The sequence below is a fragment of the Arachis ipaensis genome, chromosome B1 (assembly GCF_059453495.1).
Source record: "Arachis ipaensis isolate K30076 ecotype BB chromosome B1, ASM5945349v1, whole genome shotgun sequence".
NCBI lineage: Eukaryota > Viridiplantae > Streptophyta > Magnoliopsida > Fabales > Fabaceae > Arachis > Arachis ipaensis.
In genome coordinates, this window is record NC_142436.1 from 133186180 (window position 1) to 133258268 (window position 72089).

At 34.1% G+C, this 72089-nt stretch overlaps 2 protein-coding genes and 1 pseudogene across 3 annotated transcripts; all 3 read right to left on the reverse strand.

Moving 5' to 3' along the window:
• Positions 1–16149: 16149 nt before the first annotated feature.
• LOC107634932 (uncharacterized) lies at positions 16150–18163 on the reverse strand. 2 transcript variants are annotated; one of them, XM_016338265.3, is made up of 2 exons: positions 17350–18163; positions 16150–16469 (listed from the first exon to the last, which is right to left on the reverse strand). In XM_016338265.3, exon 1 carries the CDS (start codon positions 17961–17963, stop codon positions 17352–17354), a length of 612 nt encoding a protein of 203 aa, XP_016193751.1. In that variant the 5' UTR covers positions 17964–18163; the 3' UTR covers positions 16150–16469; positions 17350–17351. The 2 variants fall into 2 exon arrangements, with proteins under 2 accessions (XP_016193751.1, XP_088357896.1); XM_088501770.1 differs by having other exon boundaries at positions 16150–16462; positions 17350–18157.
• A 9346-nt stretch (positions 18164–27509) lies between these two features.
• LOC148578432 (uncharacterized) lies at positions 27510–35126 on the reverse strand (annotated as a pseudogene).
• A 2130-nt stretch (positions 35127–37256) lies between these two features.
• On the reverse strand, positions 37257–39054 carry LOC107611741 (uncharacterized). Its single transcript, XM_016313639.1, has 4 exons — positions 39014–39054; positions 38571–38675; positions 38391–38419; positions 37257–37492 (listed from the first exon to the last, which is right to left on the reverse strand). The coding sequence occupies exons 1-4, from the start codon at positions 39052–39054 to the stop codon at positions 37257–37259; spliced, it is 411 nt and encodes a 136-aa protein (XP_016169125.1).
• Positions 39055–72089: the final 33035 nt, after the last annotated feature.

The window sequence follows — 72089 nt, forward strand, 5'->3', positions numbered from 1 at the left end:
GGGATCCTGGGTACACTGACAATTTGTGTGCTATGAGCTCAGGATTTATACCGGGCATGTTAGAGGCTTTCCAGGCGAAGAGATCGGAATTCTCTTGTAGGAGCCTTATCAGCTTCTGCTTCAAGTCTTCTTTCAGATTGGCTCCTATTTTGGTATTTTTTCCGTCCTCTTGCCCGATATGGACTTCTTCGGTCTTCCCTCTGGGTTGTGGTCGCAACTCTTCTCTAGCTCGGATAGCTCCGAGATTAATTGTATTCACTTCCTTGCCTTTGTCCCTCAGGTTTAGGCTTTCATTGTAGCACTTTCTCGCCAGCTTCTGATCTCCCCTGATGGTTGCTATTCCATCTGGTGTTGGGGATTTCATGTAAAGGTGGGCGGTGGATACCACTGCTCCAAGCCGATTTAGGGTCGTTCTTCCTATTAAAGCATTATAGACCGAGCCCACATCAACAACTATGAAGTCAATGCTTAGAGTTTTGGATTTCATCCCCTTTTCAAAGGTTTTATGTAGGGGTATGAATCCTGGTGGTTTTGTGGGTGTGTCCCCCAATCCGAAGAGGGTGTCAGGATACGCCCTTAACTCCTTCTCGTCCAATCCCAACTTATCAAAAGCTGGTTTGAACATGATGTCTGCTGAGCTCCCCTGATCCACTAGGGTTCTATGTAGATGAGCATTGGCGAGAATCATGGTAATTATCACCGGATCGTCATGTCCGGGGGTAATACCCTGCACGTCTTCTTTGGTAAAACAAATGGTGGGGAGGTCAAGTAGATCCCTTCTGACTTGATAAACTTCCTTTAAATGCCTTTTACGAGATGATTTTGTGAGTCCCCCTCCAGCGAACCCTCCCGAGATCATGTGTATGTGTCATTCCGGGGTCCGTGGTGGTGGGTCTCTCCGATCTTTCTCATCTCGCCTCCTCTTTCCATGGTTGTCCGACCTTTCCATGAGATATCTTTCAAGCTGACCTTCCCTGGCCAGCTTTTCTATCACATTTCTTAGGTCATAAAAATCATTTGTTGAGTGCCCATATAACTTGTGATATTCACAGTATTCGCTACCACTTTCCTCCTTTTTGTTCTTGATGGGCCGGGGGGAGGTAGCTTTTCAGTGTGACATATTTCCCTGTAGATGTCGACTAGGGAAACTCGCAAAGGAGTATAAGAGTGATACCTCCTGGGCCTTTCATACCCAACTTCTTCTTTTTTCTTGGGCTCCCTCTCCTTCTCCTTTGATGAGTGAGAGTGCCCAGGTCGCCAGCTTGGTTCTCGCAGCCTGGCATTTTCCTCCATATTGATGTAATTTTCAGCTTTTTCTTGTACATCACTCAAAGAAGTCGAATGCCTTTTCGAGATGGACTGAGAAAAGGGGCCTTCTCGAAGTCCATTTACTAGGCCCATGATTACTGCTTCTGTAGGTAGCTCTTGCATTTCCAAACACGCCTTGTTGAACCTCTCCATGTAGTCTCTCAGGGGTCCTCCGATCTCTTGTTTTACTCCCAGGAGAATAGGCGCGTGCTTGACTTTGTCCTTTTGAATTGAAAATCACATCAGGAACTTTCACGCAAGGTCTTTGAAACTGGTGACCGACCTTGGGGGGAGGTTTTCGAACCACTTCATCGCCGCTTTTATCAAAGTCATTGGGAAGCTTTGTAGTGGGTAGCATCAGAGGCGTCGGCCAGATACATTCGACTTTTGAAGTTGCTCAGGTGATGCTTTGGGTCGGTGGTCCCGTAGTAGAGATCCATGTCAGGGCTTTTGAAGTTTCTTAGAACTTTTGCCCTCATGATGTCTTCACTGAACGGATCTTCTCCCCCTAAGGGGGGAATCTTCTCGGTCACTGCGAGAGTTCTTACCTCGGAGATTGGATTCTAATCTTAAGAGCTTTTTTTAAGCTCTTTTCATCGCTCAACCTCTCTCCTTAGGTTTCTCTCCGCTTCCCTCTATCACTCTAGTTCTTGTTCTAGCTGTTCTAGCCATCCTTGGTGGCCGTGAAGCAGCCCCATGAGGTCGGTGGCGTGAGGTTGCCCCCTTTCTCTGATTCGTGCACTTCAGAGGGGATTCCCTTTGGGTCTTTCACCCCTGAGGGGCCTTCTCTATGCTGGTTATCCGCTCCTTGCAGAGTTATTATGGTTCTGTCATTGTTGACTGCATCTTGGTGTTCTTGCTCAAATTTGAACGCAGTGTGTCCGTCCTCGTTCAGGTCATCCACCATCATGCGTTCATCTCCCAGGTCTCCGGCAACGTCGCCAATGTTACGTAGGTAACTTGAGATAGGTGGATTGGTCTTGAAGGATTGGCCCAAACGTCAGTGGAAGGTGGTCTCTGACTTGGTTTACGTTTAGGAGCTGCCGTCCGAGTTGCGTATGTGAAAGAATGGGGGGTGGTACCTGCAAAGACATTCTGATGCCTAAGTTAGCAAGGGAGTAAGCAGGTTTAGAGTATTGGAACTTGGTTTTACCTGAGTGTGTTAGTATATTTATAGTGGTGATCTAATAACCACCGTTGGAGTAGTTCCACTTCTGAAGGTGGATAACTATCCCTTTATCTTAGGGTTGTTAAGATATTGCTTCTGGAAGTGGATGTAAGATTTTAGGAGACAGTTACTTATTCGAATAATTGTTATCTGCCAGCTTATGTCGAGTCCGACCTCTTTGGAGGGGGGCTTATATCGTATCCGACCTCCTCGAGGAGGTCGTGTAGATGGTGAAGGCCATCCTCTGGATTGGACCTTTTTGATTTATTTGGGCCTGGATCAAAGTGTTGGACCAGGGTATGAACACTTATATTTATCAAAATTTATACACATAAATTAATATAGTTTATATCTATATTTTTAAAAATTGCAAACATAAATTAAAAAAAATTATTTACTCTAAAAATACTAAAATTTACTAGCTCCAAGAATTTCTCTTTTCTGATTTTGGTAACTGAAAAAAAAATTATTCTATTCCTTGTCTCATTTATCCTTTTTTTAATCTCTATTTTATTTCTTAAATTTTTACATTATCACCCACAATTTAAATATGTCCAGTATTTATAAAATATTTAAAAAACGATATGTATTTCATTTCAAAATGATCATGTGTAAGAGAGATTATTCAACAAATATTCTCCTTTTAAATTAAAATAATATTTTAATATTACAAAATAACTTCTTAGTTGATCATTTTTTTTCAAAGACATTAGATTTTATTGATGCAAATGAAGGAATGATGTCTACTGGTGGAGATTACAAAAAAGAAGTAGGGTAGTATACCCAAAGTTACATTAAAGAAATATAAAAAGATAAAAGATCTAATTGAGAAAGAAAGAACAAAGAGTGTGTGGCTGATAATTATTACAGTCTCTCAAGTTCTTAGAGCAGCTTGACCGAAGAAGAAAGGATCTTTGCCGAAGCCCGTCGATCACTTTCAAAGACCCAAGAATTAGGATTTTTTCAAATATTCCAGAGAATAATTACAAGATGCAGAGTTAGATGGGTTGAATTTATTTCTACCTTGACTACATTAAGAATTCTCAATCATCATTCATGAAACTTGTTGCTACCTCCAACAGCTCTTGGCATGTATGATAATAGCGGACTTTGATTTTAGATTTCTTCCATCATTTTGCATCTAAATAAACAGTATACAACTGTTTCATCTTTTTCTTAGCAATTTGGGCAGATTTTTGATGTGGAAGAGAACCGCCGATGGAGAAGGCAGAGCACATGGAGCTGTTCATGAAGACACTTCCACAAAAAAAAAATTGTGCAAAGTTCTAAGTCTCCAAATAGAGTTCCAAAGTTCTATTTGCACGCATGAGTGGGGGGCATAACTCAATAGGTTCATGGAGAAAATTATATACAACTAGGTAATCTGAGGCTATAGTATAAGACTTGTTCTTGTTCAGTGTCCATTGGATTTGATCCTCCTCTTCCTCAATTTTAATTGAAAAGATTCTATTGTTGATTTCTTTAGGAAAAAGGCTTTGAAACTAGTTGCTGATTCCACTGTTTTTCTTCATTTAATGGGTCTTTAACCCAAATGATTGTTATAGCTATTGCGTGGAGAGTTGAACTTTGGAAAATGGTGAAAAAGTATGGAGGAGGTAGCCAGGGATCGTCAAAAACTCTGATGGAGGAGCCCGAGCTAACTTGCCAGTTCAGGCCTTTCTCAACAACATTTTTACCATCTAGCAGACTTTGCCAGCCCCATGAAGATAATGTCCCTATTTATGCTCTCATTGCATCAGAATGTCTAAAATACTTTCCTTTGAGAATTCTTACTAGTAAGGACTTGGGTTGAGCAATTATTCTCGAAAACTATTTTTCTAGTAGAGCTAGGTTCTGAGATTTTAGGTCTTTGATTTCTAAACCACCTTCTTTCTTTGGCCTAGTCAGTGTATTCTAGCTTATCCAAACCATTCTCCTCTCAGAATTCCTTTGCCCCCACCAGAATTGTGAAAGCATGCTATGAATTTATAAAATTAAAGTGTCAGGGAGTTTGAAGCATGACAAGATATATATTGGGATTGCCTCACCAACTACTTTAAGTAAAACATATCGTCCACCCGATGAAGGAGAGCTCCTCTTTCACCCCATTATCTTCTTTCGAAATTTTTCCTTGATTAAAATAAATGTCGCCTTCTTTGATCTATTCACAATAGAGGGTAGACCAAGATACTTGTCCTGTGCACCAACATGGCTAATATTAGAGTCTCTGTCAGTTGAGTCCATAGTGATTGTGGAGTATTATTACTAAAGAAAATAGCGAATTTGTTGAGGTTAACCCGCTGTCCACTAAAGCTCCCATAGTGCTCCAACAACTCTAGAACTCTACCTGAGCTATTACTAGATACCTTACAAAATAAGATAGAATCATCTGCAAATAGAAGGTGGTTTACTCTTGGGCATCGTCTATTCACCTGGATACCTTGAATTGCACTGCTTTGTTCAGCATTGTGTAGCAAGAAGGAGAGGCCTTCTGCACAAAATAGGAAAAGATACGGGGATAGAAGATCATCTTGTCAGATACCTCTATTTGATTTAAAGAAATCATAAGGTTGACCTTTCAGAACAATATATCAAGAAACAATAGTTACCAATTCACGAATAGAATTCATCACAATATTATCAAAACCCAATTTGTCCAATATAAACCACAAAAAGTGTTATTCCACTCTATCATAAGCCTTGTTCATATCTAGTTTGATAGCCATTTCGTATTCCATCCCCTACTTCTTGGTTTTTAAGTAATGCATACACTCATGAGTTATCAGGATGTTATCAGATATTAGATGACCTTTGATAAATACACTCTGATTTAAGCTGACAAGCTTATTCATTAAACCTTGAAATTTGTGCAATATCACCTTAGATATAAATTTATAGACAATTATTGAGAGGTTAATATATCTCACCTGAGCCATGTTGCTTGCATCCGGTATTTTTGGAATGAGGCAAATATGCGTGTGGTTGAAACTTTTGAGAATTTGACCACCCGCAAAAAAGCTCCATATTGTCCAAAAAATATCACCATTCACAATATCCCAATAAGTCTGAAAGAATTTTGAGGTCATCCCATCATCACCAGAGGCACTTTAGAAATGTATGCTGAATGTTGTTTGTTTTACTTCCTCCATAGTAATAGACCTTCTGAGCTTTTGGTTCATAACAGCTAATACTCTAGGTTCAAAATCATCAAAGAAGGGATCTGGATCAGCATAACACTCTAATGAGAATATACCTTTAAAGTATTTTTCAGTAATTACGGTAATGGCAGCGTTAGAGGTAGCTTCCTCTCCATTATCATCAATTAGCTTCCATATCTTATTTTTTTTTATTCTCAATCTAAACTTTTGATAAAAGAACTTAGTGTCTTGACCACCCTCATTAAGCCATTTGACTCTTAATTTTTCTGTCTAATAAAGCTCTTCATCCGGAAAAGTAATTTCTAGCTTCCTTTCAAAGTCTGTTAATTTGGTGCCCCTAGAATCCCTGCTGCCCGAAGATCTTCAATGTGACTAGTGGGCTGGTCAATTTCGTTTTTAGAGTTATAGTTGCTCTCTTGTTGTCATTGAACAATTCTGTGCCTACATCTTTTTATTTTTGAGATAGGGTGAACATGAATGAGCCATCAATCTCCTCTCTCCAAACCTCTCCCACTATCCGTCTTATTTCCTCCATTGCACACCATCTGTTTTTGGAATTTAAAGCATTTTTTTTACCTTTCTGAATTCGGATTGGTATCAAGTAATAAGGGGGCATGATCCGAGCCTAGTTCAGAAAGTCTGATAACCATGGAGTTAGAATATTGCTGCTGCCAATCAATTCCTATTAATACCCTGTCCAATCTCTCCTGAATTAATTCATTTTCTCTATGTCTGTTTGATCATGTAAACGGCCTCCCAATCATACCTAGATCCAAGAGAAAATTATCATCAACAAAATCACTAAATGCATAAATGGTAGAAAGAGCTTTATCATATCCACCCTCTTTTTCTAACTAAGACAAAATAGCATTAAAATCACCCATGATAATAACCTTACCCTTAAACTGTTGAATAATAGGATGTAGCTCCACAAATTGATGAAAGCGTGTCTGTTCATTAGTGCTTAAATATACACCAATCTCATTAAGAGTCATATCCTAAACTTTGGAAGCAATGAAATATCAGTTTGATTAGGTCATTTGAACATTCAGCCCATCTTTCCATTCAAAAGCTATCCCATCTACTGTTCTATCCGACTCCATAATATGATGATTATAACCAACTAAATTCAACTTTTGTTCCACTTGTCGAACTTGGTTTTTAGTTTCACAGATGAAACCAAGCTCGGGAGGGTGAGATTCTTTAAGATTATGGATTGTTAGGGGTCTCCCAAAACCCTGACAGTTCTATGATATTAGCCTCATATCTCTTTGGGTGGCACTTGACGGCTATCACCCTCCACCTAATCATCCTATTGCATGTTGATTCCCAAACAGTTTTTTTTAAGTTGTCTCCATTCTCCTTTTCCATATATCTTCCTTTTTCCTCCAAAATTTCGGTTTCGGATCTAATCTTTCTGTCTTGCTAACTTCTTCAGTTTCAGATTTTTATTCATTTTGGGAGATCTAGAATAAGAGCTCAAAGTTGAGTCCTCCAGATTTTTTTGGTTTGTGATGCCTTGCAAGATTATTGCTTTTCCCATGCTGGCTACTGATATCAAACCATCAATCTCCCCTCCTCTTAAATCATCAGCCAAGATTCTGGGTGCCTTTTCAGCTATCTAATTCTTTTTGTCTCCCGTATCAACTACCTTCAATTTAGAAAAACCCTTCACCAATCAGTCAGGAGTGGGATTCTTCTTTGGTTGAGGAAAGCTTGTCCCAACTGTAGTTGAGGTAGCAAATCCTGGCTCCTTCTTATCTTCTATTCCCCCCCCCCCACTTGGTTTATCTTTGTCCACTCTCCAATTTAGTTTCTTTTTATACAGTTCTAGACTGAATCTTCAGTGAAGTCATTACATCCTTTTAATTCATGGCCTATCTTTCTACAATAGACACAAAACTTTTCTACCCTTTCATACCAAAGGCAAATCTCCATGGAATTCTGTTTCGGTCCTACAATTGTAAGCTTGTTCATCAATCTTCGATCTCTACATAATTTCACCCTTTCCTTGAGAATTATGGTTTCTTTGCCCTTAATCTCAAAGAAACCAAGAGTACATCTCCCATGCTTCCACCCACTTTTTGCCCTACCTCCTTCGTTTTGAAACTCTCCGACATTTTTCAAAATTGTAGCCAAATCGAGAATGTCAAAATCACATCCCTTATAGTCTCATACTCATCCCTTTATTTTCTTACGTACAGAATGAAGCCTTTGAAAAACCATGGTGAGCCCCTCTCAATACGGAGCAGTTTAGATTCTTGTTCGAAAAAGAATTAACAACAATTATGCCTAATCGCACTCACCCGAAATTCCTCCGGGTTGCTCCATATTGCCTTCATTGGCATTCTATATTTTTCCAACAGAATAAAGTCTATTCGCAAACAGCCAGCGTTTCAAACTTTTCGTGCATGCATGGATACCATTCTGAATGTCTTCCTCTCCAAGAAACACGACTTCCTCATTTTTACCATCACTATTTGGCTCATTGTGATGATGATTCTCCTCTCTTCCATCCATGCTGATTACTGATGTGGTGAAAATAGAATAGCAGTTATGGTTTAGTAATCTGAACAAATTTGAATTTGAAGAAGAAAAGTCAAACCCTAGTGGGGCGCCTCGAAACCCTAGCAGAGCGCTTGGTAGCCCTAGTGCACTGCGTATATCTTCTTAGTTGATCCTCACTCTTTTACTTTTGACTTCTAATATGACTTTCATTTTAATATTTAAATTCTATATCTCTTTCCCTTAAATCTTGTTAAGTTAGTTTATCTTTATCACCACTTACCATATCATCTTAGAGCATAATATGGGTTAATAGTCAAATTCGTTTATGAAAGATCACCCATTCTTCAAATTAATCCTCAAATAATTTTTTTAGTCATATTAGTCCTTAAAAGATAAAACGTAAGTCAAATTGGTCCTTTCGTTTGTTAGACGATGATGTGTCACGTTAAGTGCCACGTGGCATGATAACGTGGTAGGTTAATGCCACATGTCACAATATGATTGGTTGACGTGTCAGTTCAGTGACACCTAGCACGTCACGTGTTACTTGACGTGTAAAAATGTTATTTATAATCAAAATAGTCCCTGAAAGTCCATACGTAAGTTATTTTTATCCCTAAAATTTTAAAAATTAATCACATTAGTCCTTATATAATTTTTTTTATTTTTTTCAAAATATTAAATTTAAAATTTTTTTGATAAGACTAATTTTAATATTATTTTTTAGACTTTAATAAACAAAATTTTTTTTACATAAAATAATTAAATTATTATAAAGTTATTTTATCATTTGTATTTTGAAATTTTACATTTTCAAATTATAAATTTTTTATAGTGAATTTTTTTTATTTAAGCAAGTTTATTAAATTATTGTTGATTATATATTTAAAAATTTAATATTTTAAATCTCACTAAATAATATAGTAGTTATTTTAAAATTTAAATCTTTAAATTTTTAAAATTATAATTTTTATTATTGTTTAATTTATATGGTTTAACTCAATAATTGAAAAACCGATTTGTGGGATCACTTGTTGAATCTTAATATTTTAATATAATTTTTTTAAAATAACTACTATATTTATTTAGTGAGATCTAAAATATTAAAATATTTAAAATAAGGGCAATTCATTTAAATAAAAATGTTTAGAGATCAATTTTACTAGAATACAACTTTCTAAACCGCAAGACGTAAATAGAACTTTTTACAAATCTATAGAAAACACTACTGACAGTAGCAGATTATAGAAATATGTAAACTACTAGTAGCAACCGCAGTTTACGTGAAGCAGTGTGCAAGCAGAAACCGTTATAGACAGCAACAGTTTGTGTATGATTGGACTTGGTCATAAACCGCTACAGGTAATAGCGGTTTATGTGTGGTTATATTCCTGTTTTCTCCATTGCATATGCCTGATATGCTGATTTCTATCCTGATCATCTTCCTTTATTTGGTGTAAAATCTGATCAACGTGAAGATTTACAATTTTTGCTAATGCTTGTTTTCATGCAGGCAAAAATTAACCGCCATTTCTCTCAGTAGTTATTAAAACTAGGTTTAATTATTTTGTTGGTTCTATAGTTTCGTGAAATTTTTATTTAGGTTTCTATTAGGTCCCTCTTGATAGTAATTCGTTTAGTTGTATAGGGACCCAAGTAAAAAAAATTGATGGAGGACCTAAATAAAAGGAAAAAAAAAAGTTTAGGGACCCAATTAAAAAAAATTGGTGCACGGACTCAATTAAAAGGAAAAAAAGTATAGGGACTTAATTAAAAATTCGGCGAAACTATAGGAACCAATAGAATAATTAAACCTTAAAACTACTATATTTATTTAGTGAAATTCAAAATATTAAAACTAGTTAAATATAGTATTTATTTTACTAAATATTTTGGATTTTACTAAATAAATATAGAAGTTATTTTAATATTTTAGATCTCACTAAATAAATATAGTAGTTATTTTTAAAAAATATATTAAAATATTAAGATTCAACAAGTGATTCCACAAATCGGTTCTTTATTATTGAGTTCTACCATATAAATTAAATAATAATAAAAATTATAATTTCAAAAAATTTTAAAGCTTTAAATTTTAAAATGACTGCTATATTATTTAGGGAGATTTAAAATATTAAATTTTTAAATATATAATCAACAATAATTTGATAAACTCGTTTAAATAAAAAAATTTCACTATAAAAATTATAATTTAAAATATTAAATTTTAAAATACAAATGATAAAATAATTTTTATAATAATTTAATTCTTTTTATTATTTTATGTAAAAATAATTTTGTTTATTAAGATCTAAAAATTAATATTAAAATTAGTACTATCAAAAAATAATTCAAATTTAATATTATGAAGAAAAATTAAAAAAATTATATAAGGACTAATTTGATTAATTTTTAAAATTTTAGGAATGAAAATGACTTACGTCTAGACTTTCAAAGACTATTTTGATTATAAATAACTTTTTTACACGTCAAGTAACACGTAGCGTGCTCGGTGTCACTGACATTGCACGTCAACCAATTATCTTGTGACACGTCATTGTCTAACTAACAGAAGGATCAATTTTGACTTACGTTTTATCTTTCAATGACTAACATGACTACAAAAATTATTTGAGGACTAATTTAAAAAATGTGTGATCTTTTAAGGATGAATTTAACTATTAACCCAACATAATATCAAATGAAAATTACTTATTTGACCAATAATAAAAATAATAAATACATACATTCTTTAAAGAAATGTTTACATAATATTTTTCTTATAATAAATTGAATTTAGTTAACATATATCCTGAAAACATATGAAAATTATTGATAACAAAAAATTTTAATTTTTTTAATAAATACAAAATAAATACATTAAAAAATATTTTTTTATATTTTTAATAAATTTTTTTCAATTTATAATCTTAGAGTAACTTGAATAGGTTACTTTTGGATATTATTTTATATATATATAAATATAAATATATATATAATAACTGAATTGATTTAAAACTAAAATTTATATTAGACATAATATCTGAAATAAGATCGATATTAATAAAGAGAGACTATATTACTTAAACAAAATTAATTAAATGTACTCCTTGTATAATTTATTAAATAAAATAATTAAAAATAATATAAAATCTAAATTAAGTTGAGATTAAGTATTGGAGTGACAAATTTTACATTAAATCTTAAATTAATTTTTATGATAAATAATCTCACACATTCTTATATAATATTTTGTAGGATCCAAAATAAAATTAAACTAAAACAAACATTGAAAATACTCTAATACATGTGTCTTTAGTATACAAAATAACAAAATTCTAATAAATTATACTACAATCAAATTATTTCAGCTATTCTTTTAGAATTATAAAATTAATTTTACATTCTATCAGTATACAAATATTTTATACAAATAATTAATTATATATTAATATATAAATAAAAATAACTAATTTTTAAATTTATTATTTAAATATATAAATATATTAATCATCGTATAAAATTTTTATATTATTATTATAATAAAATTAAATTAATTTTTTTTATAATTACATTATGTTAACACTAAAAGGTATTCCCTACATAAAGTACTTGCAGTGCATGAAAAACATCCATTAGTAAATTAATTATTTAACGAAAGAATTACAGTGTCATTATGCTGGATTGATTTTATCTTAGTAGTCCGTCGTACATGATGAGATATTTTTATGGGTCTAAAAATTGGCTAACAGATTAGCCCAATTTAAAATAAAAATTAATTGTCAGTAAAATAATAAAAATAAAAAAATTCTGTACTTTATATTTTAATTTTTAACGAGCCTAGATGTATTTACATGTAGAAGAAAACGCATAAAATAAGCAAATTCTAATTTCGCTGAAATTGAAAAGAGTGGAAGGTTAATGGTTTGATAGCAGAGTGAACTCAAGTAAGAGTAAGAGTGAGAGTAAGTCAGGAAGAGAGCAGGAAATCAAGATGTTGGGATCTAATAGACAAGAATGGAGACCCCACACTTCTCACCTGCCCCTCTCACTCTGTCGTCTTCAGCGCCTGCTTTCACCACGCAATGTCTCCATCCACAATCTCCCTAACCTTATTTATTTATTATTATTGTTGAGTCAATTGACAAGCCTCGTCCTCCATTTTATGCAGCCTTCAATGACTTTTGGGCCGATTGCGACTACAGAGTACAGACTTTTTTTTCTGTAATTAATTTTTTTTAAATGAATTTGAGTTCATTAATATAAATACAGTACATTTATCTATTTAAGTAAATATTAAGGTACTAAAATAGGAATCTAGAGTATAAAATTATAATTAAAAAAATAAAGATATTAACAAAAGACATAATTTATTTTTATTTTTATTATTTTTATTAATTTTTTATAATTATATATTTTTTTAAAATTTTTAAATAAAAAAACGAAAATAAATTAAATTTTTATAATTTGTTCTACTTTATCATTAAATAGAATATAAAAACACTAAATTTTATGTCTCTTTCTTTTATATTTTATTTTTAATATCTTATCTGATCGTATTCTAAAAAAGAAATACAACCTAAAAATTTTAAATTTTGTGCGTATTATATATACACGTAATAACCCATTAGTAAAGGATTAATTCTAAATAAAATTTAAATTTATAACTAATTAATTTTTGACTTATTAAATTAAAAAATATGTTAAAAAATAAAATATTTTTTTTATTATTTTTTTTAGGTGACAACAAATAATTGAGAACGTCTGACGTCTAGTGTCCACTTTACTTGGCAAAGTGTGTCAGATTGCCATTAACCATACACCTGGACCTAAACCATGGTGCCACACATCTTGTCATCTAAAGTAAATAACATATATTAATGATTAATCCAACTAAGAACTTGTTGCATACATCCCTTGATTGGAATTTTCCATTTGAGCCATGACATTGAATCAGTGAAGAATAGATAATATTAATTTCTTTAATCTTACTTAAAAAATAAGGTAATGTATCTAGATTATACAAACTTGAGTACATATGCATCAAATGGCAAATGCAGGCTCACCAGCTGAAAGAAAGGAAACCGAAAAAGATTTGGAAGCAACACATGGAACAGAGAAATACTTTGCCTAAAATGTTGATGATAAGAAATTTGGAAAAAGGAAAGAAATTAAGAAGACCATTCTTGAAGAAAATGAAGTTAAATATACTACAGAATTACGGAAAAGAACACAAGTGAAAGAGCTAATTATTGAATGGAAATCACCAAAAACAAAAGAGTATGTACCAGAATCAACAAGCATAACGCAACATGGCTATGACACAGAAGACACAAGATTAAGTCCCACAGATGAAGGAAACAGAACATCAGAAAATACTATTGATGAATTACCAAAGAAAAACACTGACACGGACCGAAAGTTAGTCGAGTCGGTAGATCCTTTGAAGATGAACGAGTTGATCTTTTCAGGCACATATTCCAGAAAAATATTTCTCTATTCCATGTGTTGCTTCCAAATCTTTTTCAGTTTCCTTCCTTCCAGCTGGTGAACCTGCATTTGATACATATTGTTATTTGGCTTCGGATATCTTTCTCCCTAATTACTTGAATCAACCTCAAAATTACTTGACCTCTCATATGCAAAAACGATACGGAATGTCTCAATTGACATTTTTACGTAAATCGAATTCATACAATTCGAATTAGGAATTTTAATAGTAAATCAAATTTATATAATTTGAATTACTCAAATTTTAAATCAACTACTAAATCGAATCAATAATGTTCGATTTAACCTCCTCCATAGTAAATTGAACTGATTGTTTCAATTTCATGAACTTGTAAATCAAATAAAGTAGTTTCGATTTACTACTTATAACATGTCTTAATTAAATCGAACCAAATAGTTCATTTACTATTCATAAGCCTTTTATAGTACTTCTAATATTTTTAAGTTATTTTTTTAAAAATTATTTTACATAAAATAAAATATCTTTTGTTATATAATTTAAATATATTTATTAAAAAATATATTTATTCAAATTTTAAATACAATATTCTTCTACATAATTAATAATTCTAAAATTAAAAAATTATTTTATTTTATACAAAGTAATTAAAAAAAGATTAAATTTAAATATAAATATTTATACATGTACTCAAATTTTAAATAAAATATTTTATATAATTAATAATAATTTAAAAATTAAAAAATTATTTTATTTTATATATTAAAAAGAAAAAATAAACTGACAAAATATTTAATTGTGAGATTTTTTTTTAAATTAATATTTATTTATTAAATTAAAAATAATATATAAAATAATATATTTTAATACTCTTTTTAAGTACTCTTAATAATAAAATTATTATATATGAATTGTTGATTTTTTGGACAAAATAAATAAAAAATTGATCATATAATAATAATAATAATAATAATAATATATTATTATTATTATTATTATTATTATTATTATTATTATTATTATTATTATTATTATTATTGAAAGTATTTAAAAAAATACTTTAACCAAGTGGGTATATTATTATTATTATTATTATTATTGTTATTATTATTATTATTATTATTATTGAAAGTATTTAAAAAGAGTACTTTAACCAAGTGGGTATAATATTTTTTTTCTCTCATAGAAATATTTTTAAGAGTTATCAATTTATTTTTATTAAAATTAAAAAATTTAATATAATTTTATATATTAATAAATATACAAATTTATTTAATTTTTATATATTTATATTTATTATAATATTTTTAAAATTTAATAATGATGCTACCAGCAGCATGATGAAGTTGGATTTTTAACTATATAATTTAGGGGTATAAGATTTTATTCACATTATCTTTCCTAGAAGAATAGTAAAAAATCAAGCTAAGATGATGCCAACTTAAGTAACTGACTAGACGATAGTTATACGATACACAATAATAATAAATATTTTGTTAGTTTATTTTTTTAATGTATAGAATAAAATAATTTTTTAATTTTTAAATTATTAATTATATAAAAAAATATTGTATTTAAAATTTGAGTAAATCTATTTTTAATAATTTTTTAAATAAATTTATTTAAATTATACCATAAAAAATATTTTATTCCATGCAAATCAATTTAAAAAAAAATGACTCGAAAAATGTTAAAAATACTATAAAAGGTTTAAGTAAATATAAAAGTTTAAGTAAATATACTTTATGAGTAGTAAATCGACTCTATTTGGTTTGGTTCGATTTAATCAAAATATATAGTGAAAATTATACTTTATAGTATTACTTGAAAAAAAATTGACAGGTTTTATTTTCTGAAAAAATAACTTTTAGAAGACCTCACAAGAAATTCCGGTAAATGAATAAAATTTAGATACTAGACCGTAACTTGAGAAAAAGATGCAGAAGTGTTTCGATGTAATCAATAACGTATGATAAACTGAAAATAGGAGAACACTAAACTAGTGTTCTCTCAAATTTTATTCGTGACTTAATTTTTCAAATTTGACGTTGTATAATCAAGCTAGTCCTTTTATCAGTTGTTAAGGTTCAACTTCCTCTTGACTCTCTGAGTTGCAATTCTAATCCATATTCCATTAGCGAGATATGATTTCCAGCAAAAAATACAATTTCTTCAGTCTAAGAACTTTCTTACAGCACATCCCATTTTCTGTAAGACTTTTATTCTGTTCTAGAGGACTAAAAGACCGACCTATCTAAGAACATAATGAAAAGAACGAGATTAAACAAATATGAGATGCAGAATCAACATATTAATCCATATAAAAGGTTAGAAGTTTCCTTCAAGAGCTTATCTTCTGACCCTGACAAGTGTTAGGGATATATCATGAATGTAAGAAAAAAAAAATCAATACTACATATTTTACAAGATTCTAGTAAACTAATAGCATACAAATGGTTGCACTGATATGATAGCAATGAACATGGACAACCTATTGGTTTCCGAAAGTCTACCAGCAAGTAGAACATATTGTCAGCTCAAAAAATATTCTGCCATCAGAATCCAATTCTATATCAATGGTTAAGAAATTATCAAGAAAGTTCAAGGCTTCCAAGCCTGGTACATGAGAGAATAACAATGAAAAAGGTAAGCGAGCAAGGAGCATAATGTGCTCAGCAAAGTTCTACAATACAGAAAAGTATAACTACTATGCATCATGGACTGCTATGCATCATGGAAAGATCTTAAGATACTTTCGTCACCTGCTGATGGGAAATCGGTGCGATGCAATAGCTGCTACACCTGATCATAACAAAATGGTTCCACTCCCATTTTTGTTCTTCGTTCTATCTGTTCCCTATGCAAGTTCAAATATGAAAATAGTGGTTAGATTGAGATGATCGACATAAGCCTAAATGATGATATTCCGATGAAATGTACACCGTAGAGCTGAATTCCCCATTGACAGGATCGAACTTCATCCATACATACAGGCACAGATATAGGCCTGAGAAGTTCATGTTACCTCACGGCAAACAAATGTCTCCTTTATTTGTTAAACATTGATCTAACTTACATCTTAGTTTATGCTACCACACTCTTCATATAGAATTGACTGCTAACAAATACTAGCATTCAAGTTCCAGTTAACAATTTGCATGAAAAAGTTGAAGATAAAATTAAAGGAAAAAAAGGTTCGGGTTCCTCCAACTACAGGATTTGCCAAAATGAACGACATATTTATCCTCCCAAACTCGAGCTTTATACTTCAGTCTAAGGAAACTTCTTCCCACCAAAATTTCTTTCCTTTTCCTCTCCTACAACTCTACCAGTGACCAGTTGCAATATTAATCACATCAAAGAAGTTCGAACCTCAGCCAATACTAAAGTGAGCATGCCTCTTTGCATCACGTTTTCAAACTATTTTATGTCTCTATTAAGTGTCGCGAAATTCGGTCAACAGATGGCTCCAACAGATAGAACTTAGAAAAGACCCCCTTACTTCAAGCTCCAAGTACCAAAACAGAGATACTAGACTAGGGGCTAACAAGCATTGGTGCAAATAGTTTGCAGAAGCTTGCGAAATCAAAGACCTTCTCCAGATATGATATGGCATTGGTATCTAAATCTAAAACTTTGAATTGTAACAAAGCCTAAAGCCGTTCTAATTCCCTGTTGAATCCACTATTCTTAGCAATACACAAAACAAAGCATAACAAATTAACATTATTTCATACCTTCATTCCATTGAAGCTTTTGCTCCAACCTCCTTGAGCTTGGCTATGATAGCCTCAGCCTCCTCTTTTGTCAAACCCTTCTTCAAGACCGTTGGCACCTTCTCCACCAAGTCCTTCGCCTCCTTCAATCCCAAGCTCGTGAAAGTTCTCACCTCCTTTATCACCTTGATCTTCGCCGCGGCGTCGAAAGCATCCAGCTTCACGTCAAACACCGTCTTCTCTTCCTTCTTTGCTTCCTCTCCGGCAGCACCAGCGCCAGCACCACCACCTCCCTTTGCCGCACGTTTTCTCAGAGCACCCTTCAATCCCCCGAGCTCCATTCCCGGGGTCATCAGCATCATTAACGGTAACTCGTTAATTCCCTTTTTCTTCTGCATAATCTCCACCAGGTCCACCACTTCCATTAGCGTCAGCGCTGTGAGCTCGTCGACGATCAACGAAGCCTTCTCGGATTTCACGACTGGGTTCGAATCCTGGGAAGAAGAATCGGTGCTGAAATTGCGAGCGAAGATCGCAGGACGAGATTGGAGCTGCGATTGGTGGTTGGATTTAGGGTTCTGTATTAGGATTCTTCGGATTTGTTGTGATACGTGTAGGAATCGCGAACACCTCATTCTTTCTTCTTTCTGGTGTAGGATAATTGAAAGGTTAATCGAAGAACATAACTCTAACCGAATCGTGAAGTTGAATTTCTTTTTCTATTTTTAATTTTGATTTAATGAAGCTGAATTTAAACCTAAAATGCACAAAGTTGTTGGAAGAATTTCAGGTGATTTAGAATCTCTGGATTTCGGCCATAAACCCTACGGGGAAGACGATGGTAGTTGATTTTACGTCTTTACCCCTATGCTCATGTTTTTGGATCTAGGCCCAGTTCTCACGTTGGGCTGGATTTTCTTTTTAGCACACATCTCAGGACAGAAGTCCATAAAAGAATAATTAAAAAAAAAAGGGAAAGAAAAGAAGCTATATCTTTATATGTGACTTTAAATTATGGATATAAAGTTGGCAATATAACATAACCACTAAACATTTTAATTTATTTTATAGAAGATGTTTCGTTTATCGTTTTATAAAAAGTAGAGGGGAATAATGTATATAGTGAACAATGATTTAAAAAAGAAGGTAAATTTAAAATTAAAAATCAGATTTTTAATTAATTAAATAATTATTATCATATTTTAAAATTTGAAAATATTAGAATTAACACTTAAACTATTATGTACGTTTACAGATTCACATGTTATACGTTTTTCATCTCATCCCCAACGGCGTCCATTTTTTTCACAATCATCATCGATGTCGCCACAAAGGTCTTGACACCACCGTTCTCTCACCGTCGCAGCAGATCCTCTTCTAACCCCGGTAGTAATGCCGTTTTGCACCACTCACCGGTGTCGATCTCTTCCACCTCCGCCAACTATTTCTCACTGAATGACGTCATATTGCGATGGAAATTTATGGTGTCACGGCAGTACCAACATTTTCTCGACAAGACCATGCTGCACATGTTCCGCCGCTGGATTGGTTCCTTGATCATCGCTTGTATCTACGTTCTGCGCGTATACTTGATCTAAGGTTCTATATCGTATCCTACGATCTCGGAATCTACATGCTCAACCTCCTCATCGGCTTTCTTTCTCCTCAGGTTGATCCTGAAATTCAGGAACTCTACGACAGTACCACTCTCCCTAGCTGTCAGGGGCTCCGATGAGTTCTGTCCCTTCGTTCGTCGCCTCCTTAAGTGCAAGTTTTGGTATTCAATTATGACTAGTTCAGGATGGTCATTTTAGTAGGTATGCGAATGGTTTCTTTTATTTTTTATGTAGATGGTTATTTGATTGGATTTGGTTTAGTTATATACAATTAAAATATGCTAGATGTTCAATTCACTAGATATGCAGATGATTATTTTTATCCTTAAGTGAATAGTTATTTTCACTAAGAGTGAGCGACTCCGTTTGTTTCCAGTCTGGAGGAGAGCAACGCCAATGAGGATCCTTGTTGACGAACCAACAACGGTGAGAAGGATCCTAACGGCGATGATGGGGGCTGGTTGGAGACCAAGTGACGGCGATGACAACAGAGAGTTTGGGAGAAAATAAAGTTGGTGTTTTGATAAATTAGGGTATAATGAATGGTTAAAATTTTTGAATTATTGAATGAGATTTTTTGGTTAGGTAATTCGAGTAGAGTATTTTTTTTATTTTAATAGACCAAATTTATAATCTATTATTTAGATTGTTCAAATTTTTTATTGTCTACCTAGCAGAATCGATCATTTTATGATTGTTAGGATCCAAATCCCAAATTAGACCGGGTTGCGCATATAAAGTCCATTTAGAGATGTACATGCCTAAATAAGAAAATGTATCCCACAAAAAGAATCAAATAGAGATTTTTTTAGATCTTTTCGGTCATCAAAGATTATAAACACTGAAAGCATCTCAAGGTATCTTTTTTAAATCTAATTTTTATATCTCTTGAATCTCAAACTGACTTAATCGTTAGAATCTTTGTAGACACTCACCTCTCATTCAGCTCCGAAGTAACAGGTGACTGATGACTTCTCTTCTTAATTCCCTTTTAATACTGTAAGTAGTTCTAGACCATAACAATGATTTTCTTTTATCAATCTTCCCACGTATGGCCATCATTTCCCTGGTGTACAATGTACAACAAAACCATTCATATTATTTCGTACTCAATTAACTTTGTACTATATATATAATTGTTTTCTTGCGGCTAACAAGGTGAAAGCAACTCAAGTATATATAGAACATGACAATAACAAAGGGCAATTCTACTACGATAAACTCGGGTGTGAAACTTGCTACTACTTTCTATCATTGTAATATAATGTGATATCTCCTACATTGACAATAATTTCTTCTCTGCCAATAAGGTCATTATTGCCAAGAAAAAAAATATTCTTGAATAATAGACTTTTAATAATACACTCAAGAAAATTAATTAATGGGACCCATTGATAAAGTTCATGTGTATACTCCTTTCTTTTTTCTTTTGAATATATATAAATATGAAGTGTGAAAAGTGCCTATAAAAAATAATTGTCGCTGTCCGAAAGTAATAGTTAATTAGTGGCTATTTGGTCCCCCTCCAACACAAATTGTCACTTGGGTACCACAAGTAAGATTGATGGATGACCAATAACTTCTAAATTTACAATTATAACCTCATATAACATATTTATAATTTTAGATGGATAATGCTGATAATCAAATGACGAAAATAGGTCAACTAACATAGAGCACCAAAAAGGAAAGAAGATAACCCTATTTATACTTGTGGTGAATATTGAATAATGAAATTTATATTGCTTGTTTTTATTTGATTAAATATAAGTCCTCATGTTACATTAATTACTCCACGTTTTAGTTAACTAATAACTATGAATATTTCATGGGAATGGTCTTTTACCTATGAGTTTGTTGTAATTATTGTTGAGGGATAATCAAGCTTTGACTTCCACTTAAAGTAAAATAATGTTTGGTATTTCAGCATCATTTCTATTTTCTAGCCATGCAGAAAGCATTAAGTGTGATTTTGATCACAAAATTAGTAAAAGACTTGACACATTGTTGAGATATATATATATATGTGCTGGTTTTCTGTTAAGAGAAGATGTGCTACCACTTTTAATTTGACTAACTTTTCTGATTAATTAGCTAAAGATATATACACATCATTACATAAAAATAGAAAAATATCAGAGATTTATGAAAAATGGAACAAACTTTTGAGATATTACTACAAACAATAATGTTTAGAAAAAAAATTAGTTCAAACAATCAAAATTAGCATTTATTAATTATTATTAAATTAACTAAATAAAATAAATTTAGACTATTTTGACTGATTTTTTTATTGTATTCCTTATATTATTGAATTGCTTTACACTTATAAACTATATTTAGATACGATATTATTGAGAAATATATACAAGACTTTTAATACATTGGTTGTCAATTTGAACCTCAGTTTATGCTTTGACAACTTTAAAATTTGATATAAATGTATGTGTTCATTGATAGATTTTCTTGAAAAAAAAGAAACTACTAAATAAATTTTTTCTTCACCATTATGAAGATTGTTGTCTCTATATGAATATTTCACATTATTATTATTATTATTATTACATGTGTGACTTTAATGAGGTTGTGATCGTGGATAAGAGAAAATGAACGACTACATTAATAGCAGCAGTGAAAAATTTTAGAGCTGGTGGATTTAGAACTAGATGACCGTAAATTTACTTGGTTCAGAGGCCAATCGTGCTGTCGCATTGATTGGGTTGGTTAGTGTGGAATAAGTGAAGAGTTTTCTGAGAAGCGGCTTAAAGGTGGGCAGAGAAGTTTATCTGATCATTGTCTGTTGATGAGTTTTGTGCTATCATCTAAAATATTTGGCTAAAAAGAAATGATAGGATATCCAAAAATCAAGAAGCAGGTGTTGCGAAGATTATCAACAAGTTGATTATGAGCTATAAATAAAGGGCTGATTTTGATTCTTATAGTTGTTAATGATAATACCAAAAAGAGCACCGCTAGGGAGACAATGAAATATGTATACAATGTATACAATGGGCTGTTTATTAGGCCCAATTAATATTAATAGAAAGAATTAATCAATTAATAACCCTAATCATATTTTAGCTGTTTATTTTAACATACCACCTAATTTCTTATATTCACAGTTTTTCTCCAAATCAATCAACCTCTTTGTTCTCCCCCCCCCCCGCCCCCAAACACCCAAACCCTTGCTATTTCTGAACATTGCAGTAATGTGACAAAACCCAAACCCTCTCAATCCTTGATCACACACAATCCCTGTTGCAACCAAGGAAGGTCACCCATCAACCCATCAATCCTCACATAACGGCGCCGTCTAAGTCCTGGTCATCCCGCCGTCTCTTCAACGGAGCAGCTGGGCGCGACGCCGGCCATCGGGAACGCCCTCAAGGAGCCGTCACCCACGAAACATGCAGCAGCCGACTTCTTTTCGCCTGGGCGCTTTCATCTCCTACCATCGGAAGAAACCCCCACCTACTCGTCAACGTACAGATCACCGGAACCTCAAAGAACATGTGTATGAAACGTGACGTATTCTAGCTGACCATTGTTGAAAATGGATTGATATTTGTTGGATGGTTACTTTAACAGTATGTTGGATGGTCACTTTAATAGTATTTTGGATGTTCACTTTAAGTTTGCAAGTAGCAATTTATAAACATCTAACTCTTATATAAATAAGCATCCATGGTGAACAATTCATCGAACCATTCTCACCTTATTAGGCTGCTGACCGTCGGCAACAAAATGTTCGGGAGCTTCTTCCGGTGGTTTCAATGGAACCATTCTCACCTTATGATGCGGTGTCGCTGGAAGGAGCCACACGCTGGGAGAAGGGCGTTCACCAATGAGGACCTCAACGTCTCCGGGAGCGACTTCCGGTGAACACGAGCCAGTGAGAAAAAGAGATAGTAACGTCGGTGAGAGGGGTTGCGTTGTTGGTTGTGTCGGCGACGCCGTTCATAGAGAATAGGTCATGGTTTGTGTTTTGGTTTTACTGAATCTTAATTCTTTGAACCATTCAAACTAACAAATCTTCATAATTAATGATTATAATTCAGTATTAATTTCAATTAAACCCCCGGTATCCAAAATTTAATTTTAATTTTAATTAAACCCCATTGTATGCATTGTATAATAATAGCATTGGTTACTCATACTTTTCCTACCAAAAATGACTACCATTTAATTTTCTATTTTGTTATCTAAGAATTTTGCACTTTTTAGTTATACTCCACTTTCTTGTGTTGAATTTTTTATTAAAAAAAAATATTATTATTATTATTATTATTATTTACCACCCAAGCAAGCATATTGCTAAAAGATACAAAAGTACAACATGAAGTATTTAATTTTCTTTTTATCATGTGCGAATCCAAGAATTTGCAGAGAGGTTGATTGGGCCTAAATAGCATGACGTATTGGGAAAAAACAACCCTATATATTTGCCAATTGCTTTGCAACTTGATAAATAAACATCATATCCGGCAAGAAATGAGTGCACGTGGTGGTACAAATGCTAATAATAATAGCCTCCTTACATTTACATTTAACTCTTATTGATATATATATATATGTGGAAGAGAATGAAATAACCATTCAATTCATTTCAATATACAACGTTAGCATATATAGATATAGCCATAGCCATAATTTATGCTCCACTTTTTTTTTTTCTTAGATTTTTGTTCAGTTTCTTCAAATTTACGGTTTACCCCAATTTGTTCTTAAGGTCTCAATTATATTATGGCGACTCTTGAGATCGAATTTCGGACATCATATATAATACTTTTATAATTTTTTCGATGCTAACTCAGCAAACACAATTCTCTTCTAAATATCAATTAGAATCTCAATAATCAAATTAATGCAAATCGTGAATCCAAAGAAAGAAATACCGTAGATATTTAGTTGATATTTGTCTTTATGTATTGTTTTTTGAAATTTATATAACAAGAAATAAAAGAATAAGAAGAAATACATGTGTTGGAATAATTAAGATTGTCTTAATTAATTGAATGAAGAAGCTAAGCTCAAAGGGTCATCACATGGCTGAGCAAGCAAAATCAATAATGGCACAATGAACGTAACCATAGATGTTTGAATGGGTCAATTTGTCAATTGAAGAAGATGATGATAATAATAATAATGATGAAAAGCATAATCATTAAGTTTCTATTGAGAGATCCTGCTCTATTAGCTGTAGGGGACCCCGGTGCTGATGAAAGTCTATAGTCTAAACAGGAACATGTACAATCATTGGGACCCTTTATGTTCTTTTTTCCCCTTTCTTTTATAGTCTAAATAGACCATATTGCAAGCGACAAAAGCGAATTTTAACACGAGAAAAATCAAATTGTTATAATTTGATTTCAAAATTTATAATACTTTTAGTTTTAGTTTTTTTTTTTTTAATCATAATTGATTTATTAGTATCTGTATTCTATAAAATTATTGTTTAAAAAATAAAAATAGATAAATTTATACTAAAATAATGTTTAATAAACAAAAAAAATACAAATAAATAACAATTATATATAAAATATGAAGATACCATGGCCCATGTCCTCCTTTAGGTTTTGTTTGGATGGGAAGATGGAAATAGAAAGGAAGAAAATAGAAAGAAAAGAAAAGAAAGGAAAGAATTTGAATGTATTTTTATTTTCTCTTGAGTTGTTTGGATGAAAGGAAAATGAAGAGAAAGAAAAGAAAAGAAAGAATAATTTCTTTTGTTTGGTTAGAAAGAAAATTAGGGAGAGAGAAGAATAAATTAGTAGTAAATGACATTTTTGTCCTTATATTATAAAAAGAGTAATTTATGTATATGAATTTATTATTTAATTTAAAATAATTAAAATAAAATAAAATAAAATATATTAATTCCAATAATAATTTGAAGATAGATTATGAATCATAGTTTTTTTATGTTACAATAAGTTTGAATCATACGAAATAAAGTTATACATCATATAAAATATCACTTCATGCAATTTAAGACAAAATATAATGCATTGTTTAAATTATTAAAAAAAATAACAACTCGAGTCCTACTCATGCAAAGCATGATGGATAGCTAATAGAAATTCTATTGAATTCTCTTCATACACATCAAAGATAAAACAGAAATTCTAAAACATGTGCTTGCTCTTAAAAAGAAATTCTAAAATATGTGCTTGCTCTTTTAATAGTATATATATTTTGAAAGATTTGAAGTTTCATATATTTTATAGCTAACTTATAAATTTGTTACCTTCAACAAGAAAACAATTCCAAGCACAATACTAATCTACTATCCAGTTAAGATATCAACAACACAAATTTATCAACACCAAATACTTTGATACCACCTTTGGAATTTTAGCATTCTCAGTATAATTAATCACATAAATTCTTGTACTTCTCAAGGGTCTATTAATCAAAGAGCCACTACAACAATACCAATATTATAATATGCACTTTCTGACGGATTAAATATACATTTCAGTCAATAAGCAAGATATATAACTATATATTCAAAATGCATAAGCCTATACCAACCGTAAGCCTCTTTTAAGAGTTTGATGAGTATATTAATTACAAAATATAGAGGCTTTACTAAGATTATACAACATTAGATCCTAAAATCATAAACATGCACAAAATATATATTACCATTACTGATTGCATTCCTCTTAAATTGCACCAGCTTCCTTCATTAAGTCGTAAATGCACCGTGGCAATCTTCAAAGCGAACACCAAAAAATTCTCGTTTTGTTCTTTCATCTCTATAGAGAAAACGATAGCAACTCCAAAAGATCTCTTTGACAACACCCAATTTTTTTAACTCGTTGTATACATCATTTTCAGAGTAAACTCGAGTCCTACTTTATTTTAGGAATGTAATTCCTATCTCACCGGCTTGAGCTTGAATCTTGGCAACTTGAATTTGTTCTTCAGCTATCAGAACTTGTCTTTCAGCTAGCATAACTTGTTTTTCAGCTGTTTCAGCTTGCCTTTCAGCAGTTAATGCTTGCTTCGTAGCAATATCAAGTGATTTATCATAATAACTATTCCCATCCTTCAACATATCTGTCAATCCTTGGATACCTTTACTCATTCGTTCCATATCAGCTTCAAATAAACCACTCATTGGTGCTTTACGCTTAGAACCTCTATGATTCTCTTGTGTTCCATTAGACTGGTTTGAGTTACCTAAATTTGGACTTTCCTCTGCAACAAAACTAGTTGAATGAGTAGTAGGCTGCCAATCATTTCACTCACAGTCCCCTGATATTCATCATCATTCAAATTAATTGGCTCCTTCATCTTGGCCATACTTTTGTTTCTTTCTTTGGCACTTCCAGCAAGATTTCCAGTTGCTCTGTCTTGACCGTATATAAAATATAATTTATCATAATGTTTAATGGGAGTTCGCATCCACTTTTTTGCATCTGGTCTTGTCTATATAAAACAACGATGCATATATGTTAATTCAAATATACGGTTTTCTTTCCTTAAGTTGTGACTAGTTTCATAAATAAATATATACAAAAGCAATAGCTTCATGAAAATCTAGTCCTCACATATAAGTTATTTGTATACATTTTTTAGATGAAGGAAGCATATATTGTGTGTAAATATAACTCTTGTGAAGAATTCTAATAATTTAGAATCACAGGGCAAAATAATTTCATACTGCAACTTATCCTGCGCAAAGGAATCTATAAACTTTAGAAGCAACTTATCATGATACTAATTACCTTAATTAAATCCGCCCAAACTTCAGGTTCAGCGGTAAAGAGTTTGGTATCTGGGTTCCATGAAAATCCACTTAAGTTATGAAAGAGATCATAACAAACTCCAAAGTGATCCTTCAAAGTCTTCAGCCCATTCTTAAGATTATCTTTACGAAGATAGTTCCCGAACGAAGCTTTTAGAGTTGCAAGGACGTTGTCATATGCAGTTGTTGTAAAAGTACCATCAACTCTGTTTCCTTTGCTACATTCCTCTATCAAAGTATCAAGAAAAGCTGCATCCATTTCTTCAGTCCATCTTAAATTGTCTTTGCTTGATGTGTCACCTTGAGATGCCATCTTTTTTGCCATTAGATCTTAACCTGAAAGTTTAAGAACTAAATTATAAAAACAATCTTCTATAAAATAAATTCAATGGAATAATAATGTAAAAAGTGTTAATAAGGAATTCATCAATTAAGCAGGAATATTACCTTCAGAAGTAATTCCTATAATACAAGTAATTTAATTAATTTCAAAAAATAATTATCATCATAAGTGAATGTTTCAACTGCACACTGCATACATAGTAATATCATGCTTTTCATGATACTCATGAGAATTACACCTTTCAAAATATTAATTTGACACTTAATACTCATAACATTCACATGATATTCACACATTACATTTAATTTGGTTCAAAAAATTTCATTCCCCTTCATAAGGATGAAGGTTCAAATAAATCTCATCTTTCCATTTGATAGTCAGCCCATATTTGAGCCGCCATGTTATCTCTAAGCGCTGCACCTCGCCTGTAATCTTCATTTACTTCTTCTCTTTCCTCATTAGTGGCTTATGGATTATTATTTTGTAATTCTCGATCGACTTGAGAAATTAAGTGTTGGTCAGGATCCACACCCATCAAAAAGTTGTGGAGTATAATGCATGCTAGGACAATGTCAACCATAACCTCTATGTCATAATATGGTTCTGTACCACCTGCTATAATTGCAAATCTTTTTTTCAAAATTCCAAATGATCGTTCGATCACATTTCGTAACGAAGAATGACGGAGGTTAAATAATTCATATGCATTTTCAGGTTCACGTCCAGCAAACTCCTTTAAATGGTATCTTACGCCTCGATATGGAGTTATTAGAGCATGTTTAAGCATGAATCCAGCATCCCCAAGATAAAACTTTTCTAAAAAAATCATATAGAAATACTATACTTTAGATATCACCACTTTATTTAAACATTTCAAAGTTTTTTTTTATTAGATAAACCTCTTGGAATTTTGAGCCTATCATCCCTTGATAGTGCACTTTTAAGAACTTTAGAGTCAGATGCGGTACCTTCCCATCCTGCTAAAGCATATGTAAATTTCATATCAAAGCCACACGCAGCAAGTACATTCTGAGTTGGCCATTCTTTTCTACCACGAAATCTAGGTTGATCAGCTATTGGAACCTTGACTCTGACATGTGTACCATCAATGGCTCCAATACAGTCCTACATATATAACTTAATTAAAAAGAAAAATTTTGTACTGTATATTAATTATGATTGTCTACTTCAATGAACAACTAATAATACCTTAAAATATGGATAAAATCTATTGCTATGAAGAATCTCTGAAGGAATGGTTGTTCCGGAAGGTTGCTAAAGAAACTCTTCTTCAAGTGATATTACAGCTCTTAGAACAGCATGAAAATTACGATTGATTGTCTCTCCAGACCGGTGGAAGAAAAATGAAATGGTTCTATTTTTAACATTATGAGCTATAATGTATAAGAATCTAGCTACTTGCTCCTCAACTGTGACATATATAGTATCTTTGACATGACCGGTTGCCCTTAATTTTGTGCATAACTCTAGAAAGGCATGTGGGTCCATTCGTAAAATATCACAACACCTATTAGTTTCGCGCAACTGTTGTAACAGAGTGGTTCGAATCTGTTCTCTCCCAATAATGTGATCTCTTATGGGTTTCTCAACTTTCTTGGCCATCACTTTCAGTAAGTATAACATGTGTACAGTATAACACAGCATTGTTACTGTACAAAGTTGCTTATCCCTCTTCCAATTTTCTTTGAGAACAGTTAATAAATGTTCTTGACTCTCAACCGTATATATAAGTCCCTGGTTACCTATGGAAACAACTAATCTATGCTCTTGATTTTCAACTGTAATAGGATTCTATATTTGGAATAATGAAAAATCATCGAAGAAAATGTTTTCCATGCCGTACTTACAATTAATATTATGTAGTAAAACAACTTCCAATCTTCATCACCAACGTATATTACATGCCCAAACTACAAGAATAATCAAACCATGTTTAAAGAAAACAATGAATGAAAAGCAATTTTTTTTCTATATTCGTAATGAATTTTAAATTTGGATCCTGCATTACTATTTTTCGGGTACAAAAGCCAAAACTTAACATATAACATTAACAACAACAGAATACCCAATGCGCATATGCAAAAGATTAAATACCCATATCTAAAATAGATAAAATCCTAACATTTTATTTGTAACCAACAGATTTAAAAAGTTTTGGATTTCTTAGTATCACAACTTTTGATTTTTTAGTTATGACAGAACAAAACAAAATATAGCGCTCAAATCACAAGGCTGGTAGCTCAATGCAGAAAAGAAGGAATAAACTAATATAAAAAGATAGAGCAGTAATGCTATCAATACAAATTAAAGAAGAAAAAATTTCAAGAACTACCATAGATTCATACATACAGAAGTAGTTTCACATATGAAAGGAAAAAAAAATTATAACTTTTTCACATCAGAGATCGTAAAACCCTAACCTGTTTGTGTAAAGTTAGACTGAGAATGATTGTAGTACAATGTTGATTGTAACAACAAGATTGAAGAAGAAATACGCTTTGATTCTGTGGTGGAAGTAGAACCTGAACGCTTCTATGTGATGCTCAAGTTTGCCATTTTTGCAGAAGAACTCTTCTATTTTTTGTTCTCCGTTTTTTTTTATGAAAGGGCAAATATGAGATAATGCTTTTGGGTTTTCTTTTCCTCTCTGTTTTCTGTCCATAGTGGGAGAGAAAAATTGAGTGGGACCCACTCTAAATTCTAAACTATTTTAGTTTTCTATTAACAATTTCATTCCAAACAAACAAGGGAAAATACATATTTTTCCTACCACTTCCTTCCTTTTATTTTCTTTCCGTTGATTTTCATTCGAAACAAACAATACCTTAGTTTTTGCCTTTGATTATAATCGAACTTATTACAATTGAATCAGTTGGAGTATTAATTTATCATATCACTAATTTAACTAGAAGATTATCGATTGAACTAATTGATTAAGTCATAATTAAATTAAATAAATATACATAAAATGTTAGTTATACAATTAGGCTTTTTTTAATTATATGAAAAAATATTGATGTTTTTTTTAAAAGTAAAATTATTTAATGTAATTACAGATAAATAAATATTACAAGTAAAATAGGGACAACATACAGTAGGTGTGCTGAGTTAGTTAGCACACGAGACATGTGTTGTCTACGGGATGAGATCGAGTGCAACACGTGAGGAGCGTGGTGCCATGTGTAAAGAACGTGTTGGACACGTGTCACGTGTTAATTTGCTGTTGTTTCAACACGTGACTGCATGTTGGGTACTCTACTTATATAAGATGAAGTTCGTTACTATTTTATTGTGAAGAAGAGAGTTGTTTGAGTGTGTTGATGGTGTGATGGAGGATACCGTAAATATGGTGGTTTATCACAACGGTTAGATTATACGAAATACTAATGCGGGGGTGAGCTTTGCGTGTAAGAACCCGTTTTTGTTTGTGGTTCCATGCACTATGACGTTCGTGGAACTATAGTACGGTCTTTGTCAAAGCATAAAGAGCGATATCTTAAAGAGAGTGAGCAATGTTCTATACCGAAATCCCGTCATCATATTTAATAGCCTAATACAATTTGATATTATGCCGATCATTGACGAAGCAAGTATGCTGCATATATTCCATATTAATTGGTAGACTCAAGTTAATTAGCCAAAAATTGAGTTGTATGTCGAGTTTGAACATATACATATATATGAGATTCAACATGACTCAAACATGGAAGATGATAGAGTTGAAGTGTAAGAAGGAATGAACAGTGATAGTAAAGAGGATTTCAAAACTACCTACGAAGCTGGTGACAAGGACGATAATAGTAATGGGGGAGGTGAGAAAGTCATGAAAAATGTTGTGGTTCCACTTATAATTAGTCAACTGATGGACGTTCCACCTTTTATGCATAGCTTGGATCTTGACGCCATGCATGTACCGAAATTTTTCAAATATACGAACATAGGTATGTAAAGAGTGAGTAATACGTTTTTCTTTAATCTATATTTTGGATTGGTCAATGAGTGACAATTTATTTTTCTGTAGGTGTTATTGATCCTGAGGACAGAGAGTTTAGGATCGGAATGAAATACAAGTCTAGAAAGTCGATCGTTGCAACAATTAGGAGTTACACTATATATATGTGTCAACTGATCACAATATCTCCATCAATCAGTAGGCCATATATATGTGTCAGGTCTTCTAGTGTAACAGTAACCTAACTCATCGGCAATACGAAGGTGTGAGTCTTTAGCCTCCACCTTTTCACAAGAGCAACTAGTAAGGAGGCATGTCCTTTGATCTTCCAAATTATCGAGAGACGTAGTAGAATCCCGTTGTCCATAAAGCGTCATTTACTATCGGATTTCACATTTCTGGTCGATTAGGTTTACAGATAATAAAGTTTTTGTTAGCCTTGTACAACCAAAATATATTTATTATTATATGAATAATATAATTAAATACATTTTTAAAAAATAGAATTAAATATATTTATTAAAATAAAATATTAATATTTTTAAAAATAATAATATTTTAATCATAAAAAATAATAATATTATAATAGAAAATTAAAAAAAATATTTATTAATATTTATATTATTTACTAATTTAAATAAATATAAATTAAAATGAAAATATTAATTATAACAGAAAATAAAAATATAAAAACAAAAAATCGAAAAAAATTTATTTATTAATATTTATATTGTTTATTAATTTTAATAAATATAAATTAAAATAAAATAATACTATAATAGAAAAATAATAATATTAAAAGAGAAAATTCGAAAAAAATACTTATTAAAATTTATGTATTTTATTAATTTAAATAAATAAAAATAAAAATAAAAATATTATAACAAAAAATAAAAATATAATAATAGAAAATTAAAAAATATATTTATTAATATTATATTATTTATAATTTAATATTATAAATTTAAATAAAATAATATTATTACAAAAAATTAATAACATTATAACAGAAAATCTGAAAAAAATTATATATTAGTATTTTTATTATTTATTTATTTTAATAATTACAAATAAAAATAAAATAATATTATGACAGAGAAATAATAATATTATAACAAAAATCAGTTAAAAAATTATTTTTAATATTTATATTATTATTAATTTAATAATAAAAAATTTTAATAAAATAATATTATAACAGAAAATAATAATGTTACACGGAAAAAGCCAAAAAAATTACTTTTTAATATTTATGTGACTTATTAATTAATAGTTATAATTTTTTTAATATTGAAAATAATACAATATTATAATAAAAATTATCCAAAAAAATATTAATGGTAATTAATTAAAAAATATTAATCAGTATTTAATTGAATGTTAATCATAATATAATGCTAACACTAAAAATAGTATTAACTAAACAATTAGCTTTAAATACACTAAATAAGCAAAAATAATAAACTTACATAATTAGAGTGATTCAAATAATTGATAATATATTCTCCCGCCACCATATAATCACATATTATTTTTGCTAAACACATATTTATAATTTTTTTACATATAAAATCTTAGACTATACTATTTGTCTCTCACTCTAAATCTTTCTCAAAGAACCACACCTTTTCTAGTAAAGCAACTCTCAATCTCTCTGAATCTCTCTCAATTTTCCTCAGTACCTCACCCTACTTCCACCCTTGATTGAATTTAAAGGCTTGAAGCTATTATAAACTACTGCTCTCGGAGCGCACATGCTTGTTTTCTGCATGCAGGCAAGTCTAAAAATCAGTCAACACGCTCTCCGCGTGTTATTGTCGTCGCACCACGTGGTAAATTTCTGTAATAAATTTTTGGTTAAAGTTGTGATGAATTTCTGAAAAGCAGTCAACACGTTTCGTGCGTATTGTTTTGGTCGCACCACGTGACAAATTTTTATGACGAATCTCTATAAAAATAGAAACAAGCTCTTAGCGTGTTGCTTCGGTAACGAATCTCTGACTACGCAATAGTAACACATTCCTGCGTGTTATGTTAGTATTTTCTTAATTTGCATATCTATAATACTGCAAAATACTCCAAGTATCAATATTTAGCAAAAACACCACCGCCTTTTTCATATTACAATAATTTTTGACACACACACACACATATATATATATATATATTATTGCTTTTATATCCCACAGAACTAGTATGAAGTAGAATGGTAAAACTACTATAAATATACAACAAGAGGAGAACATGGTTTCAAAGAGGCCAAGTTAGTCCGAATTTCATATCCGCGACTTCCATTCTAGTTTGTATCTTGTAATAACTTTTAATTTTTTTAAAAGGATAACCCAATGCAAATTAAATTGTTCTGGTAAGTTATTACAATAAGTGTTATAATGGTAATGTTAGGAAGATAGAAAAAAAAGTCAGAATTTATCTTATTTAATATTTATTAATTATTGTTAGAATTAATAAATACTAAATAAGATAAATTTTGACTATTTTTGGCAAATTTGTTTTGTTACTAAATATTTTTACTCCACTTTAATGTTTAGAGTTAAACAATCACATAAGAGAGGGTGGAAAAATAAAAAAAAAACTGAAATTAAAGAATATATATATATAATCAACGGACCAGAGCTCAAAATAAACTAAACTGAAACTATTCTAGAGAATTTATCTTATTTAGTATTTATTAATTATTGCTAGAATTAATAAATACTAAATAAGATAAATTTTGACTATTTTTGGCAAATTTGTTTTGTTATTAAATATTTTTACTCCACTTTAATGTTTAGAGTTAAACAATCACATAAGAGAGGGTGGAAAAATAAAAAAAAACTAAAATTAAACAATATATATATATATATATATATATATATATATATATATATATATATATATATATATATATATATATATATATAAAATCAACGGGACCAGACTGAAACTATTCTAGAAGAGAAGATGCCATAGCATCAAACAAAAAGTAAGACAAAATACGAGAAGGTAAATTAAAGAAGAAATGACAATCAAATTGCAAAGTATGCCCTTTAGCTGCAAGCCGATCAACACAAGTATTATTTATGGTAAAGCTCCTAATTTAAAAATCTGCTAAGCATAATTTTAATAGCATTGATAAGCGTCTGTGCTACATGAAGATCATTATTACCTTGCAAATATAACAAAACTACAGCTCTAGAATCAACTTCAGTAAACAGATTAGGAATACTCATGCTAATGGCCAACTCCATACCAAAAAGAATACCCCACAATTCAGCTATTGTAACATTACAGAAAGCCAAATTAGCGCTAAAGCAAGCCAAGAAATCTCCCTAATTGTCCTTTAAAATTCCGCCACACATAACCTTTCCTTCCTTTGAAGCTGAGCCATCTATTTTCAGTTTGATGAAAGGGGGCGTTGGGGGGGGGGAGGGGACCAGTGAATTTGTTTTTCCATAAAAGAACCAATAGTTTTCCTTGTTTTAACGAACTTAGATGTGCAACCAAATAATCCATAGCTAATCGAAGAGCAGCGAAATGGATAGAACCTTTTGGCATGGATCAGTCATTATAAAAAATATATTTATTTCTATGGAACCAAAGAGTGTTCATGATGCAAGAGAAGAGAAGTAGGGACCAAGGAATACCTTGGTAAGTGGATTTGGACGATAGGTTCTCCAAAAGCCAATGTCAAAGAGGTTTGTTGAAGAATTTGTTAGGATCCAATAAATTATTTATGCTCTTCCATGTCATGCACGCAACTTTGCAGTCACAGAGGACATGGAGTACAGTCTCAGAGGAGTTGTCACAAATGCTACAAATATTATCTTAATCCATCTCCCTTTGAAACCGAAGAGCATTAATGAGTAAAGCATCATTTGCAACCAACCAACAAAAAACTCGGATTCTTTCGAAGGCATTGAGCTTCCAGACCTTCAAAAACAAAGTTGCAGCCAGGTCCTCAAGAGGATCAATATACATGGTGCAAGCTGATTTAATGGAAAAGGAACCATCGGGAGAGTGCAGCCAAGCTACTTTATCATCACCAAGACTCGCTTCTAGAGGCTTCATGGCAACAAAGATGGGAGTCCAGTCATCGCCAAGCAACTCCATAATGGTTGATCCCAATCAGAGCCCCTTACATAGTCAGAAACTTTATCCTCCATCATATCATCTGGTAGATCAGTCTGAACAAAATTAGCAAGCCGATGAACACCAAGCAACCAATGATCAATCCAAAACCAAGTTATATTTCCAGCACCTAACCTTCAAATAAGGTTCCTTTTAAATTGTCGCCAAATTGGTGCAGAATTTACAATCCACAACTCATCAGCAAGTGCACTGGATTAATGATCCTTTTCACACACTTTAATCATGCAGAGATTCAATTCATGACAAACTTTAATTGATTAAACCCTAATTTTTTAGTAATTTAATCTCCTCTAACCCAATCAACTACCAATTTCGTGGTCACTTAATTTAAATTAGAGAATTAGGTCTAGTTCTAGTTTATGAGCCACACAAACCCTAAGTACCCAAAGATAAGATGATTATATATCACATATCACATTAAGTCTAGGTAATTAGAGAGTTGTGAGGAATTAATTCAAGATGTTATTCAAGTGATTTAACTTTTCTAAGATTCAACAAGAATTCAATTAGAAAAGAGTTATCTTCCAATATACTCTAATCCCTAGGATGAAGAACGAAATTAATCCTTGATACAAAATTTAAATTCTAAAACCTACAAATATCTTTTCTTCATTCAAAAATGATTTAAAAATTAGATTAGAGCAAATGATTTAGTGCTGATTCACGTGGGGACCACTCTGGTTCGTGTTACTGGTGCCAAACATTGGGTTGGTGGCATTTGGCACTACCTAGGCAGCATCCTTTCACGCTCTTTGAGGTCCCTGGCGCCAAACACCGAGTTGTGGCATTTGGCACCACCATGGCAGAAATGAAGAGGAGCTTTTTGTGTCCCGGAGCCAAACGCCGGTGAAATGGCATTTGGCGCCACCCTGGCAACTTTGAATTTGAAGTTTTTCCTCTCTCTGAACTCTGCCAAACTCACTCGAATGATATCTGTGATCAATCAAATTGCAAAACAATTCAAAGTAGCATTCATGGTGGCTTAAAACACCTAAATCTTAAACTAATCCAACAAATTTGCATGCAATTCACTAAGAAAAGATGAGAATGATGCTCACGCATCACAAATGTGATAGATTCCCTTCCAAACATTAGAACAAGATTGGGGTTTGGTTACCTTTGAAATAAGAGTATCACCACTGCTATATTTGTTTCTGAGAACCCTCACCCGTAAATTTCCTTTTTATATATTAACTTCCATGCTAGTTTCATCATGTTTGCATTGTTAAGAGTTCTGGTCGATCTTAGTCCCATACCACCTTGCTATTTAGGTAGGTAGATTTGATTCTAGCTAATTAAGTTAGGCTTTCGCCCATCAGAGTTACCACCCCAAATAAAAAGTTTGGCAAACTTTGTCAATTTTGTCATAAATATTCAAAGGGAGCTTCAACGTCTGCATAATATATGAAGGAATGGTAGCTATGGCAGATTGTGTAAGTGTTACTCTACCTGCTAAAGGTAGATTTCTCGCCTTTCAAACAGTCAGCCTGCTCTGCATCCTTTCCACAATAAAATGAAATTCTTCTTGTTTGGTACATTTATGAAGCAACGGAATGCCAAGATATTTTTTCAAATTAGAAGTTAGACGCATTCCAAGGGCCTCACTCAAATCCAATTTCCTATTAACTGACATATTATCGGAGAAGAACACACAGGATTTCTCATAAGTCACTTTTTGGCTAGAGCTACAACAAAAGAAATTCAAAATACCTTTAATAAGTTCCACCAGCTCCATAGATGCCTAATCAAATAAATCAATATCATTAGCGAAGCAGAGATGCGACAACTTAGGTCCTCCACGGCAGAGCATAATCGACTCTAAAAGATTATTTTGCACTACAACAGAGATAATTTGAGATAACTGTTCAATGCAGAGGACAAAGAGGTATGGTGAAATTGGATTGCCTTGACGAACAGCTCATGATGGAGAGAAGGTAAAGGAAGAGATCCCATTCCAAAGAACTTGCATTTTAGTCGAGGAGTAGCATTGAGCAATAAGATTTGTCAAATTCTCAGGTAACCGGGCTTCCACAAGAGTATCATGAATAAAATTCTAGTTGAGGTGATCATACGCCTTCTCCAGGTCTATTTTCATCGCCATATAGCCGACAAGTCCCTTTTTGCTCTCATAGTGTGAATGGCTTCTTGGGCTATTAGAATATTATCCGTACTTTGTCTACCTGGTACAAAAGCACATTGAGATGCACTGATCAGCTTTGCCATTACCACCTTAAGTCTTTGCACAATAATCTTGGTGACAAGCTTATACAAAACATTGCAGAGTCCAATGGGCCAAAAATGGTTTAATTTCTCAGTGTTGTCTCTCTCTGGAATAAAAAAAATGAACGTCTTATTGACCACCTTTATATCATCATAATTATTAAAGATATTCATCACCTAACCTATAAGTGAGGATTGCACTACACTCCATTTAGTTTCATAAAACATAGCAGGAAGCCCATCCGGTCATGGGGCCTTCCAAGCTCCCATTGAAAAAAGAGCAGAAGAAATCTCTTACGGAGTCACCCCTTTGCCTAGCTCACCTTTTTCTTCCGTAGTTAATTCCAGGAATAGAAGACCAGAAGCCTTTAACTTTACATAAGTACTATCCTCAGTATAGAGATTTTGGAAATTTTAAACCCTGAGGTTACAAAGCAAATTAGAATCCTCCACCTATTGCCCCTCAGAGTTCTGAATCATATTAACTCTATTTTTCCTTCTTTTTGCTGTTGCCATACTAAGAAAATAGGAAGCATTTTTGTCTCCAAAATTTATTGACTTACATCATAAACATTGCTTCCAATGAATTTTCTCCTGAATTAAAATAGCTTCCAACTCTCTCCAGAGAGTAGACTATAAATCATCAAAAAAATATTAATATGGAACCAAAGTTGCTTAGAAATACCATTTAATCGAGCTAGAATTCAAGCTTTTCGACGATCCAAGTTGCCAAACACATCCTTATTCCAATTTTTTGCCGCTTTTGTAAAATTTCTCACATTTGTTTCTAGAGAAAAATCATTCTTCCAGTTCTGTCCAAGCAAATTATCAAAGTCCTCATCAGAAAGCTAGGCTATCAGAAAGAGAAAAGGCCGAGTAGTAGTAGTAGAGTTATAGCAAACTTCCAAATTCAAAAGAATTGGGATATGATCAAACTTCAACTTTGGGAGATGCTTGACTACTTCTTGATTAAATCTTTGGGACTAGGCATCATTCGCAACATACCTATCAAGCCACCTCTGAATGTTACCCCACTGCCAAGTAAAAAATTAACCATGAAATTTAATATCCTAAAGACCACACTCTAAAAGGCAACCAGAAAAATATTGATAATTCGGAGATAGGCCAGAAGTCTTGCCAGTATCTGCTGCTGAGAGAACACAATTGAAATCACCTCCCACACACCATTCTCCTGAAATCTGCCTAGCTAAATCCTTCAAACCACTCCAAAGATCAGACCGGAGGTTAAGATTAGGTGAACTAAACCAGAGTAAGATACCAAGATGGTTCCTGCCCATAAGAAATTTTGAGATGGACAAACTGTTTATGAGATTCAATCATTGAAATATCCCATTGAGAAGATCTCCAAAGACACCAAATGCCACCTGTAAAACCAGCTCCTTCCACTAAATACCAATTCGAAAAACCAAATTTTCTTGTAATATTACTAGTTTTTGTGCCATTCATATGAGTTTCCAAAAGGCAGATAAAATTAGCATGATCATGAAAAGAAAATTTCTAAGCAAAATAGAAAAACCCTTACTCCCTACACCTCTACAATTTCATGTAATGATATTCATAAAAAAAAATAGAAATAAAAAATAGGGGGTCATCGAACATGAACTTACTGGGCAGAGAAGACATTTGTGGTGGCTGAATCAGCCACCATGCTTTCCTGATAAATCCCGGAAGTAGATCACTCGGAACTAGTACTAGAAGATATACCAACAGCGCCATTACCAGGATTTGGGGGTTTAGATTCCCTCATGGAGCCAACTACATTGTTATGAAGCAATCTCGCCACTTTCATATCTTCCCTGAAACGATAATGGGCTTGAACAAAAGGACCCTTCCACAAACATAAAGATTCACCTCCCAGCATGTTCCTCGCTTGCTTTATGAGCTCCAAAGAGAGCCAATAGTCATCATTTTTCTCATTCAGGGGTTTGGTAATAATATCAATTACCTTGTCTTTCCCTTTGTCACTTTGTAATTTTAGTTCATTAGAGTTTTCAGTTGATGACACGTCATCTTAAGCATTTTTAAGGGTCCTTTTTCATCTGTTTTCTTAGGTTTTCTTAGATTCTTTTTATCAAATTTCTTATGTTATCTAGTGACTTCTTATAACTAATTAAATATTTAGAGTTATATTATTATTATTGTATTTTTATGGATTTTTGACTTAAAATATGCAATAATTAAGGTTTTTTTAGCAAGAAAACACAATCGGTTCAAGGACGGTTCAACGGGACCTAAGAAGCATGTGAACCCGACGCCTGACCTTCAACATGGATGCCTAGCATTCACATGCATGCTCAGTGGCTGTCCACACAAGCCTGTCATGCCTCCCTTCCTTACACACACATGCCCGATGCCCCCTCCAAATAAACATGCAAAGCCAACGTTTCTCATCACAAACCCGGCATCTAATGTCCCTGGAAGGTGCAAATTGGGTCACGCCCAAAGTAGAAGATCACAAGCCCTGTGTGCCTCAAGCTCAACTCCCAGGATTCAATTCTTCAATACTTGGGAATGCCCATATTCAGTTATCAAATCATTAGAAGCCTTAATCACATCCAAAGGCTGAAGGTTCAAGAGATTAGTTATCATTGATTCCTTCTAGAAATATAAGAGATTTGGTTGTTAGAATTTGTTTCTAGATTAGATTTGAAATATTGTTTTGGTTTAAATTAAAAGTAAGTAGTTAGCTATCTTATCTTTTCGAAGGACAAGATTAGGGTTAGTTTTTAAATTCTAGAACTTCAGATATAAATAAGTGAATCTTGTTTGCAAGAGGATCATCGAACCACCCTTTCAGTAGATCACTTTCTCATAATTAGGATTAGTTTCTTTCATTATGAGTCACTAAACCTCCTCATTAAAGGTTAGGAGTTCTGTTTGGTTTTAGGATTAATAATATAAGTATTTTTTTATTTTAATTTATACTTCTTTACCTTTTCAAGATTGAGTTTTATTCTTCATCACAAGGGTAAAAACTATTGGGAAATATTTTAATCTATCTTGGATACTGATTTTATATTTGGAAAAATTAATTTTGGAATTAGCTTAAAACTCATCTCATAATCTTGACTTATCTAGATCTAGTTCGAATATGTGACATATAATTCGACTAGTGATAGTTCTTGAAGGTTGTATGGCTTAAAATCAAAATTGTTCTTCACCTCTTCTCTCGATTGGTTGACCAAGGAATTGGCGATTAATTGGGTTTTGAGAAATTAAATCACTAAGGAATTGGAGGTTAGTTATAAATGATTTGCTGTGAAAATATTTTTGCATGAATTAAATAAGAAATCATAAGCATTGTTCTTTCAAGAATCAAACATCTCCGAATCTTCAACATTCTCATAATTAGTTTTCTCTTAACTACAAGCATCCTCCCGATTCTATTCTTCTATTTCTTCTTTTATTCGAGATCCACAATCCAAAATTTAAGGTTTGATCGATATAATTAGATATTTAATTAGACGTTGTGTAACACCCTAAATTTTTATACCAAAATGATGCTTTTCGAAATCTTATTTTTTCGTGACTAGTTTTAGTTTGACGAGCCAGTTTCGAATCTCAAGATAAAATAAATAATAATATGATATTATTATTACGTTATTATTTTATTTTATATGTTATAATAAAAATATAATTTTGATAATAATATTATTATTATGTTTAATATCTACCGATATAAGTAAATATCGGTACTTTTTGATGGACTTAGTTTCGCTAATGCTTCACCATGGATTTTATATCCTTGCGATCACCAAGTTACTAATATCATTTATATTAGTAATTCATATATATATTTATCCCTATAAGTATTATTACTTGTGTTTTAATACATCTAGCTTTCGTAATTATCCGTTTAAAATATTTATAACTTGAACCGTTGTCTTAGCAGCTTAAGAACACGACACGTGACCCTTTAGTGACACCTAACCCTTCTTAATACACATTATCATCATCTAATCTCATTCTTCTTCTTTCTTCCTCCAAGAAACCGAAGCTATGAGTGTGAGAGAGAGAGAGAGAGAGAGAGAGAGAGAGAGAGAGAGAGAGAGAGAGAGAGAGAGAGAGAGAGAGAGAGAGAGAGTCTATGGAACCGTAACCTTTCGAGCTTGATTTCTTGAGTTCTGTAACTCCTGAAAAAAATCTAAACCGATTAAAGTATTCGTCTCTTCTTCCTCTTCACAATGGTATCTTTTTTCTTCAAGGGAACCAATGTGTGGAGCTGCTCCTTCTCCATGCATAGCTCGGCCAACTTGGAGCTTGTTCTACAAGAAAAACGCTTTGAATTGTCAAAAAATGAATAAAATCTGATGGTAATTTAAATACCATCAGAATTACTGTCGAAAATAATCAGACGATATAAACCTCACCTGTAAAAGTTGCGACAGATTATCAGATTGAAAATCCAATTGGTTATCGGCAGATTCTTCAGACAGTATTGTTGGCGCAAAAAATATTGTTTCGCGCACTGTTGCCATCAGATTATTCCTATGGTAGTTCTAATGGTATTCTCAATTTTTTTTAATTTGAAATAAATGGTCAATTTTAATTTTAAATTTAAATTTTTTCACACAATTAGTGGTCTATTCGTAAATAATGAAAAACTGTTATTTAATTAAAATAAATAATACACTGTTTAAATATATTAAAAGTCAACTACATCAAATATGTACAATAAAACAATAAAATGGAAAACAAATAATTACAGATGTAGGTCGTCGTCATCGTTGTCGATCCCGTGGCCCTGAGTCGGCGACATGAAAGGTGGTGATGTTCGTATGCCATCAGCAGGACCGTTGCCTCCTGTAATCGGACCGCTGCCACCAGCAAGGTTGATGCCATGGCCAGCGGCGCGCATCTGGGCCTGGTACACCTCCATCTGATCCTCCATATGTTGTATCCACTACACCGACCCCTGGAACTGTAGCTTGAGCTCATTAGTAGACGTCACGCGATTAAGGATATCTTGATACCTCTCCCAATAATCGTTAAGCTCCTGAGCTTGCTGTTGAAGATTGCATTGGAGCTCCTGCACCTACAGCCTCAAATCCATGCCTTCCTCGGGCTCGACGGCTCAACTGGTGGCGAATCTTGACAACAACCTCAACATGAATGTGTGGAGGATGCTGGCGAAGAACCTTCCGTATACACAGTTCTTGTACGGCGTTGAGGTGGTCTCGCGCCAAAACGCATCGGGATCGACAACTACAGTTGCAGATCCATCGGCAGCGTCCTCCTCACCTTGCTGAGACTACTGACTCATGACCTCTGGTCTTTGTATGTAGGACTTCTGTGTAATTAACACAAGTTATTGTGATTACTATGCCGGTAGATATACAGTTAATCTCTAATAATTTTATAGCAGAAGATAATTAGATGTATGTTTTCTCACATAATGGTCCTGAGACCGCTGATAAGCAAATGTCTCTTTGTTCTCCTTCAATGTGTGGGTGTACTTGATGTCTCCGCCAACGTCGCTTGACAATCCAACGACTTCGACTACACATGTTGTATTGAAACAATATGATTAGTATGCCTAGTATTGATATGCAGAAAAATATAACTAAGTTGTTAAAATAATTAAAAGTCACTTTACATACCAGCCTGGTTTTTGTCTTCATGAAGGTTTCTGAGCCGCTAGTACACTTGGATGACCTGGCCGAGGCTTTGTTAGCTCTGTGGTGAGATGCCAGTGCCGAAACCCTCACCGGTCTCCTAATGAACAAACAAAGACTTTTTTATGTCTGATCTGAGCCACTGTGTCCGTTGGTCCCATCCCTGACGAACATCATCCAGAAGCTGTTGGAGCCGCCGACCCATTCTATGGTCGAATATCTTTCTGATGGAAAGATCGTACTCAAGGGCGCATATAAAGTGCAAATGCAACAAAGAAACTTTAAAATTAGTTAAGCAAGATAGAGGATATAAACTAGCTAAAAAGGTTTGAAAATTAAAAAAGTAATTACCACCATTTCTGAAACCATTGTTTCCTGGTATCAGCGGGAATCTTCGTGTAGCTGGGCCTGGGATGGTCATACATCAGCTTGATGACATTGGTCATCTCCAGAGTATAGGCATTGTTGTTTGGCGTAAACCTAACAACAACCCACAAACAAGAATCAACGTAAATCCACTAAAAAGGAATCATAATCATTGGAACTTAAAACAATAATCAAATCAACCTAAATCCACTAAACATGAATCATGATCGTTGAAACTTAAAATAATAACCAAATCAATCTAAATCCACTAAACAGAAATAATAATCATTGTAACTTAAAACAATAACCAAATCAACCTAGATCCACTAAATAGGAATCCTGATTGTTGAAATAGGAATCATAATCATTGAAACTTAAAACAATAACTAAATCAACCTAAATCCACTGAACAGGAATCATGATCATTGAAACTTAAAATAATAACCAAATCAACCTAAATCCAATGAATAGAAATCATAATCATTGAAACTTAAGACAAAAACCAAATCAACCTAAATCCACTAAACAGGAATCATGATCGTTGAAACTTAAAACAAAAACCAAATTAACCTAAATCCACTAAACAGAAATTATAATCATTGAAACTTAAAACAATAACCAAATCAACCTAAATCCACCGAACGGGAATCATAATAATTGAAACTTAAAACAATAACCAAATCAACCTAAATCCACTAAATAGGAATCACGATCATTGAAACTTAAAATAATAACTAGGCAACCATAAACAGGAAAAACTTGAGACTGAATACCGTACTTACCTCGTGCCACCATCAGGCCAAATGGTCAACCATACGATGGGAGGTGGTGGAGGGGCATCAATTGCTGCCTGATTTTGGTGGCTGGCGTTGAGCGAATATTTTATACGCTTTTTGGCATCATTTTCATATAGTTTTTGTTATGTTTTGTTTAAGTTTTATTATATTTTCATAGATTTTAGTGCAAAATTTATATTTTTGGATTCTACATTGAGTTTGTGTGTTTTATGATGATTTCAGGTATTTTCTGGCTGAAATTGAGGAGTTTTGGTAAAGTCTGATTCAGAGACAGAGAAAGGACTACAGATGCTGTCAAATTCTGACCTCCATGCACTCGAAAGAGCATTTCTGGAGTTACAATAGTCCAAATGGCATGCTCTCAACGGCTGTGGAAAGATAACATCCAGGGTTTTCCAGAAATATATAATAGTGTATACTTTGCTTTGGAAATAAAGGCCCAAAACTGGCGTTCAACGCCAGCCACCAACCCCATTCCTGGCGTCCAATGGCCAAAAGGGAGCAGCTGGCGTCCAACGCCCATTTAGGAGTCCAAAGCTGGCGTCCAACGCTCCAGAGGGAGTACCAACTTATGGCTTCACTCAAGCTCAGCCAAACACTCACCAAGTGGGTCCGGAAAGTGAATTTTTGCACTACAAGACTAGTTTATATTATCTCTGTAATTCTTAGTTATCAGATTAGTATTTATAGGAGAAGATCACCCTTGTTTAGGGGTTTCACCAATCTTCTTCCCCCGCTTTTACTTTCGAACATTATTGTAAGCTACGAGTCACTAACCTTCTAGGTTAAGGTTAGGTGCTCTGCTGATTCTTATGGATTAATAATATCACTATTCTATTTCAATCTATGCTTGATTCCATTCTAAGATGTATCTTCATTGTTCATCCTAATGAATTGGGAGTGTAACTTGACCATCATCCCTATTTCACATCGGTTCTGGCGAGTCCTTGACGGGATAGTATTGAACCACAAGCTTGATTATACATATCTTAGACGGATAATCCACGACTTCGTTGGGTACTTGGAGACATCAGCGCAGCGGAAGTACAGGGCAATTAGGGCCTTTGTGGTATAGGCTAGAAACAGGACGCAACATTCTCTGGTCCAGAAGATCCGACCTTGTCTGTGGCACTTTGAGTAGGATCACCAAGGGAATGGACTGCAGGAGCTTCACTCCCGTTCAGATTGGATGACCGCTGACCCGGTGTTTGATCTGAAGTAGAGGAGATTAATGACTGCTGACCCTGCGTTAATCATTTACAGCCTACCATGGAATAAATCATCAGAAGTTGGAGTGGATGGTGAGAAAAGTTGATCCAGAAAGAAAAAGCATCTTCGAAGTCTCAACTGTTCTATCATCACTGATTTCACACTTATTCAGTAACGTTTTATTTATTTATCTGTTTTATACATTTTTCGTGACAACTATCCTCTTTTCTAATCGCCTGACTAAGATCTACAAGATAGCCATTGCTTGTTCAAACCAACAATCTCCGTGGGATCGACCCTCATTCACCTGAGGTATTACTTGGACGACCCGGTGCACTTGCCGGTCTATCTGTGCGAATATTACGGAGTCAATTTCGTGCACCAGCTGGACTTTGGGGCCGCGACATTGCCGTGGATACAGGCTGCTGACCGGTAGGAGGCGACATCATCGCTGTAGACGGAGGCACGTAGTTCGAATTAGGGACCATGATGAACGGCTGGTCTGCTAAACCTGTAATCTATGATGTCATCGGTGTGGTCGGAGTAGACGAAGAGGATCCAGAAGTCCCAAGGGTACCAGAAGAAATCCTCTCTCTACCCTGACCACGGCTATAACCATGACCAGTAGCCTGATCCACAGCACCTCTGCCTGTTGATACATGAGTATCTTATGTACTTTTATTGAGTGTTTCTTAGGTGAAATTGATGACTTTTTTGTTGATAACTATGTGCTTTTATATGTTATTCTATTAGTACTTTGAGTACTTGAATTTCTTGTTAATTGTAGGTGAATGATAGCAAAAGAAGAGAAAAGTATAAGCAAAGGAAAACAACCAGGAAAGCACTCCCCAAGAAGCAGAGGAGAGGGCGTGTAACACGTCAAAAAGGGGACGTGCCACACGCCTAGGAAGCCAAAAAATAGTGACTTGGCATGCCACACGCCAACATGAGGGTGTGGCACGCTGGGCCAAAAGTCTAGGGGTAATTTGTGCACAAAGTGGGTGTATAACCCTGACCTTTTCATACTCCCATAAGGATAACTTGAGTTATAAAAGTCAAAATAAATCCTTCCAATGGCATTAGAAAGCTAACATCCAAAGTTTTCTAACGATATATAATAGTCCATGGTGTATGTGCATAAAATTGGGCGTGTAACATGCCAAAGCCAGGACGTGTCACACGCCGAAAAAGCATTTTCCAGGAGGCCAAGAACCGTGGCATGTAACATGCCAAGATGAAGGGGCGTATCATTTTGACACGCCTTCCAAGGAACAGTTATGCGTATGCATCTCCATGCGTACTCACAATGCTTAAAAGTTTGAAGAATCATGCATACGCATTCCCTATGTGTACAAACAAGGCTTGAAAGTTTGACAGATCGTGCATACACATCCCCATGCATACGCACAAATGCGAAATTTGACCAAATCATGCGTACGCATCCCTCATGTGTACGCATCCCTCATGCGTGTACATAACCCCATTTCAAGGTTAGGCGTGCCACACGTCTATATACATGGGCATGCCATTTTGGCATGCCTTTGAGGCTCATTCCCATGCACACAATTGGCGTGCAACACACCGTACATAGGGCGTGCCGCACGCCCAAATCGCACCTCCCAGGATTGAAGAAAAATATGGCGTGCCACACGCAGGTTCAAGGCGTGGCACACTGGGATAGAACTCCAGAGGGCCAATTTGATGCAGCATTGAGCGTCCCACATGCCAGCCTGTAGGCGTGCAACATGCCAGGAGTAGTGCTCCCAAGGGTGTCAAACAGAGTAGCGTGCAACACGCCAGTAGATGGGCATGCCACACTCCCCAAAGGCCCAAGATCACACACTCGAGGAAGGCTCTCCTCAAGCCCATAATGAACCACCAAGTCAAGGATTAAATCATCAAGTCATTGACCTGAATAACTTGAAGAATTGAAGATTAATTGTGGAAGATTTGATTAGTTTTTGTTTTAATTAAATTTGCATTTAGTGCTTAGGTTTTTTTCTTAGGTTTTAGTATATAAGGAGAGAAGTCACATACGTGAAAGCTCCCTCCTTCTTCGGTAGTTTACAATTCATAATTTTTTGAGGTTTTCTTTTGAAGCATGAGTCACTAATCTTCTCAGTTGATTCCTATAAAAAATGTTATAACTTTTCTATCATGATTAATGCATTGATGTTTTCTTAAAAAAAAGTTTTCGTTCTTCATTCTGTTGATTCCTATAGACTAATGCTATAGCTTTTCTATCTTGATTAATGCATTGATGTTTTCTTAAGAAAAAATTTTCGTTCTTCATCCAAAGGATTTGAATGTGTTGGGAAACACTTCTCTTCTGACTTGAATTCTCTTAATATCTTGGAAAAGTTAATTAATTAAATTAAGCTTAAAAACTTCTTCCCATGATTCTTATGTTTTGGACTTGGACTTGATAAGTGACATCGAATCAACTAAGTTTGGTTCTTGAGAATTGTATGGTTTTTTAATCAGTGAAGGCACTTAACCTTCTATCTCAATCAATTAATCAAGGAATGATAATTTATTAGGATTAGAGAAATTAATTACCAAGAAATTAGAGTTTGATTACTAATGAATTGCCATAGATACATCATTGCTTGATTAAGGTAAAAAGTGAAAAATGTTTTTCCAGAAGTTTCAACATCTTTGAAACTTTAACTCTCTTAATTATATTACTTTCTCAAACAATTTCAGTTTGCTCATGTTTAATTCTCTGTTTTCATGTTATTTGCTATTGAAACCCTAAGTTTGTATTTGTCTGACTAGAATAATCAATTGACTATTACTTGCTTAATCCGTTAATCTTCATGAGAACAATAACCCACTCCTGTGGTATTACTTGGTACGATTCAATGCACTTGTGGATCGTTTGTGGTTTTATAAGATCCGTATCAAGCTTTTGGTGCCATTGCCAAGGATTAATTGTGATTAACAACTACCCGTTAATTGATTACCTAGATTAAACTCTTTTATTTCCGTTTATTTTATTTTTGTTAGTTGCCTCACTTGGAATTTCCCTCTCTTTGATGTAGAAAATTATACTTTTTCTTTTTTTTTCTGTGTGTTTATGTAGAGAAATAAAGATTAAGAGCCTCTTCTCTACGATTTAGAGATTGAAAAAACTCTTTGGCAACAAAAAAAGCAAGCTAGAGACCACCATTTTGAAGAAGTCAGTGAAGAAAAAATTGAGGAAGAGTAGGAAGTCAATATGGAAGCTAACAACAACAATGCTATTGCCCCCAATGTCATTAATGATCCATGGTGCGCGGAATTACACTTCGCACAACTGAACCAGCAAGTGCACTGGGTCGTCTAAGTAATACCTAAGTGAGTTAGGGTCGATCCCACGAGGATTGTTGGCTTGAATCAAGCTGTGATTATCTTGTAGATCTTAGTCAGGCGGATAGAAAAGTTGTTTGTTTGTTTAAAGCGTAAAAAAGTAAAATAAAAAAAATGTTACTCAATTGAATGTGAATGCAATGATAAGAAGATGATTAAGGATTCGGAGATGCTTTGTTCTTCTGGATTAATTCGGTCTCACTGTTTACACTAACTGTGAATGATTTCTTCTATGGCAGGCTGTATGTGATCAACGCCTTTCTTGAGAGGTCGCTGATTCTCCTCCAGGCTGAACACCAGGGTTAGTGCGCATCTAGTCGGATTGATGGTGAAGCTTCTGCAGTTCATTCTCCTTGATGATCCTACTCAAAATGCCACAGACAAGGTCGAATCTTCCAGATCAGAGAATACTGTGCCTTTGGTTCTAGCCTTTACCACAAAGACCCTAATCTCCCCATACCTCGGCTGAACTTGTGTCTCGAGAAGTCCCCAATGAAGTCGTGGATTAACCGTCTAAGAGATGTATAATCAAGCTAATGGTTTATTGATATTCGATGAAAGAAGCTCGTTGAACCCATGTAGAATAGAGATAACCTTGTGCCGGTTCAACTCATTCATAAGGTTGAAGAACAAAAATACATCTTAGAATAGAAAATCAAACAAGGATTGAGATAGAACAGTAATACTTTTATTAATCCATAAAATTCAGCATAGCTCCTCCCCTTAACCTAGGAGGTTTAGAGACTCATACTGATAGGAAATACAATGAAAACTTGTAAAGTGGTGGAAGAAGATCCTAAAAAAGGGTGATCTTCTTCTATATATACTAACCTAATGACTAAAGATTACATAAATATGATAAGCTAGACTATTAGTGTGAAAATATACTTCTGGGGCCCACTTGGTGAGTGTTTGGGCTGAGTAAAAAGAGTAAGCCACGTGCTAGGACTCCCTAGGGGCATTGAACGCTGGCTAGGGGCCCCCTTTTGGGTGTTGGACACTGGTCACCTCCTTGTGCGCGTTGAACGCCAGAATAAAGTTGGTGGCTGGCGTTGGACGCTAGTTTTGGGGCTTCAATTTTAAAGTAAAGTATGGACTATTATATATTTTTGGAAAGCCCTGAATGTTAGCTTTTCATAGCCTTTGATAGCGCGCTATTTTGACTAATGTAGCTATAGAAAAGCTCCTTCGAGTGCACAGAGGTCAGATCCTGACAGAATCTGCAGTGCTTTCTCTGCCTCTAAATCAGACTTTTGCTCTAGCTCCTCAATTTCAGCCAGAAAATACCTGAAATTGCATAAAAACACACAAACTTAAAGTAGAATCCAAAAATGTAAATTTTACACTAAAATCTATGAAAATATAATAAAACTTAAACAAAACAGGCTAAAAACTATATGAAAATGATGCCAAAAAGTGTATAAAATATCTGCTCATCAATCCACCAACAAGGAGGACTCTTAGCTCCTTCACTACCCGAAATCCTGGGCATTATGGTAGTAGCATTGTCACTCCTACTGAAAATGCTAATAACTTTGAGTTGAAGTCCTAACTCATTACCTTGGTTTAACAAAATTGTCAATTTGGTAGAAGTCCTCAAGAGGATCCTAACCAACATATCTCTAACTTTTTCCAAATCTGTAACACAGTCAAGACTAATGGATTCCCTACTGAGGTTTATTAGTTATTGTTATTCCCATTCTCTGTGAGAGACCAGGCCAAGCAATGGCTTGAAACTCAACCCAAAGAGAGTATAGCAACATGAGAGGATTTGGTGAGTAAGTTTTTAACTAAATTCTTCCCACCTCAGAGGTTGACAAAGGTGAAAATAGATATCCAGACATTCAGACAACAAGACAGAGAGTCTCTTTATGAGGCCTGGGAGAGATACAAGGATATATTGAGGAAGTATCTTCTGGATATATTCTCTGACTGGGTACAACTCCAGATCTTCTATGATAGAATTACCCCAGTCTCAAGGAATTCCTTGGAAAAGTCAGATGGAAGATCTCTTCATATGAAGAAGAGCACTGATGAAGAATTGGAGTTGATTGAAATTGTGGCTAATAATCAATACTTATACTCTTCTAAAAGAACAATGAGAAAATGAGTGATAGAGTTAGATGCACTGGACACTCTTCTAGCCCAAAATAAAGCCATGTCCCAACAAATTAATGCCACTACTTAACAACTTGGGAACATGCAAGTCTCTGCAGTGAATACACAAGATGCTTCTTATGACATGAGTGGAGGAAGTTCTCAAGGTGATGGATATGAGTTTGGTCAATCTTCTCTGGAGCAAGTGAATTATATGAAAAATTCTTCTAGGCCACCCAACAATGATCTTTTTTCTAAGACCTACAACCATGGATGGAGAAATCATCCTAACTTTGGGTGAAAAAATTAAGGTCAGAGGCAAAATACCTTTAACAACAACCCTCACCAAAACAATTTCAACAACAACCAATACCAAAATAACTTCAACCCCCATCATCAACCTAGCAACCCTCATCACAACCATCAAACCTCACAACCTCTCCAACCATCACAAGAATCCCAATTTCTTCAAAAGCTTTCTCATATGGAAATTTTCATAGAAAAACTCTCCCAACAAACCTCTACTTTTGTCGAAAATACTCAAAATTTCATGCAGAAAACTAAAGCCTACATTAGAAACATAAAGATACAAGTGGGACAAATTTCTCAAAAATTAGCAAAACTTACAAATATTTTTTTCAATAACACAATTTTAAATCCAAAAGAAGAATGCAAGATTATTATAAGTTTAAGGAGTGGCAAAGTGGTTAGCAAGGAGACTACAGGTACTGACGAGCAAGAGGAAGAAGCAATGAAAAATGTCAAGCCTTAAAGGGAGCACGTACCTACTAGTCCCCCATGCACCCTCACTTCAAACGTCAAAAGAGGCATCAATTGAGAAGGTTAAGGTGCCAGAATATAAGCTAAGAATCCCATACCCTCAAAGGCTCAAAGGGGAGAACAAGAAAAAGTAATACTTCAATTTTTTGGAGATATTCAAGTCACTACACATCAACATTCCATTCATAGAAAAATTGAACAAATGCCACTGTATGTTAAATTCATGAAGGAATTATTATCTAAGAAAAGATCCTTAAAGGGAGGCCAAACAATGGCAATGACTAGAGAGTGTAGTGTAACTATTCAAAAGAATTTGCCAAGTAACAAGAAAGATCCTGGAAGTTTCAAAATCCCCTACATCATTAGAAACATAACCCGAAAGAGAATTGAGTGATTTAGGGGCAAGTATTAATTTGATGCCTCTCTCTGTAATGAAAAAGCTTCAAATCCAAGAGATGAAACCCACAAGAATAGCTCTACAAATGATAGACAAATTCAATCAAGCATGCACACTGAGTGGTTGAGAATGTCTTGATTAAGGTGGGAAAGTTTTTCCTCCCAGCAGATTTTGTGATTTTTGACATGGAGGAGGATGAGAATGCCTCCAACATTCTAAGGAGACCTTTTCTAGCTACTAGTAGAGCCTTAATTGAGGTTGAACAAGGTGAATTGATGTTGAGGGTGCATAATGAGCACTTAGTATTTCATGTTTTCAAAATCATGCATCACTCGAGTGACAAAGAGGATTGCATGAAGATTGAATCATGTAATCCAAGCCTTAAAGAACACCCTGATGAAGCACCATTAGAAGCTCAACCACCTTGCTTGAAAGAAAAAGATGAAATAGAAGTAGTACAGCAAGTTGGAAGCATAAAAGAAGCTAACAAGAATTCGCAACCTAAGTCCCCCTTTGTGAAAACCAACAAGACTCCCCCTGACATCAAGCATAAGTTTTGTGTTGAGTGTGTCCAATCACTTAAAGGGGAAGAGAAGATTATGAAAAAGCCCAGGGGTGGAGTAAGAAGAAAATTCTCATAAATAACTTATCACCTGGACAACAAGTGATACAATTCCCTTCCACACCGTGGATATGGCCAGACAAGTCCAACAAATGGTATGAACCTTACACAGTAAACAAGATCCTCTCCTTGGAACATATTGAACTCATGAATGAAGACAATGGGAGGACATTCATAATGAGTACGGAAGTATTGGAGCATTATGATCAACCTCCACCTTAGCAAGAAACAACCGCCAAACTAGTGACATTAAAAAAGCGCTTGTTGGGAGGCAACCCAACATTCGGTATTTTCTTTTCATCCTTCTTTTTGCTTTGTTTAAAGTTGTGTATGTATTTCATAGATTAAGTTTAGTGTTGCTATACAAACATGAGGCTTGCATCGCACTGGGTATTTAGCCCAGCCTCACATTGATTGTGTCACACAAAATTTGGTATTCTCACACTAAATTTGGTGTTGCCACACTTCACCCATGCAAAACACATTAGCAACTCATTTATTTTAAGTGGTTTGTTATTCATTTTGTTTTGTTTGTTTATTTCATTTGTTTTATTTGAATAAGCTTCTGCATTACTTGATTGCTTTCGCTAGATAATCATGTTTATTCATATTTCCATCACCACTATTTTTCTTTGTTACTTGAGAACAAGTAACTATTCTAAGTTTGGTGTTGGAGGTTATGCTCTTCATAGCCTAAAAGGTGATGAAGAGGACAATGAGAAAGATGATGAAGAAGATGGCAATGATCACTAATGTTGTTGAATTCTATTTGTCTCCTTTCTTTTTTTTTTATTATGTGCATATGTGTTATCCTGTCCTATCTTATATATAACTGTGATTCCTGTCCTTTGAAGTGTTTATCATGACTTGTTCACCACAACCCATAATTATAATTGTGCTTGCTACATAAAGCAAGAAAGGATCATGTGCTAAGAAAGAAACAAAAAGGAACAAGGTGTTGAATATAGATAGCATAACAATGTGAGTTTGGAAAGCCAAACTAACTGAAATGTTCAACACTTATTGAGCAATATTGTTTGGGGCCTTAATCTAGAGGACTATTATGGGATTCTTGCACTTGACAAAGCCTTGGAGAAGCACACATACAATGAATAATACTTAACAAAAAAGGGGTTGAAAGAGAAGCCAAAGGCTTTGAACACCACTGACTAGTGATGTTAAAAAGAAACACAAGCTCAAAGAGCTTCCTAGTCAAGTACTTGTGGTGCTTATGTATCAAGAAAAAGCTTAAAAATAAAGCATTTAGAGTCATAGTTAAGCTCAAAGGTGCAAAGCCCCCTCCCCCCTAAAGAAAGAGAAGCCAAATGCTATGAGCACCTCTGATTGGGAATGTTAAAAGGGCACTGTGAGCTCAAAGAGCTCCCCGATCAAGTGCTTGTAATGTTTTTGTGTCGAGCAAAACTTGAGATAAAAAATTTAGAGTCACGGCTAGACTCAGGTGCAAAGTATCCAACAAAAATAAAATGTGAAAAGAAAGTAAATAAGCTTGTTTCAAGGTGATGATTCAAGGAAGGATTCCATAATCTAACCCGAATAGAGGCTTTGAAAGATTATAACTATTTGTTTTGAATTGTGTATAAGTGAAACGGCTAACTAAAACCATTTGAATTTCTACCATTCACCCTCTTCATTTTAAGCTTTAAAACTTTGATGATTAAGGCATGATTCTTTGCTTGCTTGAGGACAAGCAAGAGCTTATGTTTGGTGATATGATGCATGAGCATCTTACATACTTTTCATGAGTGTTTCTTAGGTAAATTGATGACTTTTTGCTTGATAACTATGTGCTTTTATATGTTAATTGTAGCTAAATGATAGCAAAAGAAGAGCAAAGCATAAGTAAAGGAACACAACCAAGAAAGCACTCCCCAGGAAGCAGAGGAAAGGGCGTGCAACATGCCAGAAAGGGGGCATGCCACACACCCAGGCAGCCAAAAAATAGAGACATGGTGTGCTACATGCTAACATGAGGGCGTGGCACGCTGGGCCAAAAGTCCAGGGATAATTTGTACACAAAGTGGGCGTGCAACTCTGACCTCTTCATATAACTTGAGCTACTGAGGTCCAAATGAAGCGCTTTCAGCGGCGTTAGAAAGCTAACATCTAGATCTTTCCAACAATATATAATAGTTTATGGTGTATGTGCATAAAATTGGGCGTGCAATATGCTAAAGTCAGAGTGTGTCACACGCCCAAAAAGCATGCTCTAGGAGGCCAAGAACTGTGGCTTGTAACACACCAAGATGAAGGGGCGTGTCATTTTGGCTTCAAAGTTTGTAGAATTATGCGTACGCACAAGGCTTGAAAGTTTGACAGATCAGGTGTACGCATCTCCCATGCATACGCACAAATGCGGATTTTGTCCAAATCATGCATACGCATCCCTCATGCGTACGCACGACCCTATCTCAAGGTTGGGCATGCCATTTTAGCATGCCTTCAAGGCTTATTCCCATGCACACAATTGGCGTGCAACATGCTGTACATAGGACGTGCCACACACCCAAACCACACCTCCTAGGATTGAAGAAAAATAGGGCATGCCACATGCAGGTTCAAGGAATGGCACGCTGGATCAGAACCCCAAAGGACCAATTTGATGCACCATTGGGCATGCCACACGCCAGCCTGTGGGCGTGCAACACGCCAGGAGTAGTGCTCCCAGGGGTGTCAAACAGAGTGGCGTGCAACACGCCCAACACACAGGTGAATGGGCGTACCACATGCCCCAAAGGCCCAAGATCACGCACTCAAAAAAGGCTCTCCTCAAGTCCATAATAAACTACCAAGTCAAGGATTGAATCATCAAGTCATAGACCTGAATGACTAGAAGAATTGAAGATTAATTGTGGAAGACTTTATTAGTTTTTGTTTTAATTAAATTTGCATTTAATGCTTAGGTTTTGTTTTAGGTTTTAGTATATAAGGAGAGAAGTCACATACGTGAAAGCTCTCTCCTTCTTCGGTAGTTTGCAATTCATATTTTTTTGAGGTTTTCTTTTGAAGCATGAGTCACTAGTCTCCTCAGTTAAGGTTAGGAGCTCTGTTGATTCCTATGGACTAATGTTATAACTTTTCTATCTTGACTAATACATTGATGTTTTCTTAAGATAAAGTTTTGGTTCTTTATCCAAAGGATTTGAATGTGTTGAAAAATAATTCTCTTCTGACTTGAATTCTCTTAATATCTTGAAAATATTAATTAATTGAATTAAGCTTGAAAAATTCTTCTCATGGTTCTTAGGTTTTGGACATGGACTTGATAAGTGACATCGAATCAACTAAGTTTGGTTCTTGAGAATTGTGTGGATTTTGAATCAGTGAAAGTATTTAACCTCCTATCTCAATCAATTAGTCAAGGAATTGATAATTTATTAGGATTAAAGAAATTGAATTACTAAGGAATTGGAGTTTGATTACTAATGATTTGCCATAGATACATCATTGCTTGATTAAGGTAAAAAGTGAAAAACATTTTTCCGGAAGTTTTAATATCTCCGAAACCTTAACTCTCTTAATCATATTACTTTCTCAACCAATTTCAGTTTGCTCTTGTTTAATTCTCTGTTTTCATGTTATTTGTTATTGAAACCCTAAGTTTGTATTTGTCTGACTAGAATAATCAATTAATTATTGCTTTCTTAATCCATTAATCCTCGTGGGAACGATAACCCACTCCCATAATATTACTTGGTATGACTCGGTGCATTTGCCGATCGTTTGTAGTTATATAAAATCTGCATCACCTGTCGACATGTCTGCAAATATCAAATTATCAAACAATTAACAACATTTTTCTTAGCAAAACAGTCATCCACGCAGCAATTAACACAATTAGACAATTCTAAACAGTTCAACAATTCAAAACCTAATGTATTGAATCTAACGTAACTTAATCAACCTAAATTCACTAATTTTAAAAAATTAAACTGAACAAACTTCGAAACTGATTGAAAATTAAAATTGAAATTCTAATCAAACCTAAACTAAATTAAAATAAAATTAAACAAATCAAATTTCATAGGATAAAGTGCATCAAACTTGTAATATTAGGTAAGAAACCTCAAAAATTCAAAATTAAAAAATATCGGTCAATGAAAAACAACAATTAACTGAACAGTCTAATTAATTCAAAATATTTCATAGGTTTAAGTATTAAAAATAGTTTCACTCTATCGTAATTGTCTCAATAAAGTTAGTGCCAGAAAATAATAGCTAATATCAATAGAAAAATTAGAACAAAAAGCAGAACATTAAATTTATGTACCTTTCTTCAGCACTATCTATCAAAACAATAAGGGTTCTAGAATTTTAGTGTAGATAAATAAATAAAAAAACCAATCACCACACTTTATCAAGTCTACAACTAACTTCAATTTCAATTTCAGCTCAGGCAAGAAGCAGCATCTTAAAAAGTCCTAACATCATTAACCTTATTCAACACTAATAATCCTTCACAGCAATTAAATAAGCTCAATGTTCAAAGGAGACACAATCGTGTATTTTAACAACCCCAAAGAAACAAAAATCTAAACCTGCAAAAATAGGGCAAAACTCAGAAACACAGTCTAACAAATTCAAACTCTCACTCAAATCTCTTATAAACCTAAGCATAATTGATAATTCCATAAAAAAATACACACAAAAACGAAAACAAAAAGGGAAAGAGGGAAAAGATACATACCAGTTGCTTGGTGCTAAGAGGGAGGGAAAGAAGGAGAAGAAGGAGCTATCGGCGAGGGGGTTGACGGCGACGGAGACGGGGTGGTGAGGGCGGCGGCTGGAACGCGCGAGAGGGAGGGATGATATTGATGGTTGTGATGGTTCGAATGAAGGGGAAGCGAATCATGATTTGAATTTACGCCACCTTTATCGTCGGATTTTTCGATGGTAAACTAGTCTAGGTTACCAAAATGTATCGTTTCACTAAATTGAGTTACCGTCAGATTAATCCGACAGTAAAGTCGATCGTAAAGGACGTGCCAATTTAATTTATTTTCCCTCCAAACATTACCGGCAGATTTACCATCGGAAACCATAATCCGCCGGTAATTAAAAACCTCACGAATTTGACGTGGTTACCGACAGTAAATTTGCCACTATTCTGCGACACTAAATCCGACGGTACTCAATGTTTTTCTTGTAGTGCTGGTGGTATAGTCGATTTTTGATATTTTCTTCTTCGATTTCTTGGTCAGAGATCTTCCCTAGAGCTTTAGTTTTGGTGGTTGTCATACAAAAGTAGAGTTTGGTAATTTTTGTGATAAATAAAGGTATTGATGTTGTCTGATTGTTGGGCTGTGAACATGTGCTTGATTTTGAGTATTATTATGTTTGAATTATGTTAAAAGTTGATGAAATAATTTGGTTTTAAGAAACTGCAGGAAAATAGAACTAAACAACCATGTTTAATGGTGAATATTAGCTAGAATCATGATGAAAATAATGTGATTTGGTGGCTGGAAATTGGATTTGAGCGTTAAGAAAAATCGGTTATTGAAAAGATTGAAAAACTAGTTAAAAATCAAGTAAAATCTCATGAATTTTTTATGAGTTTGCTTCGGTTCCTTAAAGAACACAAAACCCTCATGTTTTTTATTATTTCGTGGCCAAAATATAATTAAGAAAGAGTTTTAGGACTGAAAATTAATTAAAGGAAAATTTGGGAGTTAAAATAGAATTTTTAGAAGTTAAGTGGTTAAAGTGAAATATCTGAAACGTTTGGGGGTCAAAAGGAATTTGCAAAAGTTTTAAAGATTAAATATTATTATTAACTAAATTTTAGTTCTAAAATATTATATTATTATTTTATTTAAATAATTATCCTAATAATAAAAGATATAATATAACTAAAAGCGATAAACAGACAAGTTTTTCTAAAAAGTTTTAGAAAGACAAAGTTAAGTTAAGAATCTTTGATACTCTTTTCATAAGACACTTAGGAAAAGGCGAGAAAAGAGTGCAAAAATAATGTATATTATTGAAATGTAAGAAGGTAAAAGAGAATGATAAGAAAGAAAAGAAGAAAAAAGAAAAGAAAAGAAAAGAAAAAGATTAAAGGAATCTCTGCCACGGTAGAGTAGAGAGTAAAAACTAAAAGAATTTATAGAATCTCTGTCACAAGAGAGTAGAGGCGAAAAATAAAAGACTCTAAAAGACCATCTGTTACATGAGAGCAGATGAAACATGATTGTTATTAGGGCCTCAGTTCTAAATGTATAATGGGATGCCCACACATTGTGAACTATTTTTCATATGTAAGTATATTACAATACATTTAAAAGTCACATTGTATGCATTTGGAAAGTCATATCTAGGACCTGTGCCCATGTAATGTCGGGAGCAGGTAGGCAACCGACACATGAGCTCATGGCTTGCGTTAGGCTAGACATGCATTATACTTGTTTGTGCATATTCCTCTGTGATGTGTTTTCTGTGTATATGTGTAGATGCTTTGTATGTACTATATGATTATTTGACTTCTGTGTTCTTTATTTGTTAAGTTGAATGTATTCTGTTGCTTGTTGCTGTTGGCTAATAATAGTAAAATGAACTTAACTTCTAACGCTGACCCTACTAAGGACTCCCCAATTCTTACCCCCTCTTTCCATCCTTTTCAGCTACAGGTGTGAGGGCTTGTTGTGAAACTGTGGAAGCATAGAAGAGTTTGTTTACGAGTTGAGTTGTTGCTAGAATTTATTTTTCCCTCACCTTGTTAGTTGAAGCTTTTATTTCAGAGGGATAGGCTTGTATATCTTATTAATTGACTAACTATAATGTATTACTAGCAATTATGTGATTATTATTGATTGGAAGTCTTTGTTAAACGGTTATATTAACGAATAAAAACAAAATTTACTAGCTTTCATCCGATAAAATTGGGAATGTGTTAATATTGTAAAGGCTTAATATTAAATAGATAATAAAGGAAAATAGGTCAGTAACACCTTACTTTTGGTACGATCATGACGTGCTAGAAGTTGGGTCGTTATATTATAGTATCAGAGCAATCTTTCCTATAGAGTCTTGGGAGTTGACTGACTATGGTTTACTGCATACTTTGAGTGTCTATCATACAATAGGACTTGTCCAAATGACAAGAATTTAAGTTTTAGATGCATGACTGTCTATTGATTGATGTTGTTAGTCGACCGTTACATCTCTCATGGTATTAGGTTTGGTCAACTTGATACTGATGATTTGTGTACACGAAAACACTAATAGGTCATCATAGGCGAAATAGCAGTAATAGGTAATGTGAATCATGAGGTTTGGGAACGTATTAATGTCGTAAAGGCTCAATATTAAATAGATAATTATAAAAAACAACTCAGTAACATCTTCCTTTTAGTAAGATCATGATGTGCTAGAAGTTGGATCGTTACACATTGCTTGCTTCAATCCGTTAATCCTCGTGGGAATGATATCCACTTACCGTGGTATTACTTGAACGATCCGGTGCACTTGCCGGTATCCGTGAGCTTTAATATTCTCTCATCACCAACTTTAATAACCTTGGACCTCGAAAATTCTACCAAATTACTTTTTAGAGATTAATTTGGGCCGCTTTGTTTGGAGTGACTACAGAAGAGCTTTGCTCTTATTAACTTTTTCCTGAAAGACTTTTTTGTATTGCATCACGGTCTTCACTTTTTTGGTAAACTAGGCCATTTGCTTTTGGTTGCTCCTAGTCCAAAACTTCGAACCTAGATCCTGAATTATTTGGTTTAGAAGTTCCAACATCCAAGCTTTGTCTATTTCTCCCGTTACGTTTTTTCATCTTCTTAACCAACATCCACGGCTCAAAGTAACGGGAATCCTCATGATTGGATACCCCCTTTGAATTACCTTCATTTACGGGATTTGGCTCCACAATATCCACTTGTATCGGGTTCGAATTCGAATTATGGCAGCTAATTTCCCCTAAAGGCTCCACAATATCTATTGCTCCGCGTACAATTTCACCGAAAGGCCTGGGATCCAAATCCAGATCTTAAGCCTTTGTACTGATTGAATAGAATGAAGAAAAAATGGCCTCCATCTTTGCACAAGAAGGTAGTGATCCGCCACCTGCCTGGGACTCGAAGAGAGCATGGTGATAATCTCCTTCATATGAGAAACAGACCAGGAAAAAATCTCCTATAAAATCCATAACTCTCACATCCCTTTTCCATGACCAGACTTTCCTTATCCAAGCTTCAATAGCACGATACCCGATCTTTTTTCCTAGGAGTTTAACAATCAAATCTCTTTTCCATAGTATGCACCACATGTCATATTGCTCTAAAGAGACATCAACCATAGGTTTTGGATTGAAGGGAGCTAAATTTGTATAACCTCTCACTGTCATATCTTCTAGATCATAATCCTCTGTGATGATTTGGACTATTTCATCCGAGAAAAGGACCATTCCAGCATCACCATGCATCAGACTATCCATATAAGATAAAGCTTTTTGCATTACCCTCCTGACACTTCAGCACGCACCATTTTCTTAGATGAAGGTGGCACTTCTTGTTTATTATGGGACTCAATCTCCTCAGGCCTTGATTTTTCATCCATTTCTGGGTTTTCCATACACATAGCTTCCGTCTCATCCTCCTCATCCTCAATAATAATTTCATCTCCATTTGGTTTCACTTTTTTCATGCTTTGCCGCACCAAATCCTCTTTCTCTGTAGACTTTTTACCACCCCCGTTGTGCAGTCGCTCATGATGAGAGAAAAATCCTCTCGTTTTTTTTAGTTTATATTACATATATAACATTTTGGTTAATATTGTGAGAAATATTTTAAATAATTATATTAGGTGTATACTAAAATTACCCACCAATATTAGTTATTAGTGTAGAATATATATTAAAATATAAAATATAAATAAAATACACAATAAAGATAAATTAAACTACATATATATTTTTATATAAATATATTATAACTAATTTTGTAGCTGATTTTTTGTGTTGAGTAATACTAAGTAATCAATTTTTTCAGTCAACATCAATAAACTTTTTTAAATTATTTTATTTATCTTAAATTTAGATCCTAAATCATAAACTCTTTAACTCTAAATTTTAAATTATAAACCTAAACCTTAAAGTTGGCTAATGTTGACTAATTAAAAGTTAGTTTCCCATACTTTCTCTTTTTGTAAAGAATAAAGCTCTACATCCAAGTAAAATACTTAACTAAGTCTAACCAAGTTGTTATAACCGCTTTTCAAATTACACTCCTCCTCCTCCTCCTCCTCCTCCTCCTCCTCCTCCTCCTCCTTCTTTGTTTCCTTCTCCTTCTCCGTTTCCTTCTCCTCCTCATCCTCCTCTTTTTCTTCTTTATCTTACTAACATCTTAGTTACTGTTTTTCTTCTCCTTTTTTCTCTTTTTTTTTTTGTTATCATTGCTACTACCACCTTCTCATCCTTTTTCCTTTTTTCATTTTATTTTTTTATTTTCATTCATTTTTTTCCTTCTCCTTATCCATCATCATCATCATCGTTATCATTGTATCGCCATCGTCATCATTGTTATCGTCATCTTCATCTTCTTTATCGTTATCGTCGTTATTATTATCGTTATTGTTGAATTTTTACCATATTAATGATGTTATCTGATCCAAAATTAATTTGGATGTGTTTTGTTCATGATTCAGTCTTGTTTGTGTGCTTGTTTCAAACTAAGTTTGTGTGTCGCAATCATTAAGTAATTTCGATGTAAAAACTAAGAAATTTATGTGTATTTGTTAAGTAATTTCGGTGTATTTTTATTCTGATAAGTTTTGCATAATTCAAAATTCAGCACATCGATGAGGGATCCAACCCTTCCTTCTTCAAGGTGAGGGAGAATATTATCTACAACTCGACCAAAAAGCACATAATTTATCCGATTATTCCTACACATTAACTTGCTAATGAGATGTCACAATACTAAAGTGTTAATCATTCTATAATTATTTGCGTTAGGCCATGATAAATTGCTCTAGGTCTTGCAACTGCTTCTTCTTCTTCTATTTCATCATCATCATCTTTTTTTTTTCTTATTCATCTTTTCCTTCTTGTTTTACTTTCTCAAGTTTCTTCTTATTTTACTCTTTTAACAAGAATAAAAACAATGAACCTACATTCATTCAACTAAAAAAAATAAAGAAAAAAAAATACAGCATTAAAGAAGACATTTTTGTACTTTTGTAGCAAAGTTTCGGTATAAAAACTAAGAAATTTATGTGTATTTGTTAAGAAATTTTGATGAATTTTTATTCTGATAAGTTCTACATAATTCAAAACTCTTCCTCTTTCTCATCTTCTGCTGCTTCTTCTTCCTTTTCATCATCATCTTCTTTTTTTATTCATCTTTTCCTTCTTGTTTTACCTTTTCAAGTTTCTTCTTGTTTTACTCTCTTAACAAGAATAAAAATAAATAAAATAAATAAAATAAAAAAGAAGTAAAAATACAGAATGCTATAAAATTACTAGATAGAGGATAAACCTACATTCATTCAACTAAAAGAAAGAAAGAAATAGAGAAAAGAAGAAGAAAAAATATAGCATTACAGAAGACATTTTTGTGCTTTTGTAGCAAAGTTTTAGTGTAAAAACTAAGAAATTTATGTGTATTTGTTAATAAATTTCAGTGTATTTTTATTTTGATAAGTTCTTCTTAATTAAAAACTCTTCCTCTTCCTCCTCCTCATCTTCTGTTGCATGCATCTTCTTCTTCTTTTTCATCATCATCTTTTTTTGCTTATTCATTTTTTCTTCTTATTTTACCTTCTCAAATTTCTTCTTGTTTTACTCTCTTAATAAGAATAAAAACAAAAAAAACCAAACAAAGAAGAAAAACTAAGAAATTTATGTGTATTTATTAAGAAATTTTGGTGTATTTTTATTTTGATAAGTTCTGCATAATTCAAACCTCTTTCTCTTCCTCCTCCTTATATTATGCTACTTCTTCTTCATCTTCATCTTCTTCTTATTTCATTTTCTCATAATTCTTCTTGTTTCACTCACTTAAGAGGAATAAAATAAAAAAAAAAGAAAAATCAATGCTGCAAAATTACTATGAAAAAAAGGAGGAAAAGGAAAAACGTAGCAACAACAGCAGCAATAAAAGAACGACGATGAAGAGAAAACACGCGAAGAAGAAGAAGGAACGCGACGAAAAAGAAAGAAGAATGCGAAAAAGAAGTAAGAAGAAGGCGAAGAAGAAGAAGAAGAAACGCGAAGACGAAACCCGAAGATGAAAAAGGATATGTTTGCGTTAGTGAAGTTCGCGTGTGTACACACTCTGTGTAATGAAAGTGGTTGTTGTGGAGTTTAGACCAATTTAGTTGGACTTGATTGTCAAAAAAACTTAGATATGTAACAAGACTGTTGTGTAAAAATGTGTATAGAACAAAATATTTTTAGAATTCATTTGATTTAAAAATAATTGACTTGGAAATGAATTATTATATTTAGAATTAATTATTTAAAATTGATGGTTTGATTCTATGATGTTATCCTTTATTTACCAGAATCATATATATGAAGACACCTGACCTCTACCTCCTCTTTCTTATTTTAAATCATTATCTTTGATATTAATACCTAGAGGTGAAAATGACTTTTGTATTTTTAACATATCAAATTATTTTCATTTTATTCAAATTCTATAAAAAAAAAATTAGTTATAATGTAAATAATCTATCAAATTTACAAATCATCAATTCAATTTTTACTTTTTTTTTAATTGATTTAAAACAAAGAATTTAATTTTAGAATCCAATTTATTCCAAACACGCCATAAAAGGGGGAAAAAATCTTTATCTTTTCAAGGGGAAACAAAACCCACCAAAAATCAATTTTGCGATATATGCTTATATTATTATTTCTCCTGATAATATTTTTTATTATCATTTCTCCTAATAATTTGCCGTACGTATAAAGTAGTAGTGTATATATAGTTCACTGTAGATAAACAAAAAGTACATTTTCAATCATTGGTAACTAGAAAAATCAAATTTCCAGATGGATAATTAAGATCAAGTACTTTGCTCCGTGTGTCTTCGTGACACTTTACTACTTTAGAGGATGAATCAATGCAAATACTTTGATCATCAAAGACTAACACGAGTTTCACATGCAGCTTGTGATGCTTGATAATAAACATGTACTTTGACTATAAGAAACGTTAGATATAAATTTTCAAAAAGCTTTAGGGAAAGGATTTTTTTTATACATTTGTGCAAGGATAATTAAAAAAAAAAATATAGGTAACCAACAACATTTTTGAATAATGTGTAAAGAATGTGAATTAATAAGGTTAAAAGAATAAAATTTGGTAAAATTACGTTTAGTGAATTTTTTGTGAGCGACAAAAAAAAAATTTAAAAATTAAATTTTATTTTTATTTTTTATACACTTTTTAAATAATTATTAAATATTTGTCAAAAAAATTTCTTGAATTTGTCACACATAAATATTTGTCAAAAAAATTTCTCGTCATGGATTTTCGCGTTGAGCAAAAGTTGAGGAAAAAACATCATACGAAAAACCCAAGGACGAGGTGGTGGCGGATGAAAGGTGAGGAACAAAGAAGCTTCCTAAGACGAGTAGGAGAAGAGGCAAAGTGGGATGGGAACGGAAGCGTGGAAGAGATGTGGAGGGAGATGGCAGAAGTTATTAGAAGAACAGCAAAAGAAAATTTTGGTGAATCTAAAGGAATATGACCAAGAGACAAGGAGTCCTGGTGGTGGAATGCGAGTATACAAGAAAAGATAAAGATAAAAAGGGAATGCTTTAATGAGTGGTCTTTATGCCGCAATGCAGATAACTGAGAAAAATATAAGGCGGCTAAGAAAGAGACAAAAGTGGCTGTAAGTGAAGCAAGAACAAGAGCATATGAGGGTCTCTACCAGTCTTTGGGCACGAAAGAAGGAGAAAAAGGTATATATAGAATCGCAAAGAGTCGGGAAAGAAGAACGAGAGATTTGGATCAGGTTAAGTGCATAAAGGATAAGGATGGAGAGGTGTTGGCTCAAGAGGAGAAGATTAATGAAAGGTGGAAGAGCTACTTCTACGAGTTATTTAATGAGGGACAGAAGACTCTTCCGAGCCTTGGTCGATTATGCACAAGGAAAGAAGATCAAAACTTTGACTACTATCGAAGGATCCGAGACTTCAAGGTAAAAGAGGCTCTAAAGCAGATGAAAAGTGGCAGGGCAGTAGGACCTGATAATATCCCGATTGAGGTTTGGAAGGGTCTTGGAGAAAAAGGAATCAACTGGTTAACCAAGCTTTTTAATGAGATTTTAAGGTCAAAGAAGATGCCTGATGAGTGGAGAAAGAGCACCTTGGTACCTATCTATAAGAATAAGGGGGATATACAAAGTTGCGGAAACTATAGAGGGATTAAGCTTATGAGTCATACTATGAAGTTATGGGAAAGGGTGATAGAACGGAGGTTGAGAAAAGAGACACAAGTAACAGAGAACCAATTTGGATTTATGCCAGGCAGATCTACCACTGAAGCGATATACCTATTAAGAAGGATGATGGAGAGGTATCGTAGTAATAAAAGGGATCTACATATGGTGTTTATTGATTTGGAAAAGCGTATGATAGGGTACCAAGGGAGGTCTTATGGAAGGTTTTAGAAAAGAGGAGAGTAATGATCGTATATATTCGGGCAATTAAAGACATGTATGATGGGGCCACAACTAGTGTGAAGACTCAAGGTGGTGTGACAGAGGAATTCCCTATTGGTATAGGATTACACCAGGGATCATCCTTAAGTCCATACCTTTTCACATTAGTCTTGGAAGTACTCACAGAGCACATCCAAGAGCCTATGCCATGGTGCATGCTTTTTGCCGATGATATCGTCCTTATGGGAGAGTCAAGGGAAGACCTAAATAAAAAGCTGGAGTTATGGAGAGAAGCTCTAGAAGTATATGGTCTGCGCATAAGCCGTAGCAAGACGGAATATATGGAATGTAATTTCAGTTTGAGAAGGGAAAACCCCAATATAGAGGTGAAGATTGGAGAAAACATCCTACAAAAAGTTAAAAGTTTTAAGTATCTTGGGTGCATCATACAGGATAATGGAGAGATTGAACATGATGTAAATCATAGGATCCAAGCAGGTTGGTCAAAATGGCGGAGTGCATCTGGTTTTATATGCGACAAAAAGGTGCCTTTAAAACTTAAAGGTAAATTCTATCGCACCACTATAAGACCGGCTATGCTGTATGGTACGGAGTGTTGGGCGGCTAAAGGGGAGCACGAACATAAGCTGAGTGTGGCAGAGATGAAGATGTTGAGATGGATGAGTGGCCATACGCGATTGGATAAAATAAGGAATGAAGATATAAGGGAGAGAGTTGGAGTAGCACCCATTGTGGAAAAGATGGTTGAATCGCGTCTCAGGTGGTTTGGACATGTGAGAAGAAGACCGATAGAACATCCAGTCAGGAGGGTAGATGAGATGGAAGATGGACAAAGGGCGAAAGGCAGAGGAAGACCTAAGAAGACCATCCATGAGGTGGTCAAACGAGATCTACATGTAAACGGTCTCTCTGTAGACATGATACATGACAGAGCACAATGGCATCGTTTGATCATGTAGCCGACCCCACTTAGTGGGACAAGGCTTTGTTGTTGTTGTTGTTGTTGTTGTTGTTGTCACACATAAATAAATGGAGGAGAAAATAATTAATGAACTTGTTGAATGAGCAGTCGTTTTGGACTACTACTTGAGGGAGGAGTACGACTCCCAGCTACTTAGCTTTAGGAAAGTTGAACGAATAAAACTACTAGAAATTATAGGGACCATGGAAATTTATTATTTTAAGTTGTTATTTTATTTTATATTTTTTTTTGTTTACGGTATTTTTTAATTTAATAGGTTAAAGACTAATCTGTCACGAATTTGACTTCTATTTAAAGATCTCATACTTTATTTAATATTTTAAATATTGATAACTAACTTATAACTAAAAACAATAAATTATAATGGCTCTCTATTATTTTTCTTGTTCATATTCTAGCTCATTACAAGAGTTAGGCCCAAAATAATTAAAGTCCAACTAACTTTTTACACAACGATCTACCCGACTTCATAGAGGTCAGACACAACTACGCATGTCTATTATTCCTGCTTATCTAAAGGAGTAATCAACTCCTACAATCTCTCCTATTAATCTAGATAGGAGATCTCAATAACCTCTCTAATAAAAAGAGACAATTATCCACCATTAAAGGTGGAATCACTTCATAAAGTGGTTATTGGCTCACCTACAACTATAAATATCTTGACACTCTCACGTATTTTTTGAACTCCAATCTACTAAAAATCTGCCTAAAATCCTTGCTAACTTAAGCATTAGAGTCACTTGCAGGTACCCTCTACCATCTTCTCCAAAGATCTCGGATAACATCACCTTGTTGAGGTGTCACGGAGCATCTCCTATCAAAAGGAATCTGAACCTCACGTTCAGGTCAAAATCCATCCGTTTCAAGTAAGTCTCAGAATATTTGCGCCATTGCCAGGGACTTGGAAGTGCACACCCAACCATGGCAGACCAAGAAAAACATTGCAAAACTTTAAAACTACTCATATTAAATGAGTCAGACAAGGTTGTAGTTGGTAAAGTAAAGTGATTTGTACCGAAACAAGTCGTATAAAATCAAAGTATCGAAAATGATTCGTACTAAAACAAATCATATGAAATTAAAACAGTTCTAGAAATAATTTGTATCAAAATAAATCCTAATAACCAAGATATGCGAGCCAAATTTTACGAATACGACTTAGATAAGAGTAAGTCGTACAATATAGGCAAGTCGTTCAAAAGCGACTTATAAACTGCCCCTCTAAATGAAAGTATGCTATATCCTAAAAATGATGCAAGAATCATAAAAATAAATCATGGAAATTGCAAAGAAAACAATAGGAGCAAAATATTGTACCAAAAGTCCAAAGAAGGGAAAAATAGTATCAAAATATTACAAAATAAGAATTGTTCATGTAAAGACCAACAAAGTCGGGCCATCAAACTAGAAGATGAAAAATATTAAGAGGCAGCTTCAGTACTAGCAAAATGAGCGACTTCCTCCTCGAGCTGAGGAGCTCCCACCTCAGTACCTAGTACGACCTCCTCACTAGGAGCAACTCCGACGACCTCTTCAGCAGAAGTCAATTGAGAAAGCTTTCAAATTTTGAGGAGGTGGAATAGTTCTATCATCCTCTGGAATTAAGATAATTTCACCACCAACGACGACCTTGTCGAGGTCAATGACGCAGAGATCAACTCCAAGGGAAACCACCTGAAACTAGGTCTTCAAATTCTCTACTATTTCATCTATACCCTTCATAATGGACCCCTCCAACTCCTCATCTTGAAAATTCAACTCCTCCAGCTCGAACATCAATTCAAACTTCTACTCATAGACCCGAGTATAGCTCTCCTTTGCTTTCTTCTTCAAAGACTTAGCTTTGTCAAGTTTGGTGTCAGAATATTTCACTATCTCCCTCAGCATAGCAGTGTCCGACTTGAAACATTCCTCTCAGCCTCCCATTTGGCTTTGGCCTTTTTTAAATCGTCCACCTCCTTGCGAAAGTCGGATACTTCTTTTTGGGTGGTGGTGAGAGATGTCTTGTGAAGCTTCTTGAGGAGAGCACTACAAATCCCACCAATACGGATACCCCCTCACTACCATTTCAATATTCTTCTCCAAGGTAGCATCATCCATTGCAATAGAACTCCCAAGGAGGATATAATCCTCGCTAAAGGAGACAGCATCAAAACCTTGGTTGTAGACACTGTCGTATTTGTTTGAGCGGGAGACGCCCGAGTCTAACTCCTTCTCTGGTTCTAAAAAAGGAGGCACAAGCATAATAACTTAGGCACCAGAGCTCTTAGAGGGAGGAGAAGCCTGAGTAAGTTGTCCGGGTTGAGAGGAGGCCGGTCCCTATTTTGGAGAGGAAGTAGGGAAATCTGCCAACTTCTCTGACTTCTCGAACCCTTTGAGCTAGACCTAGCGAGACGCAGCATTCTTTTTTGCTTGGCGGAGTCTATTGTAATGATATGATCCACTGATCATTTTCTCTATAAAAGGATTGCAAGATATAATAAAAAGATAAGCATATAAAAAGATATTTAGAAATTAAATCTATCTAGCTAGCTCAGTTCGGACATAGTTAGGTTTAGAAATTAGAAATTTCTTTGTATCTAGGTGAGGAGTTCGACCCCAACTCTCCTTGAAGAAGGCCACTAAACTCTGCTCCAACTTAGTTAGATCCCCAAAATTATACTCCATAACCATAGAGACCTCCTCCCAGTACAGGCAAAACATGTACTACCTCCTCTCTTTCCTATAAAAATGCCAGGTCCCATTAGCCGAGTAGACCTTAAAATAATAATTTTTAAAGTTGTGAAAGAAATCCTCAAACATTGAGAAAACCTTCCTACTGAATGGCTTTAAATGAAGCCCATTGCTAATTTTTGGAGCCGAAAGGTTTGGTCAATTGAAATAGATAATAGAAAACCTTCAAAGATATAGGGAGATCAAGCTCGCGTCAGATTAACTGATAAATCCTCATAAAACCCCAAAAATTCGGGTGGATTTGGGTAGGGGCAACTTTGGAGGTAAAAAAAATCCATTTTAAAATTTGTAAAGGGGATTTTTACGCCTAGCCTAGTGGTGCACGAATCCCCACGCTTCGTACAACTGAACCAGTAAGTGCACTGGGTCGTCCACGTAATACCTGAGCGAGTCAGGGTCGATCTCACGAGGATTGTGGCTTGAAGCAAGCTATGGTTATCTTGCAGGTCTTAGTCAGGAGGATGGAAGAGTTATTGGTTTGAATTTAGTTAAAATCATAAAAGGAATGAAAAGGGTAATCAGAACTCAGAAGTTGTGTAAACTAGGATAAGAAGGTGGTTAAGGCTTGGAGATGCTTTGTCCTTCTGGATTTACTCTGGTATTACTGTCTTCTTCAATTATGAATAATTTCTTCTATGGCAGGCTGTATGTGATCAACACCGTACGACTGCGGTCATTAATCTCATCTGCTTCAGATCAAATGCCGGGTCAGTAGTCATTCAATCTGAACGGGGGTGAAGCTCTAGCAGTCTATTCCCTTGGTGATCCTACTCAAAACACCACAGATAAGGTCGAATCTTCCGGATCAGAGAATGCTACGCCTTTGAGTTATAGCCTCTACCACAGAGACCCTAATCTCCCCACACCTCGGCGGAAACGGTGTGTTGAGAAGTCCCCAACGAAGTCGTAGATTAGCTGTCTAAGAGATGTATAATCAAGCTGGCGGTTCGATGCTTTCCAGTCACGTATTCACACGAACCCAAGAAGAACACGGGTGGTTGTCAGGCATGCGATCTTAGTATGAAGAACTGAGCTGATTGTCACAGATCATCCTATTCATCAAGTTGAAGAACGAATATACATCTTAGAAATGAATCAAACACGGATTGAAAAGAAACAGTAATACTTATATTAATTCATAGAACTTAGCAGGGCCCTCCCCTCAACCTAGTAGGTTTCGAAACTCATACTGATAGAAAATACAAGCATGGAATTCGAAAATATGGCATAAAGGTCTCTATGATTATGTAAAATATCCCTTAAATACTAGACTAATGACTAAGAATTACATAAGAAAGGGTAAAACAGTCTTTTAGTGCTAAAATCCACTTTTGGAGCCCATTTAGTGAGTGTTTGGGCTGATCTTTGATGAGATCCAAGTGCTATGAGGCTTCTAAGGCATTGAACTCTGGCTAGGGGTCCTCTTTGGGCGTTTGGACGCTCGTCTCCTCCTTTGGGCGCTGGACGCCTGGAATGGGGCAGGAGGCTGGCGTTGGAAGCCAGTTTTGGGCATTCTATTCTAAAGAAAAGTATAAACTATTATACATTGCTGGAAAGCTCTGGAAGTCAGCTTTCCATAGCCGTTGAGAACTCTCTATTTCTACTTCTGTAGCTCCAGAAAAGCTCTTCCGAGTGCAAGGAGGTCAGATCCGGACAGCATCTGTAGTGCTTTCTCTGTCTCTGATTCAGACTTTTGCTCCAGCTCCTCAATTTCAGCCAAAAAATACCTGAAATTTCATAAAAATACACAAACTCAAAGTAGAATAAAAAAATGTGAATTTAACACTAAAACGTATGAAAACTTAATAAAAATCAAACAAAACATACTAAAAACTATATGAAAATGATGCCAAAAAGCGTATAAAATATCCGCTCATCACAACGCTAAACTTAAACTGTTACTTATCCCCAAGCAACTAAAAACAAAGTAGGATAAAAAGAAGATTAAGATACAATAAATCTCAGAGTTTCCAATAAAGCTCAGTTTCAATTAGATGAGCGGGTCTTAGTAGCTTTTTGCTTCTGAATAGTTTTGGCATCTCACTATCCATTGAAACTCAGAAATGTTG

What these genes read in the sequence shown, in the direction of transcription:
- LOC107634932 (XM_016338265.3), bottom strand. Translation starts at nt 17,963, where the DNA reads ATGAGGTGTTCGCGATTCCTACACGTATCACAACAAATCCGAAGAATC.
- LOC107611741 (XM_016313639.1), bottom strand. Translation starts at nt 39,054, where the DNA reads ATGGTGGCTGATTCAGCCACCACAAATGTCTTCTCTGCCCA. An exon ending in AGGCAGATTTCAGGAGAATG is followed by an intron (nt 38,420 to 38,570) that starts GTGTGTGGGAGG and finishes TTTACTTGGCAG; the next exon opens with TGGGGTAACATTCAGAGGTG. An exon ending in ATTCAGAGGTGGCTTGATAG is followed by an intron (nt 37,493 to 38,390) that starts GTATGTTGCGAA and finishes TTTTTATTCCAG; the next exon opens with AGAGAGACAACACTGAGAAA.